The 72,089-nt window shown below is 43.6% G+C and overlaps 1 long non-coding RNA gene across 1 annotated transcript; it reads right to left on the bottom strand.

Moving 5' to 3' along the window:
• Nucleotides 1-13,026: 13,026 nt before the first annotated feature.
• Nucleotides 13,027-58,652, bottom strand: LOC120399072. Its single transcript, XR_005594944.1, has 5 exons — nt 58,574-58,652; nt 21,846-21,993; nt 21,168-21,348; nt 17,870-17,963; nt 13,027-14,889 (listed from the first exon to the last, which is right to left on the bottom strand). It is a non-coding gene; the product is annotated as an uncharacterized LOC120399072 (long non-coding RNA).
• Between the last annotated feature and the right edge of the window lie 13,437 nt (nt 58,653-72,089).

Below are 72,089 nucleotides of genomic sequence, written 5' to 3'. Positions count from 1 at the left end.
GAGACCTCCTTTTCACATACTTCAGATTCCTGTTATATTAAGAATAAAAGTTTACATGTTTAAAGCACTTACCGAGTGATCCTTCCCCTGATTCAGGGTCCGGGTTAACGGCCGGGGAGGGTTGGTAGGGGCTCTCCGTGAGGGTGATGAAGAGATCCCGGCTGTCAGGGAAACCAGTGTTGTAAGCGCTGTCGCCTGCCTCGTCCTCCACAAACCCTTCCTCATCTTCCCCGTCCGCGAACATCGCCGAGGAACTGGCCGTCGACACTGTCCCATCGTCAGAGTCCATGGTCACTGGTGGGGCAGTGGTGGCAGGCTCCATAGCGTCCGTTTGCCGCTTTGATTTTTTGGTAGCCTTGTCTGGGGTCCTTGATTTTCACATGGTGCTGCGTTGCATCCCGGCTGTATCCTCTGTCTCTCATGGCTTTGGAGACCTTCTCGTAGGTCTTTGCATTCCGTTTTTTGGAGCGCAGCTCCGAAAGCACAGACTCCTCGCCCCACACACCGATCAGATCCAAGAGTTCCTGGTCAGTCTATGCTGGGGCCCTCTTTCTATTCAGAGATTACATGAACTCCTCTGCTGGAGAGCTCTGCATTGCTGCCGGTGCTGCTGAGCTCGCCCCGATGTCCAACCACAAAATGAGATTCTAACTGTCCAGACAGGAAAAGGAATTCAAATTTTCCCGGGACTTTTCCTGTGTGACTGGTCAGAGCATCCAAGCTCGGACTGCTGTCCAGAGCGTCAACAAGTGGTGCAGTGTGGGATAGTTCCCGGAGCTAGTAAGTTCGATTTGCATCCACACCTAGCCTAATTCGACATAGCCATGTCGAATTTAGCGCTACTCCCCTCGTCGGGGTGGAGTACCGAATTCGAACTAAAGAGCCCTCTAGGTCGAATTAAATGGCTTCCTGGTGTGGACGGGTGCGCGGTTAATTCGAATTAACGCTGCTAAATTCGAATGAAAGTCCTAGTGTAGACCAGGCCTAAGAATTACAGATATCATTCCTCTACATAAATAAATAAAATGTGTAGTGCATCTGCATCAGTCATACCTCTTTTTCTATATTCTGCAGATAACACAACTGCATTACTAGAAACACCCAACTCTCTCATTATGTTGATTTGGGGCCAGATTCTCATACACTTACTCATGTAGAACACAACTGTATCATACAAGTGGTACCACTGATTTTAGTGAGATCACTTTTGATGTAAGCTACTGCTCAGTGAGAGTAATGGTTTCAGAATCTGTGCCTTTAGGAGTGCTCTGTCATTTTACATCAGGGGTAGGCAACCCATGGCACGGGTGCCGAAGGCGGCACACGAGCTGATTTTCAGTGGCACTCACACTGCCCGGGTCCTGGCCACCGGTCCAGGGGGCTCTGCATTTTAATTTAATTTTAAATTAAGCTTCTTAAACATTCTGAAACCTTATTTACTTTACATACAACAATAGTTTAGTTATATATTATAGACATAGAAAGAGACCTTCTAAAAACGTTAAAATGTATTATTGGCACGTGAAACCTTAAATTAAAGTGAATAAATGAAGACTTGGCACACCACTTCTGAAAGGTTTTACATGATTCTGTATCTACCTTTGTGAGATTTATTTATATCACAGCTTGTAGATAAAACATCAGAACCAAAATAATTAAAGTCACAATGTGAGCAAATCAATGGGATAATCCAAAAAGGAGTACTGGTAGGGTCAGTGCTGCTTATATCAGTTCAAATATAAATACATACAAATATTTCCTTTCCTCTTCCATTATCTGGCAAAAAATATTAACCCTGATCCACATTTCAAAGAGAATATGAATCAAATATGAAGATGAAAATAAACTTGAGGTTCTGTTTGGAATAATCAAATTGGTCCAAAACCGTAGGGTCTATCTGTCCAAAATAGTGAATCTTGAAAAGGTCAGCACCGTAGCATAACATTGTTAACAGAAAGCACAGTGCAAATCCTTATGGTTCTGCTGTGGCGGTATCCATACTTCATTATTCAGACATTCATGAATATTGCAAGTTCCCTGTTCAGTTAAAAGTGAAGCCGGAGGTGGCAGGTGCAATTCTCCCTGGGCTATCACATACATCCTCAACAGCAGCCGTTCTGCTCTGAAATAAAAGACTGGGAAAACTAGAAGAGATAGTGCTATAACAGAAATCTATTCTTATGGCAATAAGTCTGGTTATAAATGAGCCAATTTTAAATCATACTAATACAGTTTTAAAACTGCCATTTCTTGGTGCAGTTTGGATGTCAGTTCAGGAGCACTAATGATCAGTCAGATATTCACTGCTTTATTTCATAGTGAATTGTTCCTTTCATGATCTGAGTTATTTTTAGAACTGGATTGATATGGCTTGCAGAGTCTGTCTGGACACCATACAGTAACTCTGCTCGCCAGTGTTATATATGCCGTTGGGCCTCATAATCTTGATTCCAAAGGAAGACATGACTAAACTTCTGAGCAACTTTTAAATATCCCTGTTGTCAGAATCCATTATCACCTTCTCTTCTATAATGGATAGAAAGTGGCTCAATCATCTTCACTTTAAGGTCTGAGTGTCATTATGGATCCTCATCTAGTCTTTGAAACACATCATCAATGGCAGGAGCTGAATTCTGCTTCCTGACAGTCACAACTAATAGGGACAAGTGAACCTCAGAAAGTTGAGAGTTTGGATTTGGGCTCAAAGAAGCATCTAAAAGTTTGGGTGCTTATGGAAACAGTTCAGACTTCTTCAATCTGCAGAACCAGTATAGCAATCCCCCAAGAATTGGTCTCCCATTAGACTCTAGCACTCCCATGTCTGTGCCAAGCTGAACATACTACCAGTCTTAATGTTTCAGCACTTACAAGTTCTGCATGGAAACTGGAAATGAAAACAATATTTTTGAGCCACAGTGATGCAAGTTCAAGTCTAGAAATGACCAAAAGTTGGTTTATGGGGGTATATGGGAGATTGTGTGCTGCACAGAGTTCTTTAATCTAAACATAGAGTGCACTCTCATCTACTCCCAGCCAACATTTTAATGCATTTTCTCACCAAGATGGACAACGCAGCACTTGTCCATATGAGGCCCTCTACTACCTTCTTTACACACTCAAAGTTCCCCAATAAAATCAATGAGATATGAGATTTGTGAGATCAGACCCCTGGGTTATAGCTGACAGTAGCATCTGCATGCAATTACTTCTCAACACTTCTCTTCCAATGTGCCTCACTCCGGAATTGGAGAGATCTGAATGAAAGGTGAGAGACTAGATCAGTCCCCAGGCCAATTTAATCTTAGGCCTTTCTGTTGGACTGCTAAGAAAGCTGCCAAGTATTGGCAATTGTGATAGTGGGTTTACTGATTATTGTAAAAAATATAATCATTAATATTGATTTCCACGGATGTATACAGAGCTTTAAAAATAGTAAGAAAAGGATCTTAGAAGCTAATTTGGTGATGAAAACACTTGTCCCTTAGGAACTGGAATGAGACAACCAACTAATTTCTGATAGGCCATTGGACAGATGGTAGTAACTTTTGATCATTACTGAGCTCAGCTGGATTCAAACTGATAATTTAGAGAGAAAAGACTTCCTTCCCCATTAGCAATTCTCAGAGCCATCCAGTCCTCAGTTGTTATAATTCCTTACAACTTTGCCTCTCAGACTGTGTAATTAAAAAAAAACCAGCTGCTTCAAAATACTGTTCAGAAGAGGCACAAAATTTCACTATTATATATACTACTTATATTCTGCTCTTTAAAGCCAGACTGTGAACCCCTGACTCCACATGGTTAAACGGTTATTCACACTAGTCATCCCTAAGGTGACTAGACAGCAAGTGTGAAAAATCAGGACAAAGGGTGAGGGATTATAGGCACCTATATAAGACAAAGCCCCAAATATTGGAACTGTCCCTATAAAATCAGGCCATCTGGTCACCCTTGTTATCCCACTGACTCAGACTCACCAGAGAAAGTAAGAGGTTCACAATCTGACCCCCAGTCAAAAAAGATTTAGAGTTCATTTTCAAATGTGGTTACCACTTTCTGTTCTTCTAAAGCAGGTTCATTGGTGACTCCATATAGAAAATGAAATCAACAAGCACAACAAAAAGAACATTTGTCAAAGGTACAGAATTTCTATCCCTACCCAGCTCAGCTTCATGCCCTTGTTTCAAAGTAAATTAAACATATTTCTATTTTCTTTACTTTGTGATTAGTTGGGACATAATTTTTGGCTTAATTTGTGTAATGTCTTATGGTGCTTGATATGCAAGTCTCTCTTCATTCATTATATTGTACTGTATTATTATTTACCTATTTAATATGCAAGGGTATATAGTGGTTATTCCACTGCACATTTATTCAGGATATGTAGTAACTTAAAATCTGTTGCAATTCCATCATAAGTTGAAGCTTTATTATAAAAGCTGGCCCAAATGAAATAAATATGTTAATATTTAATTTTTAAAAATGATTTTTTTTAAAACAAGATTTTACAAGATTAAGTTTTGGAAAGTCTGCCTTCATTTCTGAAAGTGCAATTTGCATGTTGACTACCCAAGTCTTTGCAAGTGGGTGGCCTGCAAATCATGTAATTAGACACTGTGATACAGCATGGCCAGAGGGAAGCAGGAGAGGGTTAGAAGGGAGCCTTCTAACCTGTAAGGGGAAGAAAGTTTACTATCGATTAATTAGAGCACCTGAAGCCAATTAGAGCACCTGCAGTCAGTCACATGATAAACCCCCCCTGCTTCAATCAGACAGCGTGGGAGTTGGAGCAGAAAGGATTGGTATTGGAGCAGAGAACAGTTTGAAGGGAAGCAGAGGACAGTTTGGAGAAGTACTGCAGTGGGCTAAGAAGTCTTAGACTCTAGGTAAGGGGCACCTGGCTTGTGCAGAGGGAGGGCAGGAAGCCCCCTCCCCCACAAGCTGAAGGGCAGGAGAGGAAAGTAGCCCAGGGGAAGGAACCATCAGTTCAAGTGGTTCACCACTATCCTCAGGGCTCCTGGGCTGGGACCTGGAGTAGAGGGCGGACCCAGGTCCCTTCCTTTCCATTCCCCTCCTCTAGGACTCTAGTGGGGCAATTAATATTCCAATTTAGGGGCAAGAAATGGTGCCCTGAACCCCCCCCCCCAAAGAAGAGGAAATTCTTTGATAGGTGTGAGACCTATCATAATAGGGCCAGCAATTTAGGGGCAAGAAATGGTGCCCTGAACCCCCCCCCCCCCAAAGAAGAGGAAATTATGATAGGTGTGAGACCTATCATAATAGGGCCAGCAATTTGCCACAACACCCAACTGCAAATTAGTCTGTGTGGGGACACACACACAAAATCAATACAATTTTGTGGGTGGAAATACACTCACCCACCCACAAAAAAAAATTGGGCTGAAGCCTGGATGAAAGTTTGTTATAATTTTTAGATTGTTTTTGGACAGACAAATTTGATCCTGATGACAATGAACATCTTGAACCTTCAGTCTTATAAACTGGGGGAAAGCCGACTGCTGCAGAGGAGCGTGTGGATCGGACACAGAATTCTCTTAGGGGAGAGTCTGATGATAGAGACTCTCCAGGTTATAGTCAGGAGCAGAGGACTGAAAAGTATAATGTAAGGGCCGGATCAGATGATAAACAGTCACATAAAAAAGAATCTGGCACATCAGGAAAAGGAAGGCTAATAAACAGGGACAAGTTTTTAAAGTGCTTGTACACAAATGCCAGAAGTCTAAATAATAAGATGGGTGAACTAGAGTGCCTTGTGATAAAGGAAGATATAGATATAATAGGCATCACAGAAACCTGGTGGACTGAGAGCAACCAATGGGACACAATCATTCTGGGGTACAAAATATATCGGAAGGACAGAACAGGTCGTGCAGGGGGAGGAGTGGCACTATATGTGAAAGAAAGTGTAGATTCAAATGAAGTAAAAATCGTAAGCGAATCCACATGTTCCATAGAGTCTCTATGGATAGAAATTTCATGCTCTAGTAAAAATATAACATTAGGGATCTATTATCGACCACCTGACCAGGACAGTAATAGTGATGATGAAATGCTAAGGGAAATTAGAGAGGCTATCAAAATTAAGAACACAATAATAGTGGGGGATTTAAATTATCCCCATATTGACTGGGAACATTTCACTTCAGGACAAAATGCAGAGATAAAATTTCTCGATACTTTAAATGACTGCTTCATGGAGCAGCTGGTACGGGAACTCACAAGGGGAGAGGCAACTCTAGATTTAATCCTGAGTGGAGCGCAGGAGCTGGTCCAAGAGGTAACTATAGCAGGACCGCTTGGAAATAGTGACCATAATACAATAGCATTCAACATCCCTGTGGTGGGAAGAACACAACTGCCCAACACTGTGGCATTTAATTTCAAAAGGGGGAACTATACAAAAATTAGGGGGTTAGTTAGACAAAAGTTAAAAGGTACAGTGACTAAAGTGAAATCCCTGCAAGTTGCATGGGCCCTTTTTAAAGACACCATAATAGAGGCCCAAGTTCAATGTATACCCCAAGAAAAACAGTAAAAGAACTAAAAAAGAGCCACCGTGGCTTAACAACCATGTAAAAGAAGCAGTGAGAGATAAAAAGACTTCCTTTAAAAAGTGGAAGCCAAATCCTAGTGAGGCAAATAGAAAGGAGCACAAACACTGCCAACTTAAGTGCAAGAGTGTAATAAGAAAAGCCAAACAGGAGTTTGAAGAATGGCTAGCCAAAAACTCCAAAGGTAATAACAAAATGTTTTTTAAATACATCAGAAGCAGGAAGCCTGCTAAACAACCAGTGGGGCCCCTTGATGATCAAAATACAAAAGGAGCGCTTAAAGACGATAAAGTCATTGCGGAGAAACTAAATGGATTCTTTGCTTCAGTCTTCACGGCTGAGGATGTTAGGGAGATTCCCAAACCTGAGCTGGCTTTTGTAGGTGACAAATCTGAGGAACAGAGGGGTAGCCGTGTTAGTCTGGTTCTGTAGAAGCAGCAAAGAATCCTGTGGCACCTTATAGACTAACAGACGTTTTGCAGCATGAGCTTTCGTGGGTGAATACCCACTTCACTGCTTGCATCCGAAGAAGTGGGTATTCACCCACGAAAGCTCATGCTGCAAAACGTCTGTTAGTCTATAAGGTGCAACAGGATTCTTTGCTGCTTCTACAGAACCAGACTAACACGGCTACCCCTCTGATACTTGACACCATGCAAGGCACTGCATTTAGCCGTATGGAGTGGAAATCTGAGGAACTGTCACAGATTGAAGTGTCACTAGAGGAGGTTTTGGAATTAATTGATAAACTCAACATTAACAAGTCACCGGGACCAGATAGCATTCACCCAAGAATTCTGAAAGAACTCAAATGTGAAGTTGCGGAACTATTAACTAAGGTTTGTAACCAGTCCTTTGAATCGGCTTCGGTACCCAGTGACTGGAAGTTAGCTAATGTAACGGCAATATTTAAAAAGGGCTCTAGGGGTGATCCCAGCAATTACAGACCGGTAAGTCTAACGTCAGTACCGGGCAAATTAGTTGAAACAATAGTAAAGAATAAAATTGTCAGACACGTAGAAAAACAAACTCTTGAGCAATAGTCAACATGGTTTCTGTAAAGGGAAATCGTGTCTTACTAATCTATTAGAGTTCTTTGAAGGGGTCAACAAACATGTGGACAAGGGGGATCCAGTGGACATAGTGTACTTGGATTTCCAGAAAGCCTTTGACAAGGTCCCTCACCAAAGGCTCTTACGTAAATTAAGCTGTCATGGGATAAAAGGGAAGGTCCTTTCATGGATTGAGAACTGGTTAAAGGACAGGGAACAAAGGGTAGGAATTAATGGTAAATTCTCAGAATGGAGAGGGGTAACTAGTGGTGTTCCCCAAGGGCCCCTCGGACCAATCCTATTCAATTTATTCATAAATGATCTGGAGAAAGGGGTAAACAGTGAGGTGGCCAAGTTTGCAGATGATACTAAACTTCTCAAGATAGTTAAGACCAAAGCAGATTGTGAAGAACTTCAAAAAGATCTCACAAAACTAAGTGATTGGGCAACAAAATGGCAAATGAAATTTAATGTGGATAAATGTAAAGTAATGCACATTGGAAAAAATAACCCCAACTATACATACAACGTGATGGGGGCTAATTTAGCTACAACGAGTCAGGAAAAAGATCTTGGCGTCATCGTGGATAGTTCTCTGAAGATGTCCACGCAGTATGCAGAGGCGGTCAAAAAAGCAAACAGGATGTTAGGAATCATTAAAAAGGGGATAGAGAATAAGACTGAGAATATATTATTGCCCTTATATAAATCCATGGTACGCCCACATCTCGAATACTGTGTACAGATGTGGTCTCCTCACCTCAAAAAAGATATTCTAGCACTAGAAAAGGTTCAGAAAAGGGCAACTAAAATGATTAGGGGTTTAGAGAGGGTCCTATACAAGGAAAGATTAAAGAGGCTAGGACTCTTCAGCTTGGAAAAGAGAAGACTAAGGGGGGATATGATAGAGGTATATAAAATCATGAGTGATGTTGAGAAAGTGGATAAGGAAAAGTTATTTACTTATTCCCACAATACAAGAACTAGGGGTCACCAAATGAAATTAATAGGCAGCAGGTTTAAAACAAATAAAAGGAAGTTCTTCTTCCCGCAGTGCACAGTTAACTTGTGGAACTCCTTACCTGAGGAGGTTGTGAAGGCTAGGACTATAACAATGTTTAAAAGGGGACTGGATAAATTCATGGTGGCTAAGTCCATAAATGGCTATTAGCCAGAATGGGTAAGAATGGTGTCCCTAGCCTCTGTTCGTCAGAGGATGGAGATGGATGGCAGGAGAGAGATCACTTGATCATTGCCTGTTAGGTTCACTCCCTCTGGGGCACCTGGCATTGGCCACTGTCGGTAGACAGATACTGGGCTAGATGGACCTTTGGTCTGACCCGGTACGGCCTTTCTTAAGTTCTTATGTAAATTTTTACTTCCTCAGATTGTGAGGTTGGTCTTCCTAGATGAAATTAGCCTACAGAAAATGAAAAGAGAACAATTATTGTTACTAGTTATTATTTGTAGGCTGAAAGAACTATACAAAATACAGAGGAAAATGAGTTCTCTTCCCCAAGAAACCTACAATCTAAACAAGTATTAGAGAAACCGCCACACAATGCATTGCCTTGACCCAGATCATGATTGTGTATTGAAGCATACTTTTGTTTCTGTGTTTTACGCTTTTTGATCCCTGAGTGGATTAGTTTACTGAAGTGGATTGGGGCTGGCAGACTATGTATTAGAGTGTGGTTTAAGGAGGGAAAATGGAAAAAGAGGGGGCAAGCTAGCACAATATGGTAGGAAGGGAAACAGGAGGAGCAACATGTAGGAAAGTGCAAAGTCAAGAGGAAGGAGGATATTAAGGCTATGTTTTGGTTTTTATTCAGCACATGGCAAAACCCTACTGCAGTAACGATTCAATAGACAGTCTACTATGTTCAGACTTACCATAAGGGGAAACAACTCTGCCAAGAAAAATTAACAAGATACCGTGTTTATAGTAGATTTGGGCTGAGGAGGTGAGGTTTTGGTTTTGACAAACCTCATCAGAAGGAATTTGGTTTTGTAAAATTAAAACCAGCACTGGTTTGGATGTGGTTTGCATTTTATTCTTACTACCAAAGTAAAATGGAGGTAGAATCTGGGTTAGGAGAAAATGTTTGGTACTGTCCATCTCTGTAGTGGGCAAAACAGAGCAGTTTGTTCAGGATCAGCAGCCTGGTTTGGGTTCTGCAAAACCAGAAGCAGCTTGAATCAAGGTTCTGTTTTATCTGATCCTCCAAAGACTGAGTGGGAGAGGTGGGTGATTCAGAGAAGTTTTTGACTCCTCTTTGATTTATTATGGGCCTGATTCTCTACTACCTTACAATTTGTGTAACTATTTACACTTGTACAAGTTGTTAGGCTGTAGTGCCTCAAACCCTATGCTTCAAATGTTTATGGAAATGTGCCATACATTAAAAAAAAAAAGTTGAAACACAAATAGGCCTTCTGAACTATGGAAAGCAATACTATGTTATGTTAAGGTTTTGGAAACTAATATAAACACATCTTAAGAATACAGATATGTCAATCTGTTATGGGTTGGGCCAAACCTCAATGAAAGTGGGGGATGCAGCAGCTGTTGCCTTTCATTTAAGATTGTTTGCGTTAAGCTCCTTCATGAAACAGTAGCAACCTCCACCCTAAACGCAGATGCATGACACCCCCACAAAACAAAGGCACATGTGAGGCTGCTCAGGAAATTGATCTATGTAAGCAGAGGGGCTTGGCTGGGTGTTGTTTTAGCAGATGCATGTGAGTGAGGGAGAAGCAGAAGAAATCCCACACAGACAGACGCAGAAGGAGCAGAAAACCAGACAAGCACTGAGAGGGTGGCCCTGAGAAAAGCCTACTGAGAGAGAGCTTTTGGGCTGAGTGCTGGCTGAAAGCAACTTGGAGCTTGTTGTTTGATTTCTACTGTGTTCAGCAAACAGGAATGTATACATTCCTTGCAAATAATCAAGATTGCATCAAAGATACTGGACTCTATTATCAATTTCTCCTTGTAATGGAAAGAATCCACAGATCCCCAAACTTTGGCTAAGTGCGCAGGCCGAAAAGGATAACAACATATTTCTGACCTTACCTGCCTTTTCTCTTCAGGGACTTCCTGATTCATGGCCAAAGTTCAGTGCTCACACCAAATCACAACTTTCAAGTACTACATCTAGATAGTTAGCAAATAGATAGTGTAGTGAGGCGGCCTGGCTCCCGATGGCCCCAGAGAGAGAGGAACCAGAACAGCCACCTCAGTGGGCGGAGCCACCTCAGTGGGCGGAGCCACCGCCGCCTGTTCCCGCCCCCCGGAAGTCAAGGGGCGGGACAGGACGTATAAAAGCCCGGCCTCAACACTCAGTTGGAGCCCAGCGGCCGGAGAGGACGGACACTCCTGTTCAGGCTCCTGACTGGCCGAGCCTGCCCAGAGCCAGGTACCCTGACGCGGATGGACCGAGCCTCCCTCGAGCCAGGTACCCGGACGCGGACGGACCGAGCCTCCCTCGAGCAAGGTACCCGGACGTGGACCGACCAAGCCTCCCTCGAGCCAGGTACCCCGAGGTGGACTGGCCGAGCCTGCCCCGAGCCCGGTACCCCGAGGAGCTGCCCGAGCGTTCCCGTGACCCGAGTCCGGAGGAGCAGCCCGACCTAGAGAGCCCTCAGCACGACGAGGAGCCCATGGTGTGGGACCCCGCTGCAGAGCCCAGCGAGGAGCAGGTACCCATGGAGGGGGAGATGGAGTGTAGCCCGGGGGTAGCCGACCCCTGTCCGGCTGAGGGCACTGACATGCCCATGTCCGTGTGTTGCGGCCAGGATCCCCACTGACTGCAGCGGATCCACGCCGCTGTTAGGGCCCCGGGCTGGGACACAGTGGAGTGGGTGGGCCTGTGTCCCCCCTGCCACCCCACTCGCGGGTGGCAGACTCCCCCTCCTACCAGCGGTCAGGCAGAGAAGCCTGCGCTTACCTGCTGTGGCTCAGTGCCTAACACAAGGACCTGAGCCCCGGTATTGTTGTGACTGCTCAGCTCCTGCTACAAGGACCTGAGCCTTGAACTATAGTTTGTTGCCCCACCCTGGGGCTTACTGACTATTGTTGCTCAGCTCCTGCTACAAGGACCTGAGCCTTGAACTATTGTTTATTGCCCCACCCTGGGGCTTACTGACTGTGTTTGCTGCCGCCCTGATTGAGGGCCTGGGCTGTTGCTCAGCCCTGACCTGAAGGACCTGAGCCCTGAACTTAGAACTGCTGTGTTTGGTGCCCCGCCCTGATTGAGGGCCTGGGCTTAGCTTGTTAACTTTGTTGCTGCTCAGCCTGCAGTGGGATCTGAGCTCCCTGGATCCTTGTGTGCTCCCCTGCCCTGAGCTAGGGCTTGGGGCTTACTGACTTTGTAACTGCTCAGCTCCGGCTGCCAGGACCGGAGCTTAGAACTGGTTCGCTGGCCCGCCCTGAATGAGGGCCGTGGCTTATTGACTTTGTGGGTGCTCAGCCTGCGGAAAGGGTCTGAGCCTAGACTTAGTGTCTGCTGTCCCGCCCTGACTGAGGGCTGGGACTCATTGCATTAACCGTGTGCCTTCTGTTCCGCCCCTGCTTGAGGGGCAGAACCCCAAGACCTTCAGAACCCGGAGACTGATTGGGACCGTGTAGTGAGGCGGCCTGGCTCCCGACGGCCCCAACCTAGGACTATTACAGATAGGAATGGCATTTTGCAAATCAACTCAGCAATAAAATGTCAGTCTCACGTCCTACAGAGCACACGCTTTTCAGACCCACGTTAGCACCAGCATGATGGAGCCTACAAAATAAATGTGTTTACTTTATAACAGGGAAATCTTTTCAGAAAAGAAATATTAGCAATGCAGGGTTAGGTACTCTGCAGACAGGAGGGCTGCCTTGTAAGTGACAGCGAAATGGACTCCACTTCGGAGCTCTTGAATATGGCTGCTCAGCTGTGGCACATAGACAATTCCAAAGACTTAGGAGTTGGGACATTTGATTCACCCTTTGAGTTGCATGTGCCTGATTCAAGAAAGTGGTGGCCTCAACTGGAGGAGTTTAATTTTGTCTCAGTTGGATTCAGTGGCAAAATTCAGAGGTGATCTATAAATGGGTGTAAGTTACATGTCTGTAAGTTCATGAGTATATGGGAGCATTACTGGGTCTAAGATAATCTAAAGAAGTAACTAACATGTTGAGGGAGTCAGAAGAAGAAACCATGAATTATGTCACTTTAGATTGCCTTGAATTTACCTCTGAATTTTTCCCATAGTAACCAAGGCACCTTGGCTTTGCTCTTGAAAGAATTATCTTTCAGTTTACAGTACACTCAAATAGCAGTTTTAACATGAGAGAACAGGGTTGGAGTGGTACAGTAGAAAGGGATTTCATAATAGTGGCTACCTTTCACCATTTATTTCTTGGCATTAGTATGAACAGAAGACAAATAATGGATTAGCATTCACATTTCAGCACACAGAACATAATGAGAGTTTTTAAAAGGCAAAGAATCAAGTTGCAGAGAGAAAGTATGAGATAGATGAGTAAGCAAATACATATGGTGAATAAAATCCCACACATTCCAATATTCTATCTGAAGGGGTCCAGATTTTAGCTTTGCAATTTGGAGAAAAGAAGCTGGCACACACACATTTAAATAAAGGAATAAAGTTCTAATTTTATCTATAATCCTGGCTGACAGTTTAATATCTCTGTTGAGGCTCCATCAGTACTCGTTTCCATGTCAGAGTAAACACAGAGTTCACTGGTTGCTTGGACTAAGCTACACTAAGGCGTCCATCAGCTATTCAGTGCAAAGGAACCAGGTGCAGTCAACAATGATAGAGAAGAAAACAGCACCACTTTCTACAGACAGAACCAGCAGAAGCAAATGAAGTTGGCCTACCAATCTGAAAGATGTGTAGGAGTGCACAGGGCATAGGAAGTTCTGTAGCAAAGCTTTTTGCTTACTTCTACAGACACTTTCAAGGGACAACAGGGACAGAAAGAAGACAAGAGATATTTATCTCCCTACCAACAGGAAGAACAGGGTATCAAGTAATTTCTCTCCTCTGGCCCAGCACAGGTTAAAGATATAACATTATAGAAAGAATTTAAAAAACCTGTTTTTGGAGCTAAAATAATCTTTCAAGAATATGGGTATGTTGTATACAAAGCTCAGAATATGACTAATGTCAATGCTTGAATGGTACTTGAGGGCCAAAAAAGTTAATGTAACTTGTTAGGGATCTTAAATGACAACACAAACGGTAAGATTGTTGCAGGTTAAAAACATCTGAAAAGGCTCCTTGTCTATCTGTATTCTGTTTGCAAAATCATTGAGGACTCTTACATACCAAGAGCAAGTGTAAGTTTCTAAAGAGAAACAACTTTCAGAAAGGGTACAAATGTAATTATGTCACTTCTAGTCATTCAGTTCAGAAAAAATATCTAGCCTGCATTCCTGAAATCGATCCATATCATTAAGCAATTACTGACATAGGTATGTGGGGCCGAAAAGAGAAACCTATAATTTCTCTCATTGCTGGATTTTCAGAATATTGCCTGTAAGATCTTCCTCACAGAGGTTGTGGTTTTGTACCTCTCCCTTTCCACCTTACCTGCTTTAATAATAACAACTGAGAAGCCATATTTCTTCAATAGGTTAAGAACACTTCTATCATAGTCTCCTTCTGTTAAGAGTACCTCTTCTGGAGTATTTCAGGGGATGCTGCATTTAAAGTCAACAGCCAAAGTTGTTTATGAGTGTATCAGAAGGGAGAGGTTTTAGCTTTATGTTTCAGGGTTCTTGGTGTGTAGAAGCTTGGCTAGAGTTGTGGAAAAGCAAAGGCAGTACAAATACATTCCTGGAACTATTACAAGTACTGTTGCTATTAGTCATCTGGGACTAACAGCTGAGGAGTCATCGGGTAGGTTTTTGGTCAGACAGTTTGGGATTGTTCAAGTAATTAACAAGCAGTCAGCAAATTCTGGGCCAGTTATTAAATTACCCAGGGTTTTTGTGCTGATACGTGCGCTCCTCAGCATGTCCTTTGGTGCCAGGCATCATGTGCTTCTAGGTATTAGCCAGACTACTGATTCTCTCTCTCTCTCTGTCTCATCTTCAATGGTTTCATTTCCTGACGCTGCCGTGGAAAGCCAAAGGGAGGCTTTGTCCAACCCTGATTTCTCACAGATACGTGGCTATAGAGGGCAGGGGCTCTGTTGAGAAAATCAGAAGCCCCAGCAGATGGTAGCTTTCTCTTGGGCTTCCTGTCAGACGTCTTTCCTAATTAAACAAAGAGAGTCAGGCATGTTAACAGGTCATGTGGTATTTTTGTGAACTAACACAATAGCATGGCGATCTGGCCTTTCCCTTGGCAACAGTGAGCTGGGCAGAATAGCAGTTCTTTCCAAAGCTGGGTGCCTAATGGGATCTCAGAAGCCTTTTCTTAAAGAACAAAAATTGCTTGATGTTTTCAGAGAAAGCAAATCTCTGTTAGAGGGACTTTATCATATCTCAGGTGCTTAGGCTGCGTTAGTGTCCATACAGTGTATTATGTGAGGAGATGTCTTCCACGTAACCTTGTTTAATTTATTATTTAACTCTTTGGTAGCTCTTTTTTTTTGTGAGATTTTTAGCATTGCTACTTAAAAATTGGCACATGGTTTTCATCACTACGTCACCACCAATTTAATATTGCCTTAAATGAACCCAGTTTATTTGAAGAGGAGTATATTAACTATTGCAATACTACCTTTCTTCAAAATTTAATATTTGGATAATTTCACAGAATAAAATTATTATTTGTATTCCTGTAACTAAAGGCCTCGACTGGGGCACCATGATGATAGTTAAGCACTGTACAAACATTTAGAAATAGACAATCTTTGTCCTGAAGAGTTTATAATCTGAGATCCCAGTCTCTCAATTTATAATATCTTTTTTTTGGCTTCTACATCCATGCAGAGCTCAAATCAGTGGTGTTCTGCATATGCAGCAGGAATCTGGCTGTGTATGCAAACTTGCAGGATAAGGGTCAAAATAGGTAAGACAGAAGAAGGGTAGGAGAAAGCATACTTCAAGCAGGTAAGTGGTCAAAGTGTTGTTCAGCACACATTATGTTAGGCCCAGGATCTTTTATGGTCTTAGTTACAGTGGGTGTGATGGGGTTAACTCTCTGCTAGTGGTGTCGCCTGCTGGTTGCTCTGGGAATTAGCTCTGTCTCTCAGCATTGCTCTCCTCAGCAGTCTCTCCATCCATCTTCTCTCTGTATGCAGTCTCTCACTCTCCATGCTGCCACTTCCAATCTGTGGCTTGGCCCTCCAGCCAGGTCACTAAGTCCCTCCCCTTTCAGGGAAATCACAGTCTTTCCAGACCAGCTCTCTGGCAGGAATCTCCTGCGCACTGAGCAACTAACCAGTGGCAGGTAGGGGAACTCAGGCTCACCCTCTACACTGGGCTCCAGCCCAGGGACCCTATAACATGAAGCCAAGGCCTGTACTACTCTTTTGCTACCTATCTCCTCCCCCAGGTTCACCAGCTTCTCCACTCCCTCTTCTCAGGGAGTCTCTGCAACCTGCCTTCCTGCAGCCTCAAACACTTCTCCCCCTTTCAAGGGAGTGACTGTCAGTGCCCCTTCTACCCTGTAGCCAGCTACCTGGCTTTCTGCAGCCCCCTAGCCCCCGTTCCTGCCCAGGTGAGCCCGCTGCTCCTCAATTAGCTCCCTGGCTTGCTGCCTAATTAGTAGCTTGGACCCATCTGGCCCCACCCAGCTCTTGCTGAGCCAGTGTGGGTTGCACGCCCCATCACAGTGGGAAATTTTTATGGGGAAGGAATGGAAAGGAAGCTGAACAGTAGTGGGAGAAAAGAGGGAGCAGAGAGGGTGTAAGAAGGGAGAGATGATGATGGACTGAGGGAGGTAGAAGGGGAGAAAAAAGGAGGGTGGGGCCAGCAGGAGGGTGGGGACTCAGACCATGATAAAAGCAGGGCTCAAACTCCAAGGAAGTCCCAAACTTTTCTGTGTGGGCTCTCTCACAGTGGTCACCACCATGTGGTTGGTGGGTGGGGAATGAAGGCTTCTGAAGCCTGGGCCCTGACATGGTGGGTATAGCAAGGAAGGGGCTGGCAGTCCCTGAACATATCCCCTTCCCTAAAGGAACCTGCTTCTGGAGGATATATTGTCTCTCTATTTGTAATGTACTGAAATATTTGCTTCCTCTTGAGGGATTGTGGTGTGAGGAAGAGCAGGGAGGAATAATTTAACACAATAGCAGCTTTATCTAATCCCTCTTTCATTAGCACATTTTTTCAGATGACTCGGGGAAAGTACATGAATACCAGTCTAAACCAGATACATTTTTTAAAAGTTAAGGTATTTTATTATCATAGAAATTAGAGATGGATAAGCTCTGTCAGATCTATTTCTTCTCTCGGCCAGTGTAAAATTTTTACCAATTGTATATTGATGATGTTTTGTCCAGCCTGTTCCTAAGGTCCCAAGAGATGGGACTTTCAATGTTTTGGGAGAGTGTTCTACAGTTTAATTGCTCTAACAATTGAGAAGATTTCCCCTCCCTTGACAGTTTAAATGGCCTTTTCATCATTTAATTCCATTACTCCTAGTTATTATTAGGATGAGGGAGCAAACACATGACAGAGGTGTAGGCATGTTACTTAATAAACTACAAGAGGACACTTAGAATCTACAGTGCTCATTACAATATAAGATCCTATGTAGAACAGAATAGAAACAAATTTGTATTACGGGAGTACTAAACTTCCAAATAACTCCTAGTTATTATTAGTAAATATTTGGGAGAAGATGAGGGAGCAAACACATGACAGAGGTGTAGGCATGTTACTTAATAAACTACAAGAGGACACTTAGAATCTACAGTGCTCATTACAATATAAGATCCTATGTAGAACAGAATAGAAACAAATTTGTATTACGGGAGTACTAAACTTCCAAATTGGGATTGGGGCCACACAAAAATACAGACATAAAAAAAGGTCAATCCCCTACTCCAGAGGGCTTACACTCTTACTTCTTTCTACCATCCTAAATAAGTCCTATCACTCCTTGATGTTTCAAATACTGTACCTTCAAATATTGGTAGACTTATCATATTCCCTGTGATCATTAATCACTTTGCCAAGCTATCATATACTTATTTAACTCTTAAACTTTCTTCGTAAGTCCATCCCTTCAGCTACCTAATCATTTTTGTTACTCTGCGCTCCTGGCAATTTATCAAGAACTTACATGGCATGGTAACAAGGTGCTCAGAAATGAATGAAGTGTTGCATCAGAGCTGTACTGAAAGGGTCCATTATCACCCGGTTCTATGGCATGATGCCTATTATAAGATAAACAGATTCTCATATCAGTTATTGATCCAGTACATGTAACATCTAATGACCTTTGAACAAGCTAAATTAAAAAGAAAATATACTTGCACAAATGTGGACAGAACACTTATCAATTTTTACATACTGAAGAAATTAAACAGGTAAAATTTAATCGAATAACTCTCCACATATGTTCGTTAGGAGTTGGATAAACCACTTCACTTATTCAGTTTTGAGTGACAAAAGTCATTGTATTTCAAAACTGGAACTTAATACCACAACATAGCCTTACACATGGGGTAATTAAATGTATTCATGTTGGACTTTGCTCATAGATTATGAAGCATAAACATACTATATACAGATTTCCAAGAATTTCCAGTGACTGTGGTATGCATAGAAACAAATGACTGAGAATGAGGAGCTTTGTTCTTATAAATCCTGGTCAATGATTGCAGACTTGTCCAACAACCACTGACATATGAGCAGTAGACTTTTCATGCTGTCTGGGAAATAAGCATATACAGTAGTTGAAATTTGCAAAGCAATGTAGGGGAGTTAAACCCATAATTTCCATACTTTTCAATGGAAGAAGTGTGGTTCGATCTCATTTACTGGTTTGAAAATCTCAGCTGTGCTTTTCCTAGACATATTTATGCTTAAAGAGTAGTGTGAACAGCAAAAAAAGAGCTACAGCTTCTATTATCTGTTATTTACAGATAGATACCCCTACCACATTACAAACAAAGTGAGTCTGGCCACTAGCACCTCTTCAGACAGATTAGGGAACATGCAACTGGAAATTCCTCTGGAAGTCATCAAGATTCAGGGCTTGTCTACACTACCACAGTAAGTCAACCTAAGTTATTCTATTTCAGTTAACGTTATTCACGTAACTGAAGTCAGCGTAGCTTAGGTCGACTTACTGCAGCGTGCTGTGTTGATGGAGGATGCTCTCCTGCCAATTTACCTTATTCTTCTCAGGGAGCTGGAGTACCGGAGTTGACAAGAGAGTGTTCTGCCATTGACTTAGTGGGTCTTTGCTGCAGTGCTGATCCACCGGTAAGTGTAGACATGGCCTCAGAGCTTAAATTTAAAGTAGTGAAAGCGAGTGGGGATGAATTCCATGACTCTTTCCCCCAAGCTTTGATGGTATACATAAGGCTTGTATAATTTGAATTTAAAATGATTTTGCTGTCAACAGTAAATATTTGGCAAGACTTCTCTGGAATGGTCTCCTCACAACCGAGCAAGTGTGAAAGTGCAGAAAGGCAATTAACATAAACGGAAGGAAAAATTAACTTCAACTCAATAACTTTCATTTAACTACAATGTGTCTTTTTTTTCTGTGAATGTGCAGAATCCATCATTTTTTAATTTAGAAGCTTCCCATAGTGCTGTGATTTGACAGTTTTGTAGCAGTGTGCAGTGCATTGATGATATCAGGTTAATCTTTCTGGACAGAAAAGCCTCTTTCAATTTACAGACCTAGCAGAGATTTTCATTTATGGTTTAAATCTGCAACTCTTCCTCATGCATGTTGTTTATTTCTAAGTTACTCTATGGCACCTATCACCATAATGCCTTCATACGTCACAAAAAAATTGTGGACTTAGCCATATAACAAACCTACAAAGTAAGGAAAGATTAGAACTCCCATTTTACACAAGAAGAACTCAGACAGAGAGAAATTAAACAATTTGCCCAAAGAAACATAGGAAATCACTGCCAGAGCTTGAACGAGAACCCAGATCTAAGTTTCCACCATGTACCTTAACTGGAAGGCCATCCTTGATGCCGATGATATGGCTCCCATGGATGAGAGCTAGTAAACGTGCCAGATTGGATCCTTAGTTTTGAAAGGACATGACCAATGAACTGCAGAAACATTTAACTGTGTCTGTGACCTTTGTGACTAAAAGGTGTTTAGATGTTGATCCATTTTGAAGTTTCTGTTGAAGACAATTGCATTACAGGGAGGTTTGGCCTAAAGAAGGGTTGGGGCTGATTTTGGAAATACAGGACATGGATCTAGTCAAGAGGTACTAACAGAGAATATTGGGACTTCTGATGAACAGGGGAAATGATTTGGCACTCCTAAACTGGGGTAGGGAGGTTTAGAATGGAAAGGTTTCTCAGCAAGTTCAAAATATTATTTGGGGTTCAGAAGTGGCCATGTTTTCTTATGAAGTGCTTCTCAGCTTGCGTAGTGCAGTACTATGTAAATACAGCTGTGATTGTTACCTTCTTATACTTCTGCAGACTGAGATAATGCTGAGAAGGAGGCTATGTAGAAAGAATGGAAATAAGAGCACTTAATCAGTTTTTCTTTTGAAGAACAGATATTTTGTATGAATATTTCTAGCCGTGTACATGCCTCAGACAATATATGATTTCAGAAAATTGAGCTGAGAAAGCTGGCCAAATAGCAAGAAGGTAAGATGACGGTATAACAAGTAATAAGCAACAAATTAAATCCTAAAGAAGGAAAGGAATCTTTCATTTTTTCATTGTCACCTCCAATATTCAAAAGTTAAGGCAAAAGCTGGATACCAACAACGTGATAAAATAATGGCTGATTTAAATTGATTCAGACCATACTGCCCTTTATCTGCAAAAGAACAGATGTACTTGCTGGTTCCAGATTATGAAACTGTAACTTCAAAACACATCCCTCCCTCAAGTAAGCAGATTTAAAAGTAAAATCAATGTCTCTATGCTGCATGCAACTCAAATTAATTTTTGAAAATTATGGAGATCATGTGAAAAATGTACTTCAACACTTTCACCTTAGACTTTGGTCTCAGCAAATATAATGTATTGTATATACAATGAACTGTGAATGACTGTTTAAAAACTAAAAGCAGACCATGCACCACCACATGTGCTGGCATAGGAGTTGTCAAAAAGCACGAAAACTTTCTGTGCTAAAGAAAAACAGCCCTTAACTTTTCCTGTATCTGCTTCACCAGAAGCTAATTGAGACAGTAGAAACTGACACCTCATGTGACTGGGTTTGACCTTGGTAACCTTGACCTATGTCATCTGACCGGGGCCGGGAAATAAACTTCTTACCAACATTACTCTGTGTGTGACCTTTATTACTTAGTATAAGAAGTAAAGCACGTTACAAACCTTGGTTATCCTAAAAAGATACGTCTTGTCCTGAGCAAAGAGAATTCAAAGAATAGGGGAAGAGGGAAATTGCTTACCCCTTGCTGACTTTTTTTATTCAAGAAGGATGGTGGTGTTCGCTTCTAGAAAGCTGTTTCCAGAAAATTACAGAAGTCTCTGATGAAAAATCCATTCTAGTTGGAACATTGCAGTATGTTGAGAGTTTTGGAATAGTTCTTCCTTACTTCATCCCATGCTGAAGACCAGCTGGTAGAATATCTGGGAATAAAAAAAGAAAAAAGATTGTCACCTGTCTTTGAATGGCTCTCTTTTCATGTAAAATACAATGGAAGCCTCTACAGGATTACGAAATTCTTTCAGCTCCAGTGAAGAATCATTGCCCTATACTGCACTCTGTTTCTTGCAAAGATGTAGCCAAAATCACGGGCAAATTCCATTCCATATGCTATTAATTGCCTGTGACATGGTCCAACCAGCCCCTGAATTGTCCAAAGGCTGCACAGTCTGCAGGACACAATAATATGGAGGGAACTCAGGGAGTAGGGCTGAAGCAGGTGTAGAAGGGGGTCGTGGAAACAGTAATCTGGAAGCCATGAGCACAAATAATCACTCGAACAGTTTATTCTACTGCGCTTTGCCTTCCTCCCTCAACCTGCAGTCATGTCCAATGAGTATGTCCACCAATCTCTCCTCAAGATGTGTAACCTCTTTGTCTCTTTCCACCCTTCCTTCACCCTTATCCGTTATATACTCACTTGGTCATTCTGGAACTCTGTCTGCTGATTAATTTTATCCAGAAGTTCTTCCATCAGTTCACTGGATTGTTTCTCTTTGCCTACAGTAGGTGGGTCTGCTCCTTCAGTATCCTGGTGCTCTGTGTTTTTCCCTGCAAGGGAAGAAGGGCTTTGAAAGGAAAATGAAAGAACACATTATTGTCTGACCATGATAACAAAAATTAAATTTTCCACACTATCAAAGGGGCTGCTTTAATTCAAGGTCAAAAGATTATACTTTTAATCAATGGACTTTATGTTATTCTTGCAAAAAATACCAGTCACTTTCAGACATCCTTTGGAGCAGCACTGAAAGCCATCACGCATCATGGTAAATTTAATACAAAATTCAGTTGAAATTATTTCTATATGCTCTTCACTTTTTTCTGGGGGCTTGGCTACACTTACGGTTTGCAGCGCTGGTCATCCAGCTGTGTAGGAGCAGCGCTGGTGTGTGGCCACACTCACAGCTACCAGCGCTGGTGTGTGGCCACATTTGCAGCATTTCCAGCGCTGTTGGGAGTGATGATGGCATGCTATCCCAGCCCAGCATTCAAGTAGCAGTGCTTTCAAAAGAAGGGGGGGGGGTGGGGTGTGTGGGAGGGGGGGGGGGGAGAGAGAGAGGGGAGAGAGGAGAGCTGTGTGTGTGCTTCCTGACTTGAAAAAAAAAAATTTTTTTTTCTCCTTAGTCTTAATTTTAACTCTTATTGCAAACAGCCTGCCTCTGACCCCCTGCCTGCTGCCTCTCTGATTTTTTACAGCCACAGCCAGATACAGATGATCAACAGCAGCTAGGTTTTGTTTTTTTTTTTAGCAGCAGCAGCAGGCAAGAGCAGAGCTGCTCTGCTGTTCACAGGAGGAGGAGGATTGATCATTTTGATTGAGATTGATCAAGCACAGCAAGGAGCTGCTAAGCAGCAGCTCTCCGAAGCTCTCAGGAGGGGACAACAACAAAACAAAGACAAAAACAAAAACAAAAAAGTAATTTTAGTTTAAAAAATTCTTCTTCTATATCTCCTTCCCTTCCCGGAGGCCAAAGCGCGCTGGTGTGTGTGTACAGCATGTGATGCGCGCTGGATCACCAGCGCTGCAATCGCTACACCCCACCCCCCGCCAGGTAGCAGCAGCCGCAGCAGCGGCCCAGCCAGGCAGGTGCTGCAGGTGTGTGGGTGGAATGGGGGTGCTGGCTGGCCTGCTCTCTCAGCAGCGCTGCAAAAGCCAAAGCCCTGGGTGTGGGGTGGGAGACAGGGCAGAGGACTTATGAATGGTCTAGTCTCTAGCTATGGTTTTTCAATCCTTTCAGGAAGGGCAAACTCTACAAAACACAGACATAGTGTGCTTATATTACCTGTGACTCCCAGGATGTGTCGAATTTCCACACCAAGAGCCTAGGATGTAGCAAGATGTAGGATAAAATAGGAAGTGGCCTAATTCCCATGAATATACTTAAATTTTTAAACAAGTGTTTGTGGATTTTTTCCCCACTGTTCATGTAGGTGTAATACTGACATACCAGGCCAAATTCATCCCTAGGATGAATCAACTAATTTCAATAGTTACACCACAGATGAATTAGACCTTATAAGCTTAAACAGAAGATATGCTAAAGTTATAATAGCACAGACACTGAAAAAAAGGAAATGGGAAAGCACTTGAGATGCACAAACCCTTTCATTATGTGTGTGCACAGTGCCCAGAACAATATGGCTCCAATCCCCAAACAGGGCATCTAAGTGCTACCATAAAACAAATAATAATCCACTTTGAGTTTAGGTTTAGAAGGATTTTTACCTCAATCAAGACTGAAACCAAACCTTTTTGGCAGTTAACTTGTTAACTGCCAAAAAGAAAATGTTAACTTGTCACTCTACTGCCATTATTTTTTCTACCTCTTTGTTCTTTCGACATGTCCTGCCCAAACAGAAATAGAAGAACCAGACAGCTTAAAATAAAGCTTCTTAACAATATTTCCAGTCCAGTTTTTGCAGATTGAGGAGATTCAAATACTTTGGATGAGCCTCAGACAATCATGCAAAATTCTAGATGCTTTTCTGGAATGAATCTAACATCCAAACATTGTAAGGTTCTTCCTAACAACACTACAAAGCTCCTAAGCAGAATTTAGAGCTTAATGGCAGAGGAGGTAACAAAATTAATCACAATATATATGTTGAAACAAAAAAGAAAAGTAGCCCTGGAGAACTGGTACTATTATTTCATAATTGTTCCTCAGTCGGTGGCAGATATGATCTAAGGAAGAAGTACCTGTATTTTGTCTTCATGATGTTTAATATCCATCTCGAAAAGATCTTCTTCAGTTTCCTACACTTAAGAGCTGTCATCACAGATAGGAATATCTTTGAAAAAGGTAGCTCTCAACACTTACATAGATCAAAACAACCTGAAGGGGCTGGAGTGCATTCAGGCTAATGAAAGATATCATGAAAAGTGATCTTCCACTTGGTCTAAAGAGAGATGTTTATAACATCCTTCTGATAATGAAGTATATAGCCCAAGCAGATGGTGCCTCACTAAGAAAAGTCAAGTAGACATTTGTCATTACCAGGGGAAATGGAAGGAAGGCCATTGTGTGATTTATGTTACCAGATAAGAAAATGTTTCAGCAGCCAAGTAACAGATGTCACTTTAGAAAGTGAGCTACAATTGCAAATATATAAATAATAAATAACTGGAATGAAAACAAAACATTGCCCCTGCTTGAAGATCAGGCAACAGATTAATATAATCAAGAAAGCATCCAACTGAAAGCTGATGACTGTGAAATATAAGTAGAAAGTGGGACAATAATATCTATTGTAACTGGTTTTGTGTGTATTATATATGGTGATCTTTGTGATGTTTTTCTTTCTGTGCACTTATTCTCTTCTGCTGAAAAGTGTGGGTGGGTTTGGTGTGCTAGTTTATTCTATTCAGATGTTATAAGCACCCAAAATTCATAAAAGTCTTCTGGGTGGGATTTGGCTGATATCTTTATTTTAATTGAAGGCACGGGTCCAAGAATGCTTCTGTAGTCCACAGGGAACAACATGTTTCAGTATAAACTGCCCTATTTAAATTGGTTATTAACACCAAAGAGGCAGCTTCTGAAATGCTTAGCTCATAAAAAACATGTCTATTTTTAGAGCTGTGTAGGAAATGGTTCTCCCAGCCTGCAAAAAATATTGAGATAAAAAAAAATTGGAATTCTGACAAAAAGTCAAAATCTCAACAACTTTTGTGAAATGAAAATTCTTTCCCTCCCCCTCCCCCCCCAAAAAATTCAGTTTGGGCATCAGTTGAACAGTTCATTTTAATAATTTCAAAATGTTTTTTAACCATTATTTATTTATTTATTTTTACTAAAATTTCCTTAAATAAAAGAACAGGAGTACTTGTGGCACCTTAGAGACCAACAAATTAGGTTCCACAAGTACTCCTGTTCTTTTTGCGGATACAGACTAACACGGCTGCTACTCCGAAACCAAGATCATTCCAAATTAGAAAAACAGAAAATTTCATTTAAAAAATGTCAAAATGAAACCTTTCCACAATTTTGAAACTTTTTTTCCAAAATAATTTTGAATTGAAAAATTCATCACAATGGACCCTTTCCTACAAAAAGTTTCAGTTTCAATGAATGGCTATTTTCGTATGAAAACCATTTTGTTGAAAATTTCCAACCCGGCTCTATGTATTTAATATAACAGTACAGGAAATCATAGAATATTAGGGTTGGAAGAGACATCAGGAGGTCATCTAGTCCAATCCCCTGCTCAAAGCAGGACCAACACCAAATAAATCATCCCAGCCAGGGCTTTATCAAGCCAGGCCTTAAAAGTCTCCAAGGATGGAGATTCCACCACCTCCCTAGGTAACCCATTCCAGTGCTTCTCACTGCCCTCCTAGTGAAATAGTGTTTCCTAATAACCAACCTGGACCTCCCCCACTGCAACTTGAGACCTTTGCTTCTTGTTCTGTCATCTGCCATCACTGAGAACAACCGAGCTCCATCTCTTTGGAACCCCCCTTTAGGTAGTTGAAGGCAGCTATCAAATCCCCCCTCACTCTTCTCTTCTGCAGACTAAATAATCCCAGTTCCCTCAGCCTCTCCTCGTAAATTCAGTGCCCTTGCCCCCCTAATCATTTTTGTTTCCCTACTCTGAACTCTCTCCAATTTGTTCACATCTCTTCTGTAGGGTGAGAACAAAACTGGATGCAATACTCCAGGTGTGGCCTCACCAGTGTCGAATAGAGGGGAATAATCACTTCCCTCAATCTGCTGACAATTCTCCTACTAATACAGTCCAATATGCTGTTGGCCTTCTTGGCAACAAGGGCACACAACTGACTCATATCCAGCTTCTCGTCCACTGTAATCCACAGGTCCTTTTCTGCAGAACTGCTTCTTAGCCAGTCGGTCCCCAGCCTGTAGCGGTGCATGGGATTCTTCCTTCCTAAGTGCAGAACTCTGCACTTGTCCTTGTTGAACCTCATCAGATTTCTTTTGCCCCAATCCTGATCACCAGGCCATAAGTCTGAAGATTGTTGCCAAATCAGAACATGGGACTGAGATACAGAAACATCTTGGAACAGATCCTCAGCTAGTATAAACGGACTTTATAACATTCACTCCAGTTTACACCAGCTGAGGATTTGCTCCCTTCATTTGAATTCTGATCCAACAACAATCCCCCCTGCAGCTGTGAACTATGCACAACCTTTCTATATTTCCTTTTCCCCATGTTGCACATAGGAATACCAGTACTAAGAAGGCATGGAAAACTGAAAGTAAAAGCACTAGCACTTGAAGGAACAATCCGACATTGGTAGGGAATGGACTAGATGACCTACCTCTAGGTTTCTTTCATCTCTAGTTTTTGAGAGCTAGATTCACTCAGAGGACACCCAGTGATGGACAGTCTGCCTAGAGAGCTGGTGTGATGTGACAGTGCAAAAGACCTGCTTAAGTCCCAGCAGATGTCCATTCTGTGTGGCCAGGGTGCCTGGCAGATGTACTGAATCCCCTGCCCTTCATTTGTTTGTTCAAAATGGACCTTAAAAATAAAAATAAAGTGAGTAACTTTTGTATGTCTAAACTGAACCAAATCTCTGAGTCTTAGGAGGTTTGCCCATTGCTCAGGAGTGGCCAGTGTCTGTTTGGGAATGATATTAAGGAATATGAATTGATAATGCAATTTTATAATAATACATTGCACTGATATAATGTTTTACAAATGTTAACTACTTAACCCTCATAACACAGGTAAAAAATACACACCATATTATTCTGACTCCATAAGAGACAATGGCTGGTGGGTCCATGTATTATAAGTGACACACCCACTGGCCCTGGCCAGCATCAGCTATGACTTACAAGCCCCGCTTCCATTACAGTGCAAGGGCTCCTGGCTAGAGCTGGGCTTTCAGACATGTAAAGGGTGTGCATCCACTATATGAACTCCATGAATCCTTGCCTACTTCTCTGTAATGGAAGCTGCTGAGGAGAGGACATGATTTGCTGTCTGACAACCTCTCACAAATTGATTCTTGCACTAAAAAGGAAGTAGAGGCTCAAGAAGTGGAAGAATGACTTTCCAGCAGGACAACATATGCCGTAGCAAAAAAGTCATTTCTTTTCTAGTTCTCACCAGAGATGCCTACTGTATGTGGTTAGGAAAATACATCTGAGAAGAGAAACGAAATGGAAATGAATGGATGTGATGAATCAGTTTTAAGAAAAGATAATTAAGGCTAGAGGACATTTACTAACCCTTAGGATACCAGTCAAAACCAAGCTCATAATTCATCAGGGCTCCAGTCACTCATTATTATTCTGTTATTTTATTACCCCATCCTTTTGGGGGATTGATTTTCTGCCTTTCAGTTTATTTCAACTTATTTATCTTCTCTGCTACAAATAACTATCACTTTGTGGTTCAATAGTAATGTTTCTATAATTCCAATTCTATGAACACCTATACATTTAGATTTTGGGGTCAAATATTTTTCTAAAGTGTCATCATGGATTTTTATGATGATATGAGAGAGCTGCCTACAGAATTCAAATGCAAAAGATCTGAACTTTTGCCCAAAATACAGCATGCATCTGTGACAGGAAGTAGGATTTTAGCCTTCTACTTGATTGTAATCTAATCATTCCTTTCACTTTCCATATTTGTGCTCATCTATAATCAAATTCCTTTACCCTTCAGAAAAGAGGTGGTTAAGCATGGGACTGAGAACCAGGAGATCTGGGTTCCATTCCTCACATTGTCACTGACTCAATGTGTTGACTTGGGCAAATCACTAAACTTCTTTCATTTGGAGATCTGCAAAATGGAGATAATCCAAACTTTTGTGAAGCAATTTGAGATCCGTGGCTGGAAAGGGTCGCATACTGTAAATATTAAGTATTATTTTTTATAACTGGTTCAGGTCAGGAATTTTTACTAGAATTGAAAGGATATGGATACAATAATGCTCTTTTCCATATAAAAACGTTATTTAGGGCTCAGTATTTTAACAATAGGTCTCTTTCCAAATGGTCTGATGGCAAGCAAACAGAGATAATTCAATCAGCTCAGTTTGAAGTAGTCTTTTAATGAGCAATGGTCTACACCAAGATGATTGCATGCAATCCCTGTGCTGAATGTATTCTAAACATGTTCTACCCTTTGCATATAAATTTACAAAGCAGATGCAAATACATTTAAATCTTCAAAATATAACTTACATTTCTCAGATTGACAAAGGATTAGCAAAAAGCAACAAAGGATAATGAAAATAGTTTGTAGGGCTTCTTTGTTAAAAACAGATTAGAGATGGGCCTAAATCAACACCATCAATCTGAACACCATTGAACTTTATCAATGTTTAGAGTCTGAACATGGATTTGGACTGATTTGACCCAACCTGCCCCATATACATCCGCAGAAGCCACTGCATCCCAGTGGTATTAACCCTCCGAGGAGAGTAGACAGTGCTTGATGTGGGTAGGGGTGGTGGCATTGGAATGGGTCACCATTAAATTATGGTTGGAGCTCTATCAATACAAGCTATGTAAGTAGTGGCTGCTTAGGAGATGTGCTAAATCAGTACATGCTCAGTCTCCTCGCTGTGCAATGCTGCCCACTTCCAGCACTGACTTGGATGGCTGCAGGCTGGCCTACACACACAAACGGATTATTCTGCTGCTAACAACGCAAGACTACAGGGAGCCTCCATCTCTGTCAATGTGCCCATCCTGTCAGTGTCACCGGCTCTTTGCAGACAGATGGGCTCATTTCCTGTCATTTCCCATCCTGCATGTTTTACTGTTGTAAATAGAAAATAAATTACAGTGATATTAGGGCTCCTTCAGTGACTGACAGTCAGATCTAGTCGTGTGCCTGTTCCAGCCTAGGAGCTCCCAGTTGGGCAGGGAGATGATAAGACACTCTAGGCTGCCTCTCTACAGTCAGGGCTGTTGTAGGTGTCATAGTTGGAGGCCTCCATACTCTCTGTGCTGACTCATCCAGGAAGGCTCTAACCACAGAGATGGAGCCTAGAGTATAATTCCCTGAACCACCTGTGCTCTGTGGCTGGCAGGACACTGGGCAGTGCTCTGGCAATCTCTCCCTGGCCACAGGGGCCTTGAGCAGTAACCAGATGCCGGTCAGCCAGGAAGCAGCAACCAAAAGTCTGGGCCAGAACCCCTTTAACCTAACAACAGCACCCCTCAGCCAGGGAGCAGCAGCCAAGGGCAGCCAGACCCTCTCCCCCCACAGCAGCGGAGCAAAGGACAAGGAGCAGCCAGAGCTAAGCACCAAGCTAAGGACCAGCAGCCAAGACAGAACATCCCCTGCTGATGCCTGGCAGGTCCCCCATCCACCTCAGGGCAAGCAGCAACCAGTACAACCTGGCCCACAGACCTCCATCCAGTCGAGGAAAAGGTACAACCAGGAGCAGAGACTCAAGCACTTGCCAAAGATACCTTGACTCCAATGCAGGTTGATACTGGCACCAAAAAGAAGAATAGCAATTCCTGTGCTCCTAAAGCTCATTCCAAGCGGCAGTCTTTTCAGATATTAGTTCTGGTAATCAGGATGTTTGCCATAATTAATGTAAATAAGATGATGCTGTGATAAATGAAGGGGGGAGAAGCTCCCTTTTATGGACACCCAGCCAGCCAGTTAGCTACAAAATCCCTGTTAGTAGCTGTTCTCTACTTGCTTTACCTGTAAAGGGTTAAAAAAATCCCATAGGTAAAAGGAAGGGAGTGGGCACCTGACCAAAGAGCCAATGGGAGGGCTAGAACTTTTTAAAATTGAGAAAAAGCTTCCCCTTTGTCTGTCTGTTGTTCTCCAGAGAGAGAAGACACAGAGCAGCAATGCTGTAAGAAGTTTTAGCCCAGGTATGAAAAATCATCAAATCATACCTAGAAATTACTTATCTGAAACCCCAGATATGTAAGTAGATCAGGGAATGTCTAGGAAGACGTGATTAGGTTTATCTCCTTTGTTTCTGTAAAGCTTGCGGACTCCTCTGTGCTAACCCCCAAATGCTTTTGTTTTGCTTGTAACCATTAAGCTGGACCTCAAGAAAACCATTCTTGATGCTTAATTATTATATTTGCTCTTTTTAAATCTAGCAATAGCCTAAGTTCCAGATGTATTTTCTTTCCTTTTGTTTTTAATAAAATTTACCTTTTTAAAAAATAGGATTGGGTTTTTTGTGCATATGTTGTTTAATTAGCTAGTGGAGGATTATGATCAATTATTCTTTATGTCCACTGAAAGCAGGACAAGAAGTAATGGGCTTAATCTGCAAGGGAAATTTAATTTACATATTAGGAAAAACTTTCTAACTATAAGAGTAGATAAATTCTGGAACAACTTCCAAGTGAGGCTGTGGATTCCCCGTCTCTGAAGGTTTTTAAGAACAAGTTGGACCATCACCATCAGGGATGGTCTAGGTTTATTTGGTCCTGCCTCAGCAGAGGAGGCTGGATTTGTTACCTCTTGAGGTCCCTTCCAGCCCTACATTCTATGAGGTTTAGCACACTAGAATAAAATAATCTCTAGGTGATCATATGCCCTGGATATGATAGTCATAAATTGCATGACTTCTCTTATTTCTGAATGAATAAATTCCACTCTTCCCCAATCCATTGAAGAAAGAGAGGACTTGTATTAGGGGAAACAATAAGGCTCAACAGAAAGAGCTTTAACGAAAAAGGAAGGGTGTTGTGACAGGTTGGATCACAGAAACCCCCTTTAGGATTGCCACCTGATGTGTTGAGACTACCCTGGAGCCCATCTTCCCTGACAGCTTGGGACTTCAGAACCCTGCCTGGTTGTGCCAGATACACTACCCTGCTAGAAACCCAGACCCAGGCCTGAACAACATCCCCCAAAACTTCAGGCTTAACTGAAAACAGCTTAAGAAGTGTTCCTATCTCTAACACTCAGATTCCCAGCTCCCAGTGGGGTCAAAACCCCAAATAAATTGTATTTATTCCAGTTAAGTTAATAAGCTGTGGTGTGCTTTTGGTCTTGAGAGGAACAAACCAACCTTATTTTTTCTCTGAACTATTCAGGAGAGAGCTAGACATTACAGAGCACACAGATTTGGAAAAATTTGGGACTGAGAGTGAGTTGGGCCATCCTGCAAGTAGTAACCCAGGCTGGTGAAAGCCAGAGTGGACCTGTAGATAGGATGCTGGGATCAGAGCTACTGAACCATGGCTGTCTAACACAGAGACACTCAGGGTGTGACCTGTATGCTGGTAGAATAGTTGTAAGCCATCCAGTTTGGGAGCTACACAGGAAAGCATTTTGAGACACCCTGAGTTGTAAGGTAACAACCTCTCCCTGGTCTGGATTGTACCCCAAACTGAATGCTGTGATAGTGCCACCCAAGTCAAAATGTCAGATTTCTTTTTCTGCCTGAGTTTGATGTGGTGTTTCTTGCCTTTCTTAAGAGAATTACACTGAAAGTGTATTGCACTTTGGAGAGTTCTCCTGGATTGAAAAGCACATCAAACTGTTTCAGGGAATGCACCACATACTTTAAGCATGTTATATTTTTCCATGCCGGAAGACTGTTAATTGGTATAGGATTAAAATATTTACTGAACTGATTTTTTTTTGTTCTGAATGCTGCCAGTATCCTAACTTCATTTCATTATCTGACGTGATGGCAACCAATTTATGGTGATATAAATAGTGGAAAATAGTGACCCCCCTCACAAAGCATCATAAAAATGACAAATAATAAAGCCTTCTGATTGGAAAATCAAATCATTTTATTTAAAAATAATGTTATTTTACAATGCATCACATCTTCATTTCCAAAGTGATGCCTATAATAAAGGTTGCCTTGCACTTTCTGTTATAAGACCCTATTTTCAGTTTCTATAACGTTCCCAAACTTCTATGTTTGGGCTAAAATGTTCAATGCCAGGTGTCTGCCTGAGGCCGATTTCTTTCTTTTCAAAGTTTCAACAAAATTGGTTTAGCCATTTGTGAGAACAAATATAGGGGAAAATATGTTTTGCCCATATTAAAAAAATAATATAGCCATTTAATAGAGAAGCTCTAGCTCCTGCATACTTTGGACAGGGATTTGAAATTTGGTTTTTGAGGGGAAAGTTTCCCTCGTATCAGGAACATGCCCTTTCCTCTACCCTATTTTTGTTACAAGTTACAAGCTTCTGAAAAATTGTAATTTGCACATGCTCAATACAGGTATGCTAGAGGCTGCCCGCTAAATTCGCCAAAGACTGAAGCATCTGCACTGAGCATGCTTCATTCCCACAGAGTGACTGAGTCTGTGCCATCCCAGGCCTGCAGGGAATAAGCAGGATTTTTTTTTGGCACCTCCCATCCGCTGGTCTGCTGTGGCACCAGAACTAAGAAGAGGCAGACTGACTCTTCTGTGCTCCCCCTGCTGCTGGTGCCCAGGCAACATATAGGAGGAAGTGGTCTGTCTGGAATGAAGAGGGCAGATGGGATAGGATAGATTGAAACAGGAATCAGGAGCTGGGCAGAGAATGAAATAGGAGCCAGTGGAAAGAAGACTGAGACAGTGCAATGACTGGGGAATGGATGGTCAGGCCTAGTGGTCAGAGCCAAGGGTCGAAACTGAAGACACCAACAGGTACCAAGCTGAAGGTCACAGCTGGAGACAGAGTCAGGTGCTAGGTCAGTGGTCAAAGCCAGCATCAGGGATAAATCAGAGGAGCAGGGACCTGGAGTAGGGCAGGACAGCAGGAACTGGGAGTAGGCAGGAGCCTGGGATACGAGGACAGGAACCAGGAGCAGGCAGGAATGCAGGGCTTCAGGCTCTAGGGTTGTCAATTTTGTTTGGACATATTCCTGGAGGTTTCATCACATGACATAATCTTTAATTAAAGATTAATCTTTAATTCCTGGAGACTCCAGGACAATCCTGGAGGTTTGGCAACCCTATCAGGCTCAGGTAAGCAGGAGAGGACCATAGTAACAGCCAGCCAGGGATTCCCCTAGTGGCTCAGAAAACTTCCTGTAACTTCCTGGTTTGTATGCTGCCCCTCAGCCTATCAGGGGGCTGGATGTTCCCCCCATTCAGGAGCTTTGGGGTCAGGGCCCTCTAAGAGCTATCCCTACACTGTACTCTTCCCTCACTACTCAGGTGAGATGCAGGGTGGTGATTGTGGCCTGTGTTTGAGACATGGGTTCCCTCACAGATAGGTGCTTGGGCATGGGGGAAAGATTGGGAGACAGGGTGAGAGGAGGGGGAAACTTAAACAGGAGCTGGGGGGAAGAAAGGGAGAATGTGACAGCAGCTGGCGGGGGGTGGGAAGGGAAGATAACTGAGACAGCAGATGAGGGTGGGGACGAATATAGGGACAGGCTGGAGGGGACAATGGTAGAAAGATTCGGTCTCGTGAGGGAAAGGAACTGAAGGATCTGTACCAGTAAGCACACTGCCTGCATTGCACACTGACAAAGAGAGTTTCTCTTGCCTTTCTACGGGCGGTCCACAAAAGGATAACAGCCTACTATTCCCACCAGTTATTCGGGTGGCTGAAGTGGTAGAGATCTGTGCTCTGGAGCTAAAGATCCTCATTCTGTTGGTGACAGAAGTTCGGTGACCAATATGATTTCACATGATTGAATGCTGGGGGTGGGGTTTTCCACTTTGCTTTTAAAACCATAAGAAAATACATTATCTGAAAAGAATATTAAGGTTGCAAAGACAAGCAATAAAAAGTTAGGAAATGCTAGAATTAAGATTGATTCACGTGTATGCATTAGCATACAGCAGGGTTTCTCAAACAGGGGTCGCCACTTGTGTAGGGAAAGCCCCTGGCGGGCCGGGCTGGTGTGTTTACCTGCCCCGTCTGCAGGTCCAGCCGATCGCAGCTCCCACTGGCCGCGGGTCACTGCTTCGGGCCAATGGGAGCTGCCGGAAGCAGCGTGGGCCAGGGGACTTACTGGCCACCGCTTCCAGCAGCTCCCATTGGCCCGGAGCAGCGATCCGCGGCCAGTGGGAGCTGCGATCGGCCGGACCTGTGGACGGGGCAGGTAAACCCACTGACTCGGCCCACCAGGGGCTTTCCCTACACAAGCGGCGACCCCTGTTTGAGAAGCTCTGAATTACATGATCATATGCTATTTTTCCCCACAAGATTCTTGTCTTTTAAAGTAAATTTTGTTGGCTTTTTAAATATAACATACTGATTGTATTCCTCTCCACCACTTTGGGATAGGCACCCATTCTTCCTATATGTTCATACAGCATTTAGCACAATGAGTCCCCAATCCTAATTTGGACCTTTTGGTGCAACTCCCGGGGAAACAAATAATCTTCCCCTACGATAATTATTGTCTAGATGCATCTGATATGTACTATAAATAACAGTAGTCCAGTGTCTCACTATTAGAAAAAGCAATAGATTAGTGAATAAGGTATCCTGACAATGGGTGGTATTGGGAAAATATATTCCCACTTTGCTCATATTTTATTTTTCCCCAATCACATATTTGGTGAGTCTGGGAGGAGTAAAAAAAACAAAACATTAATATTCTCTAACTTTGCATTTGATTTTCCAGTGATAAGAGAAGAAATACAGTATCTTGGCTCTGGAGTTTATCATCCTGCAATTGTTTATAGCTATGTTACACCTTATTCCAATGGCTGAAAATGTACCTCAATATATTTTGAAGATAACTTCACCTAGGTGACCGTTAGTATAACTTCTGGTCTCTTAGATCTCTTGCTGGCAGTGTGACTGTGCCATACACTTAAACTGTCTCTTACTTAATATACAGTGCAGAGAGAGTCTATCACTTGGGTAAGTGCATGCATGGGACTAATGCAATGTGGGGTGGACAGGAGGGAAAAAGGGGCTCAGGGAAAGGGGAAAAGGGTTCAGATTGTCAGGGCCAGCCCACAACATTTTGGCACCTGAGGTGGGGAGCTCAAATGATGCCCCCATGTCCCCTCGCTTGGGCCAAAACTTTGAAAGGTCTCAATTCTGCCTTCTTCCTGTTCTACTTCTCTCATGGTATTGCTCTGCTATCTACCCCAATAAAGGAGAACTAACAACTTAAAATACCTTGCTCAAAAATTTTAAGTAACACTTAACTTTCAAACACCTGAACAGCAAATGTAACTTTTCTTGTCTGCATAGTAAACACTGGCATTTTTATCTGTTTGAATAATCAAAGTGGTGCTTTCTATGCCGTCTTGGCTGCAAAGATTTGAACTGCTTCCTGCTGAAGGTCCACAGTCTGAGCCAGCTCATGCTCTATTCAGGGGCGGCTCTAGGCACCAGCTAAACAAGCTGTTGCCTAGGGCGGCAAAATGTAAGGGGCGGCCCGTCCCCTGCAGCCGGGGCAGGGCCGCGCTACTGGCTCCGCTTGTGGAAGAGGGATGGCCCCTTACCGGTAGCGCGGCCCCGCCTGGCTGCAGAAGACGGGCCGCTCCTCCTCTGCTTGTTTGCGCCCGGGTCCTAAACAGCGCAGCAGCTGTCTGGCTGGGGAGGGGGCGGGGCTGAGCTCCGCCCCGCTCAGAGCTGCGTGGCCAGGGGGCGGGGCTGCGAGCTCCGGGCCGAGCGGCTCCTCCCCTCACCACGTGGCTCTGAGGGGGCAGAGTTCAGCCCCCTCCGGAGCCACACCACTGCCGTGCTGGGCAGGGCCGCTTGCGCGGTGAGCCGGGGGTAAGCAGCCGGGGCTGGGGGGGCTGGCTAAGGGGCAGGGAGTCCCGGGGACACTCAGGGGCAGGGAGGGCACAGGTTCTGTGGCGGGGCGGTCAGGGGCCAGGGAAGGGGGGGTTGGATGGGGGGGTCTCAGGGAGGTGGTTGTCAGGCGCCCCCCGACCCCATTACGGCCCAGCCCTGACCCCCAGGTCCAAGCCCAGCCCCTCGGACCTGGGCACCCCCCCCAGCTCCATCCCCCTCACAGCCCTGACCCCCAGCTCCTAGCCCAGCCCCTCTGATCCGGATACCCTCCTCACCCCATTCCCCCCACAGTCCTGACCCCCAGCTCCGAGCCCAGCCCCTCTGATCCAGACACCCCCCTGACCCCATTCCCCCACAGCCCTGACCCCCAGTTCTGAGCCCAGCCCCTCTGATCCAGACACCCCCCTCACCCCATTCCCCCCACAGCCCTGATCCCCAGCTCTGAGCCCAGCCCCTTTGAGCTGGGCACCCTCCGACCCCATCCCCCCCACCCCAGACCCCCAGCTCTGAGGCGAACCCCTCTGAGCCAGACAACCTCCGACCCCATCTCCTCACAGTCCTGAGCCCAGCCCCTGTGAGCCGGGCACCCCCCAGAGCCCAGCTCCCCACCCAGCCCTGGGCAACAGCAGCACCACCTCCAGGCAGTGACAGCCCATTGGCACCAACCATCACCATCACCCAGCAACAGCCCATTATGTAATTGCAAATGTATACAGACCAGTAAAGCAGTTCATGTTTTTAAATAATGTATTTGGTGTATTTTCAAATTATTACAACTTAATTTTCACTAGTTATTTTTTACATTTCCAAATACATGTTACTATAGTATTGCAACTTTTTTTTATGGAAGGGGCCCCTAAAATTGCTTTGCCCCAGGCCCCCTGAATCCTCTGGGCAGCCCTACCCAGTGTGTGTGAGGAGCCGGGGAGGGAGGGAAATGGGGTCCCCTGGAGCCGAGCCCGGGCTGCGATGGTGGCGAGGGGCTCCTGGAGTGTGTGAGGAGGTGAGCGGCCGGCTGGGTTCGTCGGTGCTGAGCAGGTAGCCACGCAGCCGGAGATCCTTGCCTTCCCTCCTGCCAGGGCTGGGCCAGGGCACCCTGAGGCTGAAGAGCAGCAGGTCCAGGGGGCTCTCCAGGTCCTCGGCCGCCAGCATGTCGGGGGTGAGGGCAGTGAGCGCGAACTGATCCACCTTGGCCACCAGCAGTGCTGCGAAGCCCAGGGAGGGGGCCGTGTTCTTTGCGCCACCCCGTAGCCACGCCGCCACCTGGAAGTACTCCCGCTTCGTGCTGCCCAGCAGCTCCACCCGCATGGGGACAGAGTATCAGCTGGGCCAGGGCTCGGCTGCAGTGTGCTGGTAGCGGATCCCACATTTGGGGGGGGAGCCCAGTGCTGGGGTAACAGGGGGTGTGAGTGGGGGGCACTGGTGGGCAGGGGACTCATGTCTGGGGGCAGGGGGGTGGGGGGGCAGCCAAAAAATTTTTTGCTTGGGGCGGCAAAAAACCTAGAGCCGGCCCTGGCTCTATTGAGATGGTTGCAAGGCCAACCAGCCTGTCCTGTGTCATTGTGGAGTCTAGATGTGTTTTTATTAACTTCAGCTTGGAGAAGCTGCGTTCTCCACTGGCAACTGTTACAGGAAGTGTTAGAAGTATACGCAGAGCAACAAAAGCATTTGGAAAGAGGGTGGTCATCTTATTTGTGCACATTCCAGAACAGCCTTTGGAGTTGATCCTGCTGAAATGTATCTTGAAAGGGCTTTCAGTTCATCACCTAAATCAGTGCTTCTCAAGCTATCTGATGTGGGGAACCGGCAATTTTTTTTTCCAATGTGCCAGGGACCGGTGCCATATTATTATCCTATATGATGCTCTTATGAGGAAACTTGCTGCGGACCGGCAGGCAATTGCTCGCGGACCGGCACCGGTCTGCAGACCACCACTTTGAGAAGCACTGACCTAAATCACTCGCATCAATATCGTGCATGTCATCATGTGTCAACACTGTCTCTAGTGCCCTGCATTGCTGGTGTAGGACTTCTTCAGGTATAGTGAGGAGTTTTGGAATATCATACAACATCCCAAATATACTGCTGTGTTCCTTGAGCTGCATGAAACATTCTTCAACTGATTGTATTGCACAATCTAGCACCTGGTTAAAGAATTCAACTTTGAATTGTTGTTTGGGGTCTCTTATGGGATTATCCCATGCCTCATAATCAAAAGGTCTTCTTCAGTGACTCTTGTATTCTTGAATGTGTGGGAAAATAGCTTCAGTGTGAAGTTCCTCTGCCAACTCCTCTGCACTCTTTAGAATGTTTTGAAATCCCTCATCTGACCGGTAAGACTGTAGGTATGACTTTGCTTTGTCCAGTTGTTCCAATACTCCAGATATATCAAGGTCAACACCTTGGAGTCTCTTGCTTACAACATTTATTTCAAACAGTATGTCATGCCACAACACTAAGCCACACAAAAATTTGAAGTTATGTATGTTTCTGGTGATTCCATTTCCCTCTGCCACTGTTCTCCCATGAACGGTTCCTGTCATAGCATTATCCTCCATAATGGCAACTATGGCATCATCTATCTTCCCAATTTGGTGTTTGATAGGCTTTATCACCTCCACTTGACTTTCCCATCGTGTGGCACTCAGTGGTTTCAGTGTCAGAGAGGATGTTCCCAGATGTTGCTTCAAAATTTGCCATCGATGAGTTGATGCAGAGAAAAATACATAGATGCTTTGAATTACATTAAAAAAATATAGCAGCTTCACTAGAAGCTGATGCTGCATCACTGACCACCAAGTTCAATGAATGAGAACTGCACAGGACAAAAAAAGCTCGAGGGTTTAACTCTCGGATCCGTGTCTGCACACCTCTGTTCTTTCCTCTCATGTTGGCACCATTATCGTAGCCCTGACCTCTCATGTCAACTATCGCAATTCACGTATGTTCCTGCATTTTAAGAAGCACATTTGTCATACCAGCTCCTGTAGTATCATCAATGTCAATAAATTCTGGAAAATGTTCTCTGACAGTCACCATTGAAAGGACCTTTTCACTAAGTTCTGTTGTTGTTTCAAAATGCACCATTAAAGTCATTTGTTCTATATGGCTGATGTTGGGTGTGCAGTCTGGAATAACAGAGTAATATCTTGCTGATTTCAGATCTGCCACAATGTTCTATTTGACTTTTGTTGCCAGTAACTGTATGATCTCATTTTGAATGGTTATTCCAAGGTAATGGGGTACCTAGATGCTCCTGGTGTACAGCATCAAACTCAGCCATCAGCTCCACAATTTTAAGGATGTTTCCATTGTTTGGCACATACAGCTGATCTGAAGTGCCACACAGTGCTAGGTTTTGGGTAGCAAGCATCCTCACAATGGCAATGAGCCTTTTCAGAACATTTTGCCAGTAAAGAGACTCTGATGCAATCTTCTCTTGATGCTGTTCTTCTATGGTGGCCTTTAACCTTAGGGCTTGGCTACACTTGAGAGTTGCAGCGCTGGTGGAGGCTTTCCAGCGCTGCAACTTAGTAACTGTCCACACCTGCAAGGCACATCCAGCACTGCAACTCCCTGGCTGCAGCGCTGGCTGTACATCTGGTCTGCTTGGGGTGTAGCGAGTGCAGCGCTGGTGATGCAGTGCTGCTCTTCAGGTGTGGCCACACACCAGCGCTGTTATTGGCCTCCAGGATATTAGGAGATATCCCAGAATTCCTGTTCAGCCACTCTGCTCATCAGTTTGCACTCTACTGCCCTGGCCTCAGGTGACCTGGGAATTAAATGCCCTGGGAATTAAATTTAAATGCCCCGGGAATTTTAAAAATCCCCTTCCTGTTTGCTCAGCCAGGTGTGGAGTGCAATCAGTGAATCTTTCCAGGTGACCATGCCTCCACGCGCCAAACGAGCCCCAGCATGGAGCAATGGCGAGTTGCTGGACCTCATTAGTGTTTGGGGGGAGGAAGCTGTGCAGTCCCAGCTGCGCTCCAGCCGTAGGAATTACGATACCTTTGGGCAGGTATCAAAGGCCATGCTGGAAAGGGGCCATGATCGGGATGCGCTGCAGTGCAGGGTTAAAGTAAAGGAGCTGCGGAGTGCCTATTACAAAGCCCACGAGGGGAAACCGCCGATCCGGCGTTGCCCTCATGACCTGCCGTTTTTACAGGGAGATGGACGCGATACCTGGGGGTGACCCCACTGCCAATCCGACGACCACGATGGACACTTCTGAGCGGGGTGGGGGACAGGAGGAGGAGGAGGGTGTGGGGGGAGGAAACCGAGAGTGAAGGTACTGGGGTGGGGGGAGACACCTCGGAGTCCCAGGAGGCATGCAGCCAGGAGCTCTTCTCAAGCCAGGAGGAAGGTAGCCAATCGCAGCAGCCGGTACTTGGTGAAGGACAAGCAGAGGAGCGGGTTACCGGTAAGCGGCTTTTATTTTCAGGATGGAAATGTTTCGGGAGAGGAGGGGGGGTTAGGGCTGCATGCATGCATGCATGCCTAGATGTGGAATAGCCCATTGATGTGGTCTATCATGTCGCGGTAATCGGCTGCGGTAATCTCCTCAAAAGTTTCAGCCAGAGTGTGGGCAATGCGCCTGCGCAAGTTTATAGGGAGAGCCATTGTGGTCCTTGTCCCAGTCAGGCTAATGCGTCCGCGCCACTGTGCTGCGAGGGGTGGGGGGACCATTGCTGCATACAGGCAAGCTGCATAGGGGCCAGGGCGGAATCCGCATTGCTGTAGAAGACCTTCCCGCTCTTCCCTGGTGACCCGCAGGAGCGAGATATCTTCCAGGATTAACTCCTGTGGAAAATGTTGGGAGACTATTCAGTGCAGATGCCCCCTGTAGCTGTTTGCTGTCCCCAACGCACAGAAACCCCTGCACAGCCCTGAAGCAATCAGTCCCCCTTACTCACCATTTCGTGGCTCCTGTTGGGTTATGTGTGCTCTGTTTGGTATGGGAAAAGTATGCTAAAGTGAAGACTGTAAACTCCTTCGGTGTGGGAATTACTGTCTGGATGAGATTATGAACAATGCTACCCCTGTTAACTGTTGCCATTTTTGCCTTTCCAAAAGCGACCTTGACTGCTGGACTGCCCGTCTCCTCGACTGCACAGAGACTACAAAACCTAAGGAAGAAGCCGCGAGAAACCAAGGAGGACATGCTGAAAGCAGTTATGGATCACTCTGCTAGAGAGAGTAAAAACCTGCAGGACTGGAGAGAAAGGGAAAGCAGGATCCACCAGAGAAACGCAGTGACCAAGAGGAAAAGCACAAAGCAGCTGCTAAGCATCCTGGCGCGCCAAGCGGACTCTATCCAGTCACTCGTAGACATGCAGGCAGAGCACTACCGTGCTGCCCCTCTGCCCCCTCCCCACCGTCCCAAAGCTTTTTCCCTTGTGCCCCAAGTTCAGCTCCAAACCCCCTTCCCCAGCATCCAGGTTCTTACCTCCACCAGCTGCCTCCAACACCTGTACGTTCACCAACCAGCCCTGAGAACTACGACCCTTACCCTATGCACTCAACCCCCATCACCATGCATTATATGCACCCTGAAGTGCAGCACTCATTGCACAGCACTCCAGACAGGACATATGCAAACCTGTGACTGTACAGTTCACCAACCCACCCCCCTGCCCTTTTAGGTTCCCAAAATGTTGTGTGTCTGTCAAGGAAGTTATTTTCTTTTCAATAAAAGAATTCTTGGCTTTGAAAACAGTCTTTATTATTGCAGAAACTGAAAGATACCTTAGCCCAGTAAAGAAACAGGCACTGTAAATCATTTTAGGTAACATAGAATCCTACTAACAGTGTAACCACTGCACTTCACTCCCATGCAAGGCAGCAAACATTACTGTTGGCTTTCAGCCTCAAATTCCTCCCTCAAGGCATCCCTAATCCTTGTAGCCCTGTGCTGGGCCTCTCTCGTAGCCCTGCTCTCTGGCTGTGCAAATTCAGCCTCCAGGACTTGAAACTCGGTGGTCCATGCCTGACTGAATGTTTCACCCTTCCCTTCACAAATATTATGGAGGGTACAGCATGCGGATATAACCGCGGGGATGCTGCTTTCCCCCAAGTCTAGCTTCCCATACAGAGATCTCCAGCGAGCTTTTAAATGGCCAAAACCACACTCCACAGTCATTTGGCACCGGATCAGCCTGTAGTTGAACCGGTCCTTGCTCCTGTCAAGCTTCCCTGTATAGGGTTTCATGAGCCAAGGCAGTAACGGGTAAGCGGGGTCTCCAAGGATCACAATGGGCATTTCGACGTCCCCTACTGTGATCTTCCTGTCTGGGGAAAAAAGTCCCTGCCTGCATCTTCCTGAACAGGCCACTGTTCCGAAAGATGTGTGCATCATGCACCTTTCCAGGCCAGCCTGTGTAAATGTCAATGAAACACCCACAGTGATCCACAAGCGCCTGGAGAACCATAGAGAAATACCCCTTCCGGTTAACGTACTTGGATGCTAGATGGGGGGGTGCCAGAATAGGAATATGCGTCCCATCTATCGCCCCTCCACAGTTAGGGAAACCCATTTGTGCAAAGCCATCCACAATGTCCTGCATGTTCCCCAGAGTCACGGTTCTTCTTAGCAGGATGCGATTAATGGCCCTGCAAACTTGCACCAACACGATTCCAATGGTCGACTTTCCCACTCCAAACTGGTTCCCGACCGACCGGTAGCTGTCTGGAGTTGCCAGCTTCCAGATTGCAATAGCCACCCTCTTTTCCACCGTCAGGGCAGCTCTCAATCTCGTGTCCTTGCGCCGCAGGGTGGGGGCGAGCTCAGCACACAGTCCCATGAAAGTGGCTTTTCTCATCCGAAAGTTCTGCAGCCACTGCTCGTCATCCCAGACTTCCATGACGATGTGATCCCACCACTCAGTGCTTGTTTCCTGAGCCCAAAAGCGGCGTTCCACGGTGCTGAGCATTTCCGTGAATGCCACAAGCAATTTAGTGTCACATGCGGCAGGCGACTCGATATCATCGTCGGACTCCTCACTGTCACTTTGGAGCTGAAGGAATAGCTCAACTGCCAAACATGTTGTGCTGGCGGCACTCATCAGCACAGTCCTCAGCAGCCCGGGCTCCATTTCCCACAGAAATCGCGCTTCACAGAGAGAGAGAGTAAAACACAGCAAGCGACTCACAATGGCGCCAAACATGGCCGGAAAAACTGTGACTGCTGGGATGTGAAGCGATGCACCTCAGGGTGTTGGGACAGGAAGCGGAATGACCTGTCCCCTTCCGTCCCCTTCCCACAACCCACGGCACCAAAATGGGACGAGATGCTCTGTGGGATAGCTGCCCACAATGCACCTCTCAATACAGCGCTGCAAATACTGCAAGTGTGGCCACACTGCAGCGCTGTTAGCTGTCAGTGTGGCCACACACTAGCGCTGTCCGTACACAGCTGTACGACCAGCACTGTAACTCCCAGTGCTGCAACTCTCAAGTGTAGCCAAGCCCTGAGTCTCATCATAAGCTCTTTCCACCTATGGAATGCTCTCTGGTGATTTGCTGCCTTCTCATGACATGCCAGACTTCTAGCCAGATTTTTCCAGTCCTTTGTTCCTGTAGAGCCCAATGTGGCTGGAACATTAGACTGGAAGAGTCTGCAACAAAAACAGTATGCAGAATCCTGGGTACATAAGAATTTGAGTACATAAGCCATGGCCTCTCCACTTTGTCACCATTGGGGATTTCATGCCAGTAATGTGTTGGATGGAAACTTCTATTTTCATTGTCTTTGGGGAACATGAAGTTTTTCACTTGCTGTGGCCCATGCAGTAACAAGGAAGTCCTTCAGGCTATTGCTCAAATGGGTCCACAGTCCTGGATCATCTACACTTAAGGAACTAAACTCAGCAGCAGCTGTTTCTTGTGCCTCCACCACACTCTTCTCTGATCTATACTTTTCTTCAGGAATGTGCATGGCTACATCCATTTGAGATGGAGATATGGATGCTGCAGTAGCTGACAGGTCACCTGCACTCTGACTAACTGGAAGATCAGGCATCGCCTCACCACGCACATCCTCACTGGGGCTGGAAGGCTCGGCATGAACATTTGTGTCTATGTATCTCAGGAGAGCTCCTTCCTGCTTAGATAGAAAGCTCCTTTTGCTTTCTTTCTTTTTCTGAATGCTGCCTCAGAGGGGCATTTTCTTCTTTCACTCATGACCGCTGTTCTGTGCCAGCTATAGTGGCTCTCAACACTCAGTTGATGGGGACAAATAAGCAGGCTGGTAGCAGGGCCTGGTGAGGGAAGATATCAGCGTCTTAAGGGCCTAACTGGCCTCTACTACTTCAGTTGACTGCCTGTTCTCCTCAAGTGGGTTCAGGGAAGCAGCAGGAAACAGGAAGCTCCCTGAGAAGCTGGTGTTAATCATTCCAGGCTCCTGCGGGGGCTAGAGAGGTACAGAAGAGGCTCCTCCTCCTCTCTCCCTGCAGCTCCTGCTGCTTTCTGTTATTCCCTCTCACCTTTTCTCCTACCTGCCTGTTACGTCTCTTGTGCCCTCCTTCCTCCAGCACAACACTCCACCATTTCTGTGCATCTAGAACAGAGAGAATACATATGCACCAGACGCAGACACAATTTTCTACACTCTGGGTCCTAGTGGTGCCCCCTCACAGTCTGGCACCTGAGGTGGCCGCCTCAGTTCGCCTCATGGTAAGGTCAGCCCTGCAGATTGTTAGAAAATAAGAGGAGCTTGTTTAACAAATGTGTTTAAGAGAGTTAACTGCTTCATTTAGTTTTCTTCCACTCTTTTGGGTATATCATCGTTTTGTGATGCTACACTTCCACTTATTCAAGGCCCATAAGTGGAAATGTGGATATGTTGTTGATGTTATCCCTTCTTTGAAACTTGAGGCTTGTCCCTGTCTCAGCCAAACCCCCTGCTATTCTGTAATAATATATTGTTGTTACAACAAATAGCTTGAATACATTTTAAAGGTGTCAAGATTGCTCTATGAATTTTTCTTCACTATAATGGCAGACTATACTTGTCCAAGTGGCAAAGTTGGAAGATATGAGAACTAACATTTCTTAACTAAGTATGACTATGTTAAAACATTGCTCTGCTGGAAAAGAAGCTTTCTGGAGGATCTCGTATTTCTCAATGGGATAACATATTGAAATAGGAGACATGTTAGGAAGTCACCACAGAGGCCACAATTCAACAGTCCATCCCTATTCAGCAAGGCACTTAAAACAGGTATTTAATTTAGGCATATGATTAAGTCCCACTGAAACACTTGTTCAACTGCTTAGCTGACTGTTTTTCAATGTTATGCTGAATTGGAACCAGAGTTCTCTATAATTCAGTTTTTCTAAGAGCTGTACAAAACCAGAAGTTCCCAAAACACTCTGGGGCACCATAACTCCCATTTTCTAATAAAATCCAAGAAATATTTCAGCTTTTGAGGTTTCTTGGGTTCTACAGATGAACAAGGAACATAATAAGGAAATCCTGTTCAATCTTTTTGGCTGCAAAGATTGTTTGGGTAGAACACTGCAGAAAATACAAGATCTGATATTCTTTTAATCTACCCAAGGGAAATAGTCCTAATTACCTAGGAGAATGACTATAAAGTCAGTCTGACAGAAATGTGGGAGCTCACAGCAATCTCATTATGAGATTCAATCCCTAGAAGAAACCTTGGTTGACAGTATTAAAGAGCAAAATGTCAATGTAGTGAAGCAGAAAGCATTAGCGCATTGAATTGTCACAAAGTCTTTAATTCTTTTACTAAAGGTGGTGTTAATGAATTATCTTAAATGAAAGAGTTGAACCCTAGATTTTGTCACTGTAATCAAAAGGAAAAGTCTGTAGATATCTTCTGATAAATGCATTCATTTCAAATTGAAATTCTTGCATTTTACTCATCCTGAAACATGAATTCCTACTGTCTTGAACAAAGGAAGTATCAAGATATCAGAGATAGTAGGAGAATAGAGACAAGAGAATGAAGGAATGATATTTTTGACCAATTAAAGTGGAGTGATTTGTTCTATCTTTATCCATCCCTTCTTTATTCCTATATTGATATTGAACTAATTAATAGTTATCCTTGCTAGATTATATATTAAGTAGAAGTTGTGATAAATTTCCAGTATTTCTGTACTACTGGACATACATATGTAATGTCTATTATCAGTCCTGGAGCTGCTTGAGTTCCTCAGTGATAAATGGACCACTGGGGCATAATGAAAGGCTTGGTAGAGCTACACTTATTTTAAAGTTCTAATCTTATTTCATTTCATATATATTGAATCAAAGTCTGGATATCAAAAAGCATTATTTGCGTAAAACTCCAATAAAAATATTCAAAGAAGCATTATAGGTACATTTCCTTTTTTTATATTGACTGAGTGGGTCAGATGCATGTTATTTCTGAGTTATCTGCCTCTTTAAAGTCATGCTGGATTCGGAACAACACTCTTTTCATATATTAGAACTATTAATGTACATACAAACACTTTCTGACTAGCAGGTCTTTCTCAGTAAAGAAAATGCTTTAGGTCTATGTCTAGATAACCTGTGCCGGAGGTAAAGAATCAAGGGACAGATGAACAGATGTCTGTGGAAGGAAGTTCTGTTTGAGTTTTTAAAACTGAGGTACTGATTATTTCATTGGTCAAAATCAGCATTCAATGACATTTAATAATGTTACCTCTTCTTCTGATACCAGCATCGCCCCTCTCTCAAGAAGTAGCAGATGTCTGGTACCTTGGCTACCAAGTGGAGGAGGTATCAGTGATGTGGAGACTCTGTATACTCTAAGTGTAATTTGCTTTATTTACACATATACACCAGTCCTGAAATGGTCAAACAACATGCAGAGCAATGCCTACCTCCAGAAAGCTCAGCCCAGCACCAGTGCCTGATCCCCAGAGAATAATCCTGCCTCAAAAACTGACTAATCAGAGCTCCAGGAGAGGAGGGAAAAAAAAAAAGCTCTCTTCATGCTTGCATAGAACTTTGCATAGCCCAAAACTAGCAACCAGTATGCCTTTTCCATAGTCAAAAATTGATTACACACTGAGAAAAAAAAACTTGGAAGACTATATCTGTAACAACTCCATCTGGCAATTCCTGCCATAGCAAAACTTAGACATGAGTACTCAGAAAGCCATATTAAAAACTCTATTGGATTACTGAAAAAAAGTAATAGAGTCAATGCAAAATGCACTCTAAGGTAATAGGAATCAGAATAACAAAACTGGCCTATTCTCTTCTTGTGGATTTATTTGTTTCCTTCCAATTCCATTCTACACAGGTATGGAGTGTCTGTTTAATCATGACATCATTTCCTTATCATCTTTTCCATCACCTTGGTTGAGAGTCAACCACTGGTGTAGGTGGTAGAGAAGTGTATGGAGTGAATCAAAAGTTGTAATAATTTTTTCCAGATGGTATTTAATATAAATAATGGATTGGTTGTTATGATTTGGTCCTCTTTGTTCAGTATGGCAAGGGGTGAATGAGCAACATTATACATTTAAGGTTTTTATTAACTCATGTTTCCTGTGTTTCAAAGCTTATGGAACTGCAAATATAAATTTTAACATTAACAATGTTGATAAATTGTTAATTGTTAACATTAGTTAATTGCACTATGCAGTGATTACAGATTACTTTAGCTAGTGCTACTAGTGAGACATCACATTACCTTGGTATAAAACAACCTCTCATACCCTCTTCAGACTATTTCCAGATGTATTAACACCACAAGGATTACTTAGTAGAAGGTAAGTATCAGACATTTACAGAATATCCACAATAATATTTTGTAATCAAACAGTCTGCAGTTGTATTAAGCTTATATTAACCGTGGAAAATAACCTCTTCGTACAGGAAAGACATATAAACCCAAAAGAGAGTAAGGCAAATGAAAACTTTGGGAAACAAACACGAACTTATTGAATCATGAGAGTAAGAACAGATATAAAAAATGGTGAGGCCTGCTTGCATTTTTCCATTGCCTGACATATTCTGCTTTGAAATATGGAACTGCAAACAGAGAAGGCCAGTCAAGTCCACTTTTAGAGATAAGCTATCAGCAGCTCCACATCTCTTGCTGCCATCCTGCAATTTCTCTAATAATGCAAACAGGAGCTTAGTCCCTCAAAAGGATTGAATTACCTGTCGAAACTCATTGTCAAGGTCCTGTCAAATTGCTAAGGTCACAGTTCTCAGAATGAGACTTTCATAATTCCCATCACTTCAAAGCAGCCATCCAACTTTTTCCTTTACAGTTGTCAGTTCCCACATAAATTCTTTTATTACTTATAAGGATTCAAAAATACTTTTTGTGCATTGCAATTGCTAAAAAAGGCAGAGTTAAGCCTACAGCATCTGGGATAATGGAAATTAATATTTGCAGCACATCGTTGTCTCAGTCAGAGCACATCAATGACTGTAGCAGCGCTGTGTATTGGAAATTATTAAAACATAATTCTGAAATGGCATGGACACGCCCAACAATAGCCAGATGTAGGACATCATTTATGTATTGTGTTGTGGTATAAAGGCATCTATAAACACACCAGTAACCACTGAGATCCAGATGACCTGATAAGGTTTTGTCTCTAAACAGTCTTATCAGATAACCACTATAATTTGTTGCTAGTCAAAATCAAATGTAGTAGTGCCTTCACTCATTTACTGAACATGTGGCCAGATTCTCAGCTGGAGTAAGTCAGCATCGCTCCACAGACTCCGAGGGAGCTATGCAGATTTACACCCGCTAAGGACCTGAGCCATTGTTTTTATGTACTCTGTTAGTGAAGGATTTGCTTGAGTAGGCTGTTAATGATTTATTGGGTAAACTTTGCTTCTGAAATACATCTGTGGCTATCATATAGACTGATATTTCCCCTCTTCATTTGGATGTGTCATTGCATACTTAGTTTGGCTTGAAGATTCAATATATCACAGTTTGGCAGCAGTTATAGAAAAGACATTCTTTTCAATACAGCACTTTTCCTTATTTGGATGAGTATTTTGCAGATGGATAAAGAGCACTACTGACCAGTACAGCTTTAGGCCTTGATCCTGTAAATTGCCAAGTTCCTTCTACAACATGCTCAGCACCCTCAACCTTGCCTGAAGACAAGGAGATGCCAGTTCAGAACTCTCTCATTGAACCACTGGTTGCTATCTAGCTATATCTGTCCCATAGGACAAAATAATCATGTTACAGTTCCCTGAAGCTGTATCAATCACACCATTTGTATTTTTATGCACTGATGAAACCATCGTTAGGTCAGGCTTGAAAAAACTAGGCTTGCAGGAAATCCAGGAGAACAAGAACTGCCCCATAAAAGTCAATATAGTTTTACCCTAATCCTACCAGAAACAGTGACAGCAAAGCCATCAAAGCCAGATGGAAGGAACATTTTGAGTTAGTCCTGAACCGTGAGTCAACTGTCTCTGATGCCACTATCGAATCTATACCTCAATGACATAAAAGAGAATCTCTTGCTGACCCCCACACCTATCCTTGAAGAAATAACATGAGTCATTATGCAAACTAACAACAACAAAGCAGCAGGGCCAGGTGGCATACCAACTGAAGTCTACAAGTTTGGAGGTGAAGAACTGGTAGGGAAGCTTCACACACTTTTTCTTCATATCTGGTATAATGAGAAGATTCTAGAAGACTTGAGAAATGCTAACATTGTAACAATCTTTAAGAAAGGAGATAAGTCAGAGTGTGGAAACTATTGAGGCATTGCCTTGCTATCTGAAGCAGGGAAAATTCTTGCTAGTATCCTCTTAAACCAATTACTTCACCTTGCTGAAGAAATATTGCTGGAATTTCAGAGTGGTTTTAGACCATCCCACAGGACAACCGACATGATCTTCATTACGTCAAATCCAGGAAAAATCTCAGGAGCAAAATCAGGACCTGTGTATGGCTTTCATCGATTTGACAAAGGCCTTTGACTCTGTCAATCGTGAAGCCCTGTGGAAGGTGCTGGCCAGATTTGGCTGCCCTCCAAAATTTATTAAGGTCCTAAGGCTTCTCCATGATCAGATGACTGCCATGGTTCTCTGTAATGGCCCTGAGATGGAACCTTTCATCATCAAAACTGGAGTTAAGCAAGGATGTGTTGTTGCCCCCAACCGTTTTTTAGCAGTTATTTTGGTCCTCGTTAAAGATCACCTCCCCAGTGGAATTGACATTCAATATAGAATGGATGGGCAGCTCTTTAATCTTCGATGTCTCTGCTTGAAGTCTAAAGTCTTCAGGGCGACCATTACTGATCTTCAGTATGCTGAGGATTGTGTCATCCTCGCACACACTGAGAATGACCTTCAGTCCATATTGGATTTTCTTGCAAAAGCTAACTGAAGCCTAGGACTCTCACTCAATATTGAGAAGACTGAAGTGCTCTATCAACCTGCTTCAGGCCTTGCACATGACCCACCACAAATCATCATTGAGGGTCAGACTTTGGAGACAGTTGAGCACTTTTGCTATCTCGGAAGCCAACTTTCTCAAAATGCAAAAATCGACAGTGAGATCCAGCAGAGAATCCAGTGCACAAGTCCTTCCTTTAGGAAATTGTTTCGATGCATTTTCATGGACCATGACCTACAGCAGGACACCAAGATCCAGGCCTATAAGACAATTGTTATTCCTACACTCCTCTATGGATGCAAAACCTGGGTGACCTTTTGACAGCACCTCAAAAGTTTGGAGCGGTATCACCAATGATGCCTCTGGAAGATCCTTGACGTCAAGTGGCAAGATCGCCACATTAATGCCAGTATCCTCGCTGAAGCCAATGTAACCAGCATTGAAGCAATGATCCTCATGCACCAACTTCGCTGGGCTGGACATTGTGTGTGGATGCCAGACTGTTGCTTCCCAAAACAAGTCCTCTACACTCAGCTCACCCATGGTCAGAGATCCCGTGGTGGTCAGAGGAAACACTACAAAGACACACTGAAAGCATATCTTAAGAAAACTGATGTGGACATCACAAGCTGGGAAGAGCAAGCCATCAACTGACCCCAATGGCACCATATCCTCCATCAGGCAGTGGCCTGCTTTGAGGAGAAGTGCCTTGCCCTTGAAGCTGAAAAGAGAGAGAGGAGGAAGGAAAAAGAAATAACTTTCTCCCAGCAGGCCTCTGGCCTACCACAAAATGTCTGCACCTACTGCCAGCAGATTTGCAGTTCCATGATCAGACTCCTGAGTCATTTCAGGGCCCATATATAAATCTGTGGTAGAGATCATCCTTGAATTGAGGGATCGCCAATCATCACCAGAAACAGGGTTAGGAAGAAGCTGAGATGCAAACATGTTCTTCTAACTCAGCTTTGGTTGATAAAAGAAGGCTCAAGGTTGGGGGATTTTGATTACTTTTTGTTCCTTTTCCAACTTGTATCTCCAAATATATATTTATTTGATATACATTAATATATATTAATTAGTTCCAGATAGTAATTTGGTGTAGGAATTCTGTACATGGGGAGGATAAACATGAATTGTTTTAAACAAATGCATTAACCAAAGCTCACAATAGGACAGGGAGGGGAAGATAAAAGGAAAAAGCAAAAGCTAATTTTTATTACAACAGTATCAGTCACAGCAATTTAATTCTTGCTATATCAGCATTTTCATTGTAAACTGTTGTTAAGGTTTTATACCTCAGCTGTCACATTTCTTTCTGTGCTGAAAATTATCATCCAAGGAGGCCAGATTTTTGATTTACACAAATATCTGAAGGAAAAAATAACATGCTTAGTGGGATTTCTTTAGTGAGATTACCACACAAGTGTGGAAGATAAGCATTGTATTTTATGTAAATTATGAATGGATATAATTCAACAAAATTGTTCCATTTAAACAAAATGTTGCTGCCACATGTTTTAGGGCAGTGTTTCTCAACCTTTTTGATACCAGGGACTAGCTGCTGCCTTCCTAGGCTGTGTCAGGGACCGGCATTAAGAAACTCCGTTTTAGGGTATGTCCACACTTCAGTTAGACACCTGGGGCTGGCCCATGTCAGCTGACTCAGGCTATGTCTACAGTACAGAGCTTGCAGTAGTGCAGCAGTACCGATGTAGCTGTGCCACTGTAAGATCTCTTGTGTAACCACTCCATGTTGACAGGAGAGAGCTCTCCCGTCAACATAATTAATTCACCCTCAATGTGCGGAGGTAGCTATGTCACCTGCAGAAGCTCTCCTGCTGACATAGCGCTGAGCCCACTAGTGCTTATGCCAGCGTAACTGATGTTGTTCATGGGCACGGAATAGTCACACCTCTGAACAGTGTAAGTTTTGCCGACATGAGTGGTAGTGTAGACATAGCCTGAGCCATACGAGACTGAAGCTAAGAGGCTGTTTAATTGTCGTGTAGATGTTGAGGCTTGGGTCCTAGAGCCTGAGCTCCAGCCTGAGCTCAGAAGTCTATACTGCAATTAAACAGCCCTTTAGCCTGAGCCAGCAGACATGGGTCAGCCATAGGTGTATTTTGCACTGTAGACGTACTCTTAGTTACTTATCAAAGCTTAAATGAACTCAAATTTTTATTTCACTTGAAGGAGAGTTTTGCCTGCATAAAGGCCTGTAGGGTCAGGCCCTGTATGGATAAACCAAGACTGTCTCAGATTTCAACCTGGCACCTTTTCAGGAGCACTGTACAGATGAAAAAAGTTAACTGTGTGTTGGCTGTTGCGGTTGGCACCTGTAGATGGTAACTGCCACACTAAGTATCTTTACCTGAGCCATTGATTCTGCATTTCCATACTGCATTGCCCTGCCATCAGCATCTGGATGATAGTCTACTTGTAACATCGCGGCAGCATTTTTTCAATACAATGATCTGCTCTTAAATTAATGTACTATATTTCTGGCACACTGCCTGCCTTTTGAGATAATTTTACATTTCCTGGACTGTGGTTTCCTGAAATTATTTTCCTATTGTATGACAGTTATGACTTGCTAGCCCAAACTATAACTCCGCAACTGAGAAATTATATTTGTGCTTATTAACCTCTGCATATTCCTACTAAAATAATCTAAAAGTTAGCCAAGATTTTTGTGCTCTGATTCAGTGAATGACCAATTTTTAAAGTTATTAAAAGCATGTTACTTGTTAATTTAAGAGGGTTCTGTACTGGGTGGACAATATTTTTAGAAAATAAAAAAGGCTGTGTTTATCATGTGTGTTATGATAATTTAACAATAGTATACAGTAAAACAAGTGTGGATTGCACTTTATTTGAGAAAATAAAAACATGGTGTCACATTCGGAGGGCCTACATTGAATATTAGTAGCTGTACGTCACACCTTCTACATGTCCCCTCAATAGTTATACAGACTTTAAGGTCAGAAAGGACCATTAGATCATCTAGTCTGACCTCCTGTATATTAGGGACCATTACATTTCACCCATTTACCCTATTATGAGCCCAGTAACTTTGGTTAGACTAAAAATATTTCAGTCCTCAGGAGACTAAACTGTGCTGCAAGCAGAGGAGAGACAGAGGTGCCACTAATGCCCAAAGGCCCCAGCAATTGTAGGAAAATTTTTAGATGAAATATGTCTAGATGAATCCAGTAGGTGATTCATGTGCCATACTGCAGAAGCAGCCCCGCCCCCCTAAAAAAAAAATCCCTGCCAATCCGACCTGGGGGAAAATTCCTTCCAAACCCCACATCCAGACATCAGTTTGACCCTGAGCATGTGAGCCAGACAAAGTACTCTTTGTAGCATCTCAGAGTATTGGTCCACGCATCCATTGTCCCGTCTCTACCTATGGCCATTCCTGATGCTTCAGAGGAAGGCAAATAAATCCAAGCATACACCTGACCAATTCCTGCCTGACTCCTGAAGGCAACGAACTGAAGCCTGGAAGAGTGAGATTTAATTATAATCTTTGTTTTAATGCAAAGCTGCAAGCATTATGAGTATGTTGAGGCCAGTGCAGAGCTTCTTATTCTACCCATGGTCCATTAAGAAAGAATGAACAGGGACATTCTTAGACTCACAGATGCACAAATTGCAAGGCCGGAAAGACCAGCAATGTATAAGACTCCCACTAGTCTTCCTTATTTGGACTCTCAGAGTCACATAGTATCTTTCAGAAATTATATGAAAGTTGCACTTACACTAACTCAGACTCCCTTAGAATTACTTATATCCATTCTATTGATCTCTAGGCAACACTACGTTGATGTAATTTATACACCAAGGAGGCAGCAGAAGGTGCGAGTTAGAATGACTCTCACCCTGCTTTAAAGTTATACCTTTTTCTACCACCTCAGTATGTTACATTAATTCAAAGTAGTCTCCTTTTAATTTCGGTAGGATGGGTATATGCTGCTCTACAGGACTCTGAGCAGTGAGAAAAGCTGAATTGGTGTTAAGGGGTCTGATTTTGTGCTGCCCCCCCCCCCCATGGAGAAAAGCACAGACGGGGAGGAGGAAGGCATGGAAGCAAAGGTGGCTTTGAGCCACCTATACCAACTCTACTGATATCTAAGGGAGACTAATGGAGAAGCTTAACACACTGAGGAGCTGGAACAAGGTGTAATGAAAGGCTTAGAGCAACCATTCTTGGGAGAATGTTCATCAGTAATGAGGTTCATTTTCTCTGCATTGCTGTACTTCACAGTCTCTCCCCTGGGCTATAGCCAATGTGATATTTCAGGCTCCTTGCATCTCTTCCATGATTCTGAAATGATAAGAACATTCTATGCTCTCATAAGGGGATGTAATGCCTAAACTAACAGGCTAACTGTGAATCAATAACCTGCTGAAATGTTTCCTACCTGTCAGCCACCCTCTAGAGTAAGTTCTCTCTATACAGTAACTCCCAAGGCAAACCCTTTGCTTAAAGCTCTCCCCAGCAGACACCACAATAACAATGCAGTGGAAGGCCAGAAGAAGTGAGGAATGTTTGACTTTTATGTTATTTACCCTATGACAAAGTGCAGACAGAATTCCATGGGGCTTCCTGTTAAAGGTGGAATACAGCCGTAAGAGCATAAACAAGAAGTGTCATTCCAGGTATATTACATTACTACTAAAAAACTCTGTCAAGAGCTGCTTTTATATGATGCTTCATGAATCAAAGTTGGGTTAAGTTTTATAAGCAAGGATGCTCTTTTTCCTTATATTAGTTTGCTAAATATTTAAGGTAATATGTGATTTACTTAAAATAGTTTCAGTTTAAACGAGTTGATTTTTTGGTGGGGAGGGAAGGGAAGATGCACATTAGTAGAGTGTAAGTTACATCCCCATGTACAAGATTGATTACCAGGAGGATGTAGAGGGGAAGGTCACAGTATACAGCATCTGACCATGCACCAGTCCAGAACATTGAACCTATGACTAATGCAGTGGGGTGTATCATTGTTTGAGCAGAGGGAAGGTTGAGTGGCAGTAGAGATGTGTAGCAAATTGCTGCTTGCCATGGAACAACAGCAAAAACATTGCAAGCACAGCTGTCAGCAAACATCCTTCATTCACTCTGAGATCACTGTCTAAGCCTTCCTTATTGATGCCACTCCCCAGTTACTCGTGCTATCATCCTTGTGCAGGTTTGCAGTCTGTCCATCCACCACGTCACATTGGTTGCGAGTGATGACTGCAAGCAGTTAGAGCTTGGGTTAAGGTTTTCTGCCAAAACACTTTTTCAGCAAAAAATGTTTTGTGAATTCATGTCAGCATCATGGAATTATTCCTGATGAAAAAAGCTATGAAAAATCTGATAACACTGCATTTTGACATTTTTTTAAACAAAATGTTTTGACTAATTCAAAATGACTTCATTTCAAAATTTTCTTTTCATTTCATTTTAAAAAAAATCAAAATATTTTAAAATGGTTAAAATCAAAAGCAAACAATATTATTTTGTTGGAATTAAACATTGTTTGCACCCAAATGATTTTTTTTTAATTTCCAGCAAATCAAAACATCTATTTTCACCCAGCTGTACCAGCAACTCTTGAGAATACAGAAATCAAATGTCAGGGGAACTAGAATTTGATGTGTGTATTGTTAACCCTTGAAGTCAATGGGACTACTGGGTACATAGCAGGCTTGTTTAGTTCCCAGCTGTGCATTTAAGAATCCAACTTTTAGCTCTCATGGCCACTTCACTAGCTTCACTTGAAAAGATTTCACACCAGAGGGGAGATCTCGGAGAAGAGAGTCACATGTAAACTGTGTAAGTTGCATGAGCAGTAGGCAACAACAAATAAAAATCACACATTACTTTTAAAGCATCTTATTATATTGCCTTACCTTCAGCAGCCATAACATGACATTCCACACTGCCATTTCATTAATGTTCTCCAGATTAATTTGTACAATCAGCACATGAACCATTAAAGAGACTAATAATCATTATGTAAAATGGCTTACTTATTACTCTTCCTACACATATGCTTCTATTGGCCCTGAGGATTAATATTATTTTTTCCATAAATTCTTAACACTGTACATGTGCACATAACTGCATCTTTGAAAAAACATTTACATCAAAATTACTTAAGGGGAGTTCATTATTCTCTGATTTGTCATTCCCAATCAAATGCTAGGAAAATTCAGTGCTACATATTTTTTTCTTGGTACTTAATTCAACAACTAAATATAAAGTACATGGATCTTTTTCCATGATTTAGTCCTTCCTGCCAGCACCTAGTCTAGATTCAATTCACCATTAGTCTTGGGTATCTTTAGGGAACAATAACATTTTTTGTATAATTGCTTAAGAATGAATAATTTTGTGTGTCTTGTGAGTAATATAATAGACCTAGCATGACAAGTACAACATTTAAAAGCAAGTTGGTTCATCCTCCCTCAACCTTCCCCCCCACTCCAAAAAAGAAGAAAGAGAAGGTGTGATGGGGCAGGAGGGGGTCCAGCCTTTTGTACATATAACCTTGTTGAAGTTATGTACTTAAAAATACAAAACAAAGAATTGTGAGCTGCTAATCAACTCTGTACTGCATATCCAGAGAAAATAACATACAAATACACTCCAAAAACTGGATCCTGAATACAATGGTACACAAGGTCTCAGGAGGACGGTGTTTTTTACTGTTTCTTTAAAGTTGCCTAAAACAGGGAAACTAGAAGGAGCCCTGTCTCATTTGTTGCACAAGTTGCCAGATATGTAGGTAATAAGGCAGGAGATTGTGGGAAGAGAAATGAAGGTCTCATAGTTAAGGAAGCTGAATGCCACCCTAGACAACTGGATTCTATCCCTGCATCTGCAAAAGAGCTCTTATGTGATTCTGGGTGAGTCATTTTAAGCATGATGTTCAGTTGGTCACTAATTGTGTGTTTCTCATTTTCTGGGGGCCTTGTGTGAGACACATAGGTCCAGAGTTGCTGAAGTGATGCGTGTTCATGACCACAACTGAAATAGAAGCTATGCTTTGAACATACAACGTGCTATATAATGCTAAGTACTTTTAAAAGAGTCAAGCCCTAGGTGATTCAAGTTGGCCACACAAAATTTAGTGCACGCTTCTGACAACTTTGACCTTAATCTCTCTGTACTTCAGTTCCCTAACTGCGAAATGGGGATAATTATACTTCCCTAATCATATAGGGGTGAAGATTAATTCATTAAATGTTTGTGAAGCACCTAGAGACTTTGGATACCATGAAAATTAGTTTCTATATTCAGTTTAGGGCTTGAAGGGTAGGTGGTAAATGAGGCCTGTGGCCACACTTGGAATAAGGAGGATAAAAATAAATACTGAAGAACTAAGCATTCACTAAATGAGACACAGGTTCTGTGAAAAAATGAGTATGTGATTCTGGAATTATAGACCGCATATGCATTGATACAAGGAGGAGAAATTAAGATTGCACAATTTAATATTGACTTGCATCTGACGAAGTGGGTATTCACCCACGAAAGCTCATGCTGCAAAACGTCTGTTAGTCTATAAGGTGCCACAGGATTGTTTACTGCTTTTACAGAACCAGACTAACACGGCTACCCCTCTGATACTAAGATTGCACAGGAGACTTAATTATCTCATTTCCTAATTTCTGAGTGCTTGACTTTGCAACCTTAATGTTCTTTTAACATAGCTTTTTTGATGTAATTTCCTTGTCACATATCTAGTTGCACTCCCCTTATTGGACATTCACCAAATCCTTATGTGCTCTAAGCCTCAGGAATCTGAGCACTGCCCCGGTGGGGGTCCCTAGGACACTCTCAGGGTGCAGATGCTGTCTAGCACCTCTTACTGAGAGCTGAGGCCTCACAGGCCAATTGCCCAGTCTCTGCCCAGGCTCTCTCATAGCTTAAACACACCTCTCCCAGCTATGTAGACACTCTGGGTTCACAGGTTAACTCCTCAAGAGCAGATAATAGTTGTTTCACCCAACACAGAGTTTGCACAGGATTCTAAAACATTATTGCACTTTACATGAGAGGGAAAAAAAAGTACAAGAGAGCCCAGATCATTTAGAAAAACAGATATCCTGACCACAATACCCTTCTCACCCACCTTTGGGGCACTGTCCAAGTTCAGGTAGTCAGGGTCCCCCTGATCCATCAGGCTCCTGCAGCAGCTTGCCTCAGCTTGAGCTGGTGAAAATGCCCAAAGACTGAGTAGACCAGCTCTTGTCCTTTTATAACCTTTTAGCCCCTGTGTCAGGTGACTCCCCAATCAGCCTCCTCAGCTGATTACAGATCCCTACCAAGTGACTTCATTGCCAGGTGACCTCTCTCCTGCCAAACAATTTCTCCTTAGTGACAGCCAGCCTATTGTGTTTGTATTTGAAGAGAAGAGCGTCCAGATTTAGCAACTCTATTGTGAGACCTGTATCAGAACTCCATGGAGGTAAAAGGACAACAGAGCTGCTGCATATTCAAACTGGGGTTTGAAACTTGTTCAGGATACCTACACAGTTCTCTCACAGAATTCATAAATTGTACAGATTCCCCAAATTGTCACATTCCTACTTTAAAAAAAACAAACAAACAGAAATTATATCACTTGGAACCATATTGACCACCAACTTTGGTCACCAGCAGGGTTTGGCCATTTGGATTCACAGCACAAACCTCTACCACTTTAGCTAATGGAATAACTGGTAGCAGTAGTGGTCTGTTATACTCTATGGATACGTCTACACAGCACACTAAGCCCAGGCTCTGATTCAGTTTTAATCCCAAATCTCCCTTCCATCCACACAGAAATCAGTCTGACTTAGGCCAGGAACCCCTCTGCCTTGCATCTGCAGACCCTGCAAGAGAGTTGGGTCAGAGCCAAAGTCCCACTGTGACACAAATGAAAGCCCAGGCATTTTGCAGTGTGGATGCAGCTCAAGCCCAGGTCACCAGACTCAGGGCTCTAGAGTCCCCCAATGCTATCTCACAATCCTCTGGAGCTGTGTTTCCCAGCCCTTTCATCTAAAAAATTTCCCACTCACTTCCTAGGAACCAGAAGCAACCTCCAGGTTCAAATGAAGCTGTTCAGTGTTTAATCCTTCATTTCAACACTGCTCAATTGGACACACAGTCCACCCTCATGTATTAGCCTGGTCAGCACTAAGTAGTAGTCTTTGTCAAGCACACTGCTAGCTAGTTAAAGGAAAAGAGATGGATTCTGGTTAAATCTCTGGGGCAAGGCAAACAAGACTTTGGACATCAGCAAGAGCACAAGAAATGATCACATCTACAAAGACACATGCAAGTGGCTGGCGGTGTTGGTGATTGACTGGATAGCAGAACAATGCAGAGAGTGAATCAAGCAGGTGAAGCAATGCCCCTCTGCCATGTACATTGGCCAGACCGGACAGTCTCTACGCAAAAGAATAAATGGACACAAATCTGACATCAGGAATCATAACATTAAAAAACCAGTGGGAGAACACTTCAGCCTCTCTAACCACTCAGTGACAGACTTGAAGGTGGCAATTTTGCAACAAAAAAACTTCAAAAACAGACTCCAAAGAGAAACTGCTGAACTTGAATTAATATGCAAACTAGATACTATTAACTATGGCCTAAACAAAGACTGGGAATGGTTGGGTCATTACACCAATTGAATCTATTTCCCTATGTTAAGTTCTCCTCACACCTTCTATGGGCCATCTTAATTATCACTTCAAAAAGTTTTTTTTCCTCCTGCTAACGATAGCTCATCTCAATTGATTAGACTCTGCCTGTTGGTATGCATACTTCCACCTTTTCGTGTTCTCTGTATGTATAAATATCTCCTGTCTGTGTGTTCCATTCTATGCATCCGAAGAAGTGAGCTGCAGCTCACGAAAGCTCATGCTAAAATAAATTTGTTAGTCTTTAAGGTGCCACAAGTACTCCTGTTTTTTTTACTACAAAGTCAGACATTCTAACAGCACCCGTGAGAATTCCTCATCTTCCTGCTCTTTTTCTTTTTTTAAAAAACCACACACACCCAGAATTCAACAGAGTACTGTAGTGAGCACTAAGCCCACAGTGGTACATGACAATCTGCTGAGTAGGGATGGCACCCTTATAACCACCCCATCACAGGAGGAGAGTTAGCCACCAGATGAAGGGCAAGAAATGACCCTGGTGCTGAGGCCAGTAACAGAAAAGGCTGTACTGCCAGAGGACTTGTGCTCAGAAGACTTGTTTGGGGATGGCCTTAGGGAGCAGCCCACTGCAGAACCGGCATCAGAACAAGTGCCAGAGCTGGGGCCTGGGTAAATTTCTGAAGCCATGTTTGTTGTTATTAATATATGTCTGGGAGGGATTTCTAGCTTATGTCACTATTAAGATATTAATACAAGCTGGGATTTTCATTTGCTTCTGTTCAGGGAGGAACCCAGACATTTCCCTGGCATCCTGCTCCTCTTTTCCCCACCAACTCCCAACACCACATGGACTCTATGAAAAAGGGGAAAAAAGTTTAACAAGCATCTATCATGAAATTTTTACTAGTTACTTACTGACTGTTATAAGCACGGATTGGGGCTCCACAATTAACAGCTGCACATACCTTTCCCATCTAATACAGTGCACTTTATAAATCAACCACATTCATACGGTCCCAGACTGCCTGTAAACTGAGTCACCCCAAAACCTTGGCTGTTGTGAGGCCAAAGAAAACTGGATTTGGTATATAGCAGACTTAAATATATGAGTCCAAATTATGGTGAGAGTGTCAGTCTGTCTGTGGTAGGTCTCTGCATAGCAGTCGGTCAGGTCTATGCATGGCTGCAGAGGGGTTGTAAGGAGGCTGTACTGCATCTACATGCTAACTCAGCATCTTTTTGATTTTACCATTGCTGGTGATGAAAGCACTTTTTCTCTCTCATGTAAAGTACAATGATGTTTTAGAATCCTGTGCAAACTCTGTGTTAGGTGTAACACCTATCACATGCTCTTGAGGAGTTAACCTGTGAACCGGAGTGTCTACATAGCTGGAAGAGGTGTGTTTAAGCTATGAGAGAGCCTGGCGGGGGCTGGGCAATTGGACTGTGAGGCCTCAGCTCTCAGTAAGAGGTGCTAGACAGCATCTGCACCCTGAGAGTGTCCTAGGGACCCCCACCGGGGCAGTGCTCAGATTCCTGAGGTTTAGAGCACGTAAGGATTTGGTGAATGTCCAATAAGGGGAGTGCAACTAGATATGTGACAAGAAAATTGCATCCAAAAAGCTATGTTAAAAGAACATTAAGGAGAAACTCAGATGCTCAGTTGCGTTCTTGGGCAGGGCATACTTATTAAGGTCGTCTCTGTAATTCACGAGCCTCTCCATTCTGAGATGTGCTGGTTGGTCACTATATGCCTAAATATCTCTTTAGCATACATAGATGGCTTCTTCCATTGGCCTGGAACAGAATTTCATGCTGTGTGTGTGTCCTCAGTGAACCAACAGGCTGGTGTGTGCTCTGTCTCTTTGGAGACAATGGACTGAAGTTCTGTGCAGGGCTGGCCTTAGAGCTTGGCGATCTGGGTGCCGACCCAGGGCACCATAGCCAGGGGGCACCGTGGTGCAGGGGCCAGGGGCTTGGGCTTCCCCTCGCTGCCTGCAGGGTGCAACCTAGTGCAGCAGGAACATCTGCCACCCTGCTCTAGAGTAGAGGCCCCCTGCTTGCCGCCCCACACGGTTTCCCAGCCCAGTTCCTAGTCCCACCTCTGTATTCTGCGAGCTGTCAGGCTCTTCCTCCTCCACCCCCAGTGTGCCCACACCCTCTGGGACTGTCCCAGCCCATCTGTCCCTCCTTCCATCGACAGCCTGAATGAAAGTGATGCTACCCAATGGAAGGTGAGTGTGGCATCTCGGCCAGACAATGGGAACTGGAAGGTGCTGGCCTCTTCTGAGTTGGGAGGGGAAGACAAGGGAGCTAAAACTGCAGGGCAAAGAGACCAGTAAGTCTTAGGGGGTCCTGACTCCTTGCCCCAGATCTCAGGGCCCCTCCATACCCAAACAGATCCCAGAAGACCTCTGCCCCCCAGGTCCCAACTTCCCAGTTCTTCGTCCTCCCCACCCCATTCTCTCCAGTTCATAGGATGTCCCTCATCTTGGAGGTCTCCCTCCTGCATGCTGCACTCTGACCCCTCAGTTCCCAAGGGATCCCCCTTTTTCTTGCTTATCCCAAGTGGGGGTGTTAGTTCAGGGGATTGGGAATATTTCAGGAGCAAACCTTCCACCATCACCTTAGCTACCTCCAGTGCACTGGAGCATTTGTATTTTAACCTCCCTCCTCCCCCAATAACCCAGCTTCCCTGGAACTGGGGAAGGGCACTTGAATATTGGGGATGCTCAGTACTGGGGTGGGAAAAGATCTGCCCTACTGGAGCCCCCATGTCACACACACCCAGCAGCCCCACAACAGTGGATCTATCTATACTCCTCTGGTTCCCTCCCCCCTTTCTGGGGTTCTCAGGTCACCATGCTCCTCTGCCACCACAGCCCTCTGGTGCCCTCCTGTCAGTGTGCCTCCCCTTGGATTGCTGACCCTTTGGGGCTCTGTCAGAGAAGCTGGGTGCCATGCTGAGTAGGAGAGGTTGGGAGGTGCAGGAGAGGTACAACTGTGCGCCAGTGCCTGCTCACTCTGTCAGACGGCAAAAGACCACCTACTACATTGTCTTGGCTGTCTTGCTCAATGACCAGGTGAAGGGGTCCTTGTAGCACTGTCTAGGGGTGTAAAAGTGGCTGCTATGGGGTTTCCTATGATGCCCATCTCCATGGCATCCACATGTGAGTCACTGCAAGGCAGGGCTGGCCCTATGGGTGGGTGACATGTTCAGGGGGTGCTGTGGTTAAGAGGCAAGGAGCAGGGTGGGACTGGAGTGTGAGATCATAGAAGTGAGCTTGGGGAAATGTGTGGGGGAAGAGTCAGCAGGAGCCGGAGTGATGTGAGGTGGCAGCGAGGACCAGGGCAATGGGGATGGGGATGGGGTGGGGAGGAAGCTGGGACAAGGGTGCCAAAATACAAGTTTGTCCAGGGTGATGTTTTCCCTATGGACAGCCCTATCTGTCAGTGTCCAGTGACAGGGACAGGTCACTGCAAAGAGATATCTCTGAGGAACTTGGGAACAGGAGTTCACTGAATGTTACCTGCAAGGTAAGGTTAAGATGGCAGAGTCTCAGATAGTTTGCTGGTGAGGCTGACAGTACCGTGGCAGGGAGATGACATGGTTTAAGCTCTAGCAAAGCTCTCCCTTGTGAGGCAGAGAGGTAACCGTGGCTTACAGTTCTGGGAACCCTGAGAAGAGCATCACACCACCACTTTTGGATACCTCACAGTCCTGATGGTCTAACAAACCCCTCAGTTGATTTGCCAACTCCAAACTAGTAAGCCACAGACTAGTAGCAGTCTGGGGTAGCCAAGTTTCAGATGGCTATAGCAACTTGCTTTTGGACTAGCATGGCTTCCGCACATGGAAGTTGTGGTGCTGTAGGGTTGGGGCAAGCTGATAACAAACCTTCAGGAATGACTGTTTTTCACATGAAGTACTGGACCCACTGATGGTCTATGCCATGCAATCCAGGACATCCACGAGGAGCAATTGTTGGGAAAGCCCCGTTCAGACTATGCAACCAGGCTGTAGCATGCTCAGTGCTGACAAAATTCTCCAAGAATTTAGCTGCCAAACTCTAACAAGTCTCTATTGAGCACATGTAAACTATCATATTTCAAAGGCTTATAACTGGGCTAAATTTGTGTGATTTCTCATGGGAACAGGAAAAGGCACATCCCTGACACTAGGCACATCCCTGACACAGCCCCTGCCTAACTTCAAACGCTTGCTCTTAAGCATGGAGATGTTAGAGCTTCCCAACAAAATGGATGAAATAATATTTTAACAGCAAAAATCATGTATTTTTCCCTAACCTCATTCTTAGGGATGGCTGAACAGTTTTAGCTGAAAAATTTCCAAAGAAAACAACAATAAAAATTAAGCCTGAGGCAGACTCCCAGCATGGGAAATTTCAACCCCAACAGTAGAAGTTTGACAAAGTTATAAGCAACTGAAAAAAAGGTATTGTGGTTACTGATGCAACAAGAGGAGGCCTCCACCAAGAATAATTCTATTCTCTATAGTGTTATGGACGTGCATGACACTTTGCAAACAAACACAAAGGACAATTCTCTACCCCAATAAGCTCTCCACCTAAGTCATGAATCTGGTTTCAATTACTAGTGAAATTGTTCCTCCAGCCCATTATTATGAGAGAACCAGAAGAACACATAATAAAAGTGAAGTCTCGTAATTAAATCAATACAAGTGGCTGAAGGCCTCAGCCAGATGGTTTATAAGCATGGAGGTGAGGTAACAGTGTAGCTGGTGGGTCTATTGGGTTGGGCTCCTAACTTCCCCACCCTTCTTAAGTGTTTCACCCCATCAATCCCAGTTATATGCAGAGGTGCTTGTGTGCCTGAAAATGAGTGGTTAAGAACCTAGCTGAGTCAACTCAATCTGCTAATCTGTCTGCTCAGCATCAAGTCTTCATTTAAGAGAACCAGAAGGCTTTTGTTAGGAAACAAAAATGGATTACAAAGAAACCATTTCTTCCATGATTTACAACTGTTAATGTCTCCCAAGCCTATTACTGAAAAAGCTTAATGAGCAGAGTTAGAAAGCAAAGAACCATGGCATTTTCTTTTCTCTTGTTATTCTTTTTCTTTTCTTCTGTTTTTGTTTTTAACCACAAGCAGGGGAGCTGGATCAAGATTTTCCCAAAGTTTGTAATAGGTGTTCAGTTTTAGGGTTCCTATTTGGGCATATTCCAAAGATAGGGCCAAGCAACATTGTCCAGATTCAAGCTTTCCCAAAGTTTGATGATGTTTCAGACCAAGGCAAGCTCTACTTTTCACTATTAACAGTGTACCCAGAAACTGAGCTAGTCAAACTTCAAGAGATTTAGAGTTTGGGCTCAGTTTCATTATACTTCTAGAAATATTTGTTAGCTGCCACTTTTTGAAAAGGAAGAAACTGCATCAGGCCTGGGATGCTGGCAGTCTGACCTAGTGGTCAGAGCAGGGGCGGTCAGAACAAACTAGGGGTCAGAGCCAGAATTAGGTATCAAGCAAGATCAGGTCCAGTCAGGAAGTATCTCAGTTACTCAGACAACTTTCAAAACTTCTGGCTTAAATAGTAGGGTCGGGCCAATTGGTGGAGCTAGTTATTGCTTCCAGCCAGGATGCTTGGGAGTGGTGCTTCTGGGAGTGGTCAGGGTTCTGCTAGCCTCACTTTCAATAGCTCTTTGTGGGTTGCCCAATGGCAGCCAGGGTGTAAGGACAGCCTGGGAACCCCTGGGCCCAGGTTTGAAGACCCACAGCTACCCTTACACATTGGGCTTGCAATGTCTTCTGATCATTCAAATTGTGTGAATGAGCCGCTTGGAAGTAAAAAAAATGCTGGCAGCTATTAGATACTCAACCAATGTTTCACACAGGCTAAATCATTTGAAAAAAAAAGTGTATTAATTATTTTCATATAACTGCTCCAAAATACACCACCATTTAGCAAACAAAACACACAGATTGTGGATAGTCATAGGTAAGACTATGAATCTCTCATGGAGGTCACAGATTCCGTGATTTTACAAGACCTCCATGACCTCTTGAAAATTCCAATAATTCAGCCCCAGGCAGCGGGGCTCGGGCTTCAGCTTCAATAAATCCGTGATTTATTGTTTATTGCCCACATCTTGTCTGTGACTTAATAAAAATACCTGTGCCAAAATCGTAGCCTTAGTCATAGATTGCCAGCAGAGCTGCTAACAGTGAAAGTTAGGTAGAAGGATGAATATTCAGTGTTTTAAACTTGATTAGGATTGTTTCCATGTAACTTCTGCATAGCATGAAAGTTATAATGAAATTCCAATGTGCAGGCAACTCCTTTTCTTTCCTTTATAAACATGTGAGTGATTTCTTTTAGGAACAGAAAAAACAAGAGAGTAATACAGGGACATATTTTCATACTATTTCTGGAAGGAAGCCTGCAGTATTTCATATAGTCCCAATATGTCCATGCAGTGGGCAACACTTATTTTCTTGAAATAAAAATAAATGCTCCCAGCAACAGAAAAATAATGGTGTTTAGAAAAAAATATTGTTGGCAGTTCAGTTGTTTTGCTGGGACCAAAAAAAAACAAAAAACAACCCATGACCCAACCAACCAAAACTCAATTCCCCCAAAACAACCTTTCATCCACCCTAAGCCAACGTATTAAGTGGTCTGACTAAAGGTTAATGCAGTCACAATGCACAACAGTGTAGAGGAACTCTTGGTTCATTCTTGTTTATGAGCCTGAAAGACATTACATTTTGAAACACACCGTTCTGGGGCTGAGAAGTTTTGAAAACTAAAAGCCGAAGATTTAAGGTGAAATCACAGATTGCTGCATTTTTCACAGACCTAATGAGGAAGGCAGGGAGGGCTTTGCCAATCTGAAAGTTCCTGAAAGAAAATGTATTTGCAACGTTAAGCATGAACACTAAAAACAAACAAAACAAAACAAACAAACATTTCAGTTCCATACCTAAGGACCTGAGATGGGTGGCCAAAGGCATCTGTATCTTATCTTTTTACTGATCCCCAAGGCACATTCAGCACCTGACAAATTAGAGACTCCTTAGAGCTATTCTAAGTTATGCCAGTTTCTAATGGCCCTGTAGACTGTTCTACTGACCAATGACTGCTGAAGCACAGCGGGTTCTATCTAAGGCCCATTCCACTCCTGTCACATCCCCAACATGCCCACCTATGATGGAAGGGGTTGTATAGAGCTGGTTATACTGGTTCTACAGAAGCCAGGGATTCCTCCATACCAGGGCATCCTCAGTTGTCCCATTAAGGCTGCTTTCTAGCTCATTGTAATGGCAGCGTTGCATAAATGGACTGGAACAGGGACCAAAATATGCTCCCTGAATAGCATTGCTCTTGGGATAATGTTAGGATTTTTTTTTATCAGTTTATTGGTGATGTTAGCAATTGGGCATGAAGCCATCCATTCTTAGGAAATGCCAACAAGACAGAATGCTGCAGCACATTTCCTCAGCTACACAGGCTACTGCAAAGACATTAAACTTGTCCGCCACTGTCTACACTGGTTTCCCGTAGAATATCTAATCAAGTTCCAGGCCTCGGTCCTTATCTTCAAAGTACTCAATGGCCTGGGCATCTAGAAGTTTGCCTAAAGCTCCAGGATGAAGACTGTAGTTGATAACTCAGACTACAAAGCCCTATACAGGAAAAAAGTTAATTTGTCCATGAGAGGGAGCTCACTCAGGTTTGGTTTGAGACTGTGGAATGAACTCCCTAAAGGCCATCGCAAACCTCATCACCTTCTGCTCCAAGTGCAAGGTGCACTTCTCTAACCTGTCATCTCAGACATGCAGAAGCATATACATAAAAATACCAAATCAAAACACCACACTGCACACACAATTCTCCTTCTGGGGAGAGGATGAGAGAGAGAAGGAACCACACATGACAGATGTTAGTCACAGCACTTAATGCACTACTGGAAAGTGTTCCAATATTACTGAGAGGAGATTGGTAGAAGAATCTGTATAGAGTACAATTGTTATGTGGAAATAATCAATGATTGAGAAGTGGGGCTAACTGATTTCAGTGCATTATAATTGAATAGTGGTGGATATGATGAGGAAAATATTTTTAATGGGATATTTATGGCAAACATTATATAATTAGGTATTTAATAGGATAATTTCAACATTATTTAGCAGTTTGATTTTCTCTAATGTGTGTTTATATTTAGAACTATGCACCTGTCACTGTTTTTCTTACTTTGATTGATGTGGAGTCTATTATTAGCATGTGTGACTTCATTTTGACTGTTAGCATGCTTTTTTGTGGGGGAGAAGGGTTTTTTTGTAAACTAAGTGGCCTTGCTCTTACTCATTCACTTTGCAAACAGGAATTGTCAATGTGTATAGCAACAGCTCTCTCTTTTTGATCTATGACTGTTGAACTTTTAAAATTTAGAAAGTCTGGACTTATCTTCCTTCATGCAGACATCTTGGTACTGTCTGAACATACAGCAAACAATTAGCAGACACAAGAATTCTCTAAACCAATTGGAAAACAGGTCACTGAGCCTGTGATACCTAAAATGCCATCAGTAATCACACTTCTTACTCCAGGTTAGATCAGCTATCAGGATAATATGCTATTTTTGACCAGAGAGAGGTATCTATTCCCCTCTATTCATCACTGGTGAGGCCACATCTGGAGTATTGCATCCAGTTTTGGGCTCCCCACTACAGAAAGGATGTGGACAAATTGGTGAGAGTCCAGCGGAAGGCAACAAAAATGGTTAGGGGACTGGGGCACATGACTTATGAGGAGAGGGTGAGGGAACTGGGCTTATTTAGTGTGCAGAAGAGAAGAGTGAGGGAGGATTTGATAGCAGCCTTCAACTACCTGAAGGTGGGTTCCAAAGAGGATGGAGGTAGACTGTTCTCAGTGGTGGCAAATGACAGAAAAAGGAGTTGAAGTGGGGGAGATCTAGGTTGGATATTAGGAAAAACTATTTCACTAGGAGGGTGGTGAAGCACTGGAATGGGTTACCTAGGGAGGTGGTGGAATCTCCATCATTAGAGGTTTTTAAGGCCCAGCTTGACAAAGCCCTGGCTAGGATGATTTAGTTGGGGTTGTTCCTGCTTTGAGCAGGGGATTGGACTAGATGACCTCCTGAGGTCCCTTCCAACCCTGAGATTCTATGATTCTATGAAAACAGCATCAATATGACAGCTTCTGAGCCCACTGATCACAATTATTTTTATTATACCCATTGATCAATGCCTGATTCATTTGAAATAATAAGCCATGTAACATACCAATAAACTATAAACAAAGTTATTCAGCTTATCACAAACCTCAATTTGCACTTGTTCAAGTCCTTTCTGTTTTTAACTTGTACCAACTTATAAAAAATTAGACTCCCTTATTGATACCTGTTTAAACTTACATGTGTAAACATACCCCTTATTCATCCCCTCTGAATTTGTCCCACTGTGCCTTCATGAGTGAAATGAAGTCTAAATTGGTAAAAGTTAAATGCTGAGGATCAAGATGATGTCAGAATAATAGCTTCTCACACCCTCACGATACTTAATTTGCCACACTCTGCTCTTCCAATCACTCATCATGTAAGTTACTAATGTAGACTCCCTTAGCTTCAGCAGCATGAATTCAGAGGTGTGGCATAAGGATTTGTAAATTCCATGTCAGCAAGAGGAAGGGTGTCTAAAGAAGTTACTATAGCGTTCAAGATGAACCTACAAGTTACACTTTGTTCAGTGCCATTGTTCATTTCTGAGTTCAGCCCTATTCTCTCCGATTTACTTGTGGTTGTGCCCATTCTTGTGCTAGGTGATTTTCAAACACTCAGGAAAGGTGGTCCCTGCTCCAAAGGGCTCACAATCAGGGGTGGCTCCAGGCCCCAGCACGCCAAGCGCGTGCTTGGGACAGCAAGCCGCGAGGGGCGCTCTGCCGGCGCCGTGAGGGCGGCAGGCAGGCTGCCTTCGGCGGCTTGCCTGTGGAGTGTCCGCTGGTCCTGCGGCTTCGGCGGACCTCCCGCAGGCGTGCCACCGAAGGCAGCCTGCCTGCCGTGCTTGGGGCGGCAAAATGCCTAGAGCTGCCCCTGCTCACAATGTAATGGCTGTAAACAAATAGACTAAGTTAGGGGAAGGTAAACCATAAAAGGGAATGTATGCACAAGTCAACTTGAATCACTGTAAGTAATACAGCACGAGCCAGACTTTATGAGGGACTTAAAAATGGTAAGGGAGGGGGGCTTGCAGCCTGTCATAAAAACAATCCTCTTCTATCTCTAAATGAAAAGCCTTATGGGATAAATGATACATCAAGCTTTTTGGTATTATTCTTACTGATAAAAGAGTATCCTTCTTCCCCAAATCAGAGCCTTGACTTAGCTTGATACAAGCTTGATACAGCCACCCCTTCTACACAGTCACGCTATGGAAAGTGCATTTATGCAGCTAAGTGAAGTGGATTTGCTACATCAGGTAAAAGATGATTTTGTTGGCACTGTAGTTTTTTTGTTTTTCGTACTACAGCCAATGGGGCAGAAATTGGGGATAGAATCACTGCTGACATATCATAGATCAGCTAGCAGATCATCCACTCTCACTCAAGTTTCATCAGACCTTTTCTCCATTTTAACTCTGAAGTCTGTACCCTTCAGGTCTAATGCTGATCTCCGTTATTCAGGGGTAGAGTCAGTAGCATGTGGTTACAATGATGTAAAACTGGCCTGAGATCAGAATCAGGTCTTTTATCTCTAGTGACCTTCACTGATATCAGATCCATTATAAATTACTCAGAAAACTCCTGGAATTGCTCCCTGTAACACCAAGGGCTTTTCACAGTTCTCATTTTAGAGAGGAAATAGCTTTGCTGTAATTAATGAGTTTTGCTTTCCAATACAATGCCTGATCCAACTACCAGTGGAGGCAGTGGAAGTCTTATTAGACCCTATACAGGTCAACAATATCTATTCTTTCAAGATTTCTTGAAAAAAGGTGTTGATTTGCACTTCAAATTCTATAGGTGCTGTCACTGGGCAGAGGACAATTTTTGCCAATATTTGAGATGTTTTATATAGTCCATTTTTGAAGATATGGGACTGAGAACAATAGAGGTTAATAATGCTTTGAAAAATATGTCTAAATGTACCAAATGAAATGTAGCAAAGCCTGCAAGGAAAGATTAAAGATTAGGCAATGGAAAATACATATAGGCCTTCAATGTTGTACCCTTTGCTCTGTGCGCTTTGTACCTTTGGGTGAATAAGCTTTGTTTTGAAGCAGCTGCTTCTGAGTCACTTTAAAACAGCCCATCACATATCCCCAGAGCAAAACCCAACAGGACCTGTCACATTGACCTGGTGGGGAAACAGGGGCTGATATTTGGAGATCCAGCTCAGGTGGTTGAACTGATTGACTCCTCCCAGAGGGAGGTCAGAGTACCAAGGCCTATCCTCTAAGGGTACGTCTATACTTACCTGCCGGGTCGACGCGTAGCGTTCGACTTCTTGGAGTTCGAACTATCGCGTCTAATCTAGATGCGATAGTTCGAACTCCTAACGCGCTCCCGTCGACTCCGGAACTCCACCACCGCGAACAGCAGTGGCGGAGTCAATGGGGGAGCCGTGGACTTCGATCCCGCGGCGTCTGGACGGGTGAGTACTTTGAACTAAGTAGCGTAGCTGAACTTGCGTACCTTAGTTCGACCCCCCCCCCCAGTGTAGACCAGGCCTAAGGGACTAAAGGGTGTCTAAAGTGCCGTTTGCCCTGTAACCACGACAAACAGAAACTTCAGACCGATCTCTTAGGGCATGGCTACACTTGTCGATGGAGAGCGCTGCGAGTTAAACCAGCCCTTGGAGACCGCAGGACTGAGTGGTGGGATCACATTGTCATGCAAGTCTGGGATGATGAGCAGTGGCTGCAGAACTTTCAGATGAGAAAAGCTACTTTCATGGGACTGTGTGCTGAGCTCACCCCCACCCTGTGGCACAAGGACATGAG

Source organism: Mauremys reevesii, linkage group 2 (assembly GCF_016161935.1).
Source record: "Mauremys reevesii isolate NIE-2019 linkage group 2, ASM1616193v1, whole genome shotgun sequence".
NCBI classification, from domain to species: domain Eukaryota; kingdom Metazoa; phylum Chordata; order Testudines; family Geoemydidae; genus Mauremys; species Mauremys reevesii.
Note: the sequence above shows the minus strand (reverse complement) of the source record. Positions and strands in the feature narration are given on the sequence as shown.